The sequence below is a fragment of the Abramis brama genome (genome assembly GCF_963993115.1).
Source record: "Abramis brama genome assembly, chromosome: 10".
Lineage (NCBI taxonomy): Eukaryota > Metazoa > Chordata > Actinopteri > Cypriniformes > Leuciscidae > Abramis > Abramis brama.
The window spans coordinates 6,067,794-6,129,484 of NC_139972.1; the positions used below are offsets into that span (position 1 = coordinate 6,067,794).

General features: G+C 38.6%; 1 protein-coding gene and 1 long non-coding RNA gene across 2 annotated transcripts; both read right to left on the reverse strand.

Moving 5' to 3' along the window:
- Positions 1-35,639: 35,639 nt before the first annotated feature.
- Positions 35,640-51,492, reverse strand: LOC311091264 (uncharacterized protein; the record flags this gene model as incomplete). Its single annotated transcript, XM_084127082.1, has 6 exons — positions 35,640-35,829; positions 39,471-39,712; positions 39,802-39,889; positions 39,975-40,083; positions 42,425-42,429; positions 50,798-51,492. The coding sequence occupies 6 exons, from the start codon at positions 51,490-51,492 to the stop codon at positions 35,640-35,642; spliced, it is 1,329 nt and encodes a 442-aa protein (XP_083983208.1).
- Positions 51,493-58,373: 6,881 nt separating this feature from the next.
- On the reverse strand, positions 58,374-60,323 carry LOC311090778. Its single transcript, XR_014607947.1, has 3 exons — positions 59,737-60,323; positions 59,196-59,252; positions 58,374-58,710 (listed from the first exon to the last, which is right to left on the reverse strand). It is a non-coding gene; the product is annotated as an uncharacterized lncRNA (long non-coding RNA).
- Positions 60,324-61,691: the final 1,368 nt, after the last annotated feature.

Consider the following 61,691-nt stretch of genomic DNA (forward strand, 5'->3'; position numbering starts at 1 on the left):
TTTACGTGGCGTGAGAAAGTCACATAAACCATGCGAAATCTGATCTTGAAATCCGTTCAGACTGAAGCGGATTTCCTGATAAGGATGTAGCTTGAAACTAATTTCATGTGATTTTTTTTTTTGCTGTTCACGTTAGCTAATTCTTCCTTTCCTTGCGTCTCAGCTCCACCCCCTGTAGGATGCGAGGGAAGACTGCAAGGAAAAGAAGCGAGGACAGAGGAATCGAATGAAAGCTTGTTTATACATTGGAATACTTGATCACTCGAGCGTCACTTCACAGCGTTATCAACTGCGCTCAAAGGATCTGCACTTATGTTGTTAAAGTTTGGTTATTTAAGAAATTCATAATAAATAATAATAAAGCAAGATATCCTGTTGAAATATGTGAGATGTGTGGTTTGTATAAATTGCAAAGGTAAAGTATAAATTAAAATTATTGTGACAGATGTGATGGGGGAGGAGAATTTATATGTGCGTCACGTTTAGTCAATAAAACTCTTCCGCATAGGATACACCTGTGTATCCTCGCTCATGACTCCTCAGGAAGCCTCCTAACTCCTCGATCCTCGTGGTGCAATTAGAGAATTTAGATGTCCTTCAAGATGACTGAGCTCGATCGGTTTCCGGGTCATAGGATGGAGGAGCGAGGAGACGAGGAGGAATATTGAGAAGCACCCTCAGTGTTGTCGTTGTTGTTTTTTCCTTCTATATCCTCTTCTTTGTCCCCTCTCCTCTCACTCTCTCCTCCCGCCCCTCTGGCATATCACATCGCTCTCCAAACCAAACTGACATGTGAAATACCCAATCAGAGCCTAGACTAACTTTATACACTTCTAACAATATGACATATTGTTTTCAAAACACATGAGAAGTACAGATGTACAATATAAATCAAATATATAAACAAAAAAATATAAAGATATATTTTTAAGAAAAGTAAAAGAATATAGATAATTTCAACAGGGCTACATACATGTGTTGTATCTGAATATCAGTTAATTTTAATTATTGAATCTGTAGAAACCTTTTACTCACAATATCACACATTGTCAGTAAAATGGTAATTTTATTTGTTATTGTACAGATGTACATTATTGTATATAAATCTGTTTACAACAGGCTTTATGTAACTAAAACAAAAATAAAATAAATAAATAAAAAAACCTAAGCAAATTCAGGGAATTGTTTAATATATTAACAAATAACTGATTGTTGTTTTTCCACATTTGTTTCCAGTCTCTTTTAATTTTGGTATTTCTTTGAGTAAGCGTTCAATCGAAATAATTTTCAATAATTGTCTTTCTTGTTCTCTAACATATAAAACACAAATCTTGTGGCATTTTACAGAAACATTAGTTTATTAGTTAACTAACTACACATTTACTTTATGTGAATCTAACAAAACATTTGCTCACTGTGACACAGAACAATGCTTTCTAATATGATTCACTAGATTCTTTGATTGGGTGAAGCTCTTCCCACACTGAGTACAGTAGTACTTCTCTCCAGTATGAACTCGCTTGTGTGATTTCATAGATCCAGAATTAGTGAAACTCTTGTCACAATATGAGCACTTGTAAGGTTTTTCTCCCGTATGAGTTCTTTGGTGCTGTTTCAGATTAGTAGATGTACTAAAGCTCTTCCCACAGTCAAAGCACACATAATCTCTCACTTCATTGTGTGTTTTCTGGTGCTGTTTAAAACTGTCCAATCTTGAAAAACTCTTTCCACAGAGAGAACACACATAAGGCCTCTCGTCTGAATGAACTTTTAGGTGATTTTTTAGATTTGATGATAAAATAAAATCTTTACCACACTGATCACAGTTAAATGTTTTTTCTCCAGAGTGACGGAGCAGATGATAATTGAGTCTGGATGAAGAAGTGAAACTCTTTCCACACTGAGTGCATGGATACGGTTTCTCTCCAGTATGAATTCTTATGTGTGTCTCAAGGTTTCCTTTCTGTGAGAAACTCTTTCCACACTGGGTGCATGTATACGGTTTCTCTCCAGTATGAATTCGCATGTGTATGTAAAGGGTTCCTTTCTGTGTGAAACTCTTTCCACACTGAGTGCAGGTGTGCGTCTTTTGGGCTTTTGTTCTTTGAATTGTAAAGTTACAATGTTCCTCTTCCACTTCATTCAGTTCTTGTCTTTGCTCTTTCACTCTCACCTGGTCTAAAATACACAGAAGTACAGTTTAATTTAGTAGCAGAAAGCAACAGGTTTCAGATCTTTTATGTGGCAAAGTTTTGTTCTGTCATTCAATTGTTAAAATAGTAAAAAATATGTTTGACAACTGCTATAAAGGTTATGATCATTTGGAAGAATTTCTCTATCATTTATCATCCATATACTGCTTATTAATTCACATCTATCAGTCAACAATGAAGACTCAAGATCCATTCTTGATTCTTCATTGTTGACTGATAGATGTGAATAGAGAATAGAGTGATAGAGTTTCTCACCAACCTATTTGTTTCTCAGGATCTTCATGTTTTATTCTGGATGGTTCTGGATCACTCATGTCTTCAATCTCCTCTTTAATAAACTCCATCTTTAACAGTCACACAGAGTTCAGCTACTACTCCTGGAGTTTGTCCTTCTCTTGTAGGATGATGGGAATATTCCCAGTATTTATTGGTGAATTGTTGTGGGAGGGGCTTCACTGCAGGTGTGAACTGTGATCACTGTGTTTTTATCCAATCTGCATTTAAAAAGAACATGACCATCATGTTAAACTGAGATGCTGAAAAGCCTTTTTGTCTCCAAAAGTTCCCTGTTTTCAGCTCATTCATTATGGTGTAAAGACCACCCATTGGCCCAATGACGGAGTCCAACGGCCTGGGCGAAGGGATAATGCGTGTATGCCTTTTTAGCTCCTGTGAAGTTCATTTAATTTATTGGAATTTAGTTTCAATATTACTTTAGCTCTACGCTTAATCTGACTCCTATTTCAAATGATAATCAAATTTAGATTGTGTTTCTGATTAGAAAATAATCATAAATATTGATTATGAATTCATTTAGATCTCTGATTATTCTGAGCATCTCATATTATTCAATTTCAAATATTCGTTTAATAAGGACCCGGTGTCGCTTTGAGACGTCACATCGCGAATGTGCGCTCACGATCACAAACTAGCTAGTTCTAAAATAGTCAGATGGTGCAGTGCAACTATTTTACCCTAAGCGGCCACTCACAAGCGGCAAACTTGCTAAGTCAGTGATAGTCAGAAATCGGAAGGTCTCCTTGATGATGTGCCCCATGCTCCATTCATTAGTGCCTTCGGTTTGATCTATCCTGGACAGAGATTTGCGGAAACACCAGACTACACTTTAATCTACTGGTAATAATGATTTCTGAAAAATGCAGAATAAATCAAGATGTAACATTTATTTCTCAGGTAAAATGTATCATGCCAATTACACAAGTGATTAAAAGCCAATTCAGCAATAATAAATGATTACTCAAAACAATTACTCTAAACAACATGACATCAATTACTCAAAGATGACTCTAAAAGTCAAAAAGAGACAAAAAGAGTTATACAAATATTGTTTAGAGTTGCTTGGGCCAATCCATTTACCCCAAAGGGTAGCACCTAGTTTCTTGAGATATCTTAAAGAGATACCACCCAGAGAGGAGAAACAGTATCCTCCTAATTTCTCAACCTTTCTCATTCAACTAGTGGCTGCAATGAAATTAAGACCATTTTACCAATCACACTGAGGCACTTAAAATGATACCAAACATGAAAAGGAAAAAACAACATATTCACAAGATAAACCATATGTGATATATAGACATCCCCTTTAAAAAAAAATGGAATATTGCCTTATTTGCATATTTTATTTTATTTTTAAGACAAAGTGTAATACAAAAAGTATTTATCTTAATATGAAGACTAACCTGGTAGAAATGTATGTGGATATCTTTAAAGGGAAGAAAAAGTCCCATTCACATGTAGTGTGATAATAGTTTCACAGATTGTGGTCATTTTCAGGTAGTGGTGGGCCGTTATCGGCGTTAACGTGAGACTCTTATCGGGCGATAAAAAATATATCGCCGTTAATCTATTCTCAAAGTTGGGTTGGGAGCTGGGTCTATACTACGCAAGCTATGATGACTTTCACCTTGATATTTTAGCGCAGATTCGGTTCGGTATTCGGTACGCATTTTCAAACCGAACGGTTCGTTGGACCATTTTTCCTGCTGACCAAAATTTCGTTATTTCAAATGTAGGCTCATGTAAGAGACGCTGGCGCGACATCAAATGGCAAACGTAATGTAAGCGGAACGAAACTGAGCTACTCGTTATTGTGTGGTTGACGGACCGCTGTTTATCAGTTTGGACCAAAGCAGCGCGAGCCGATCTTGCGACACTGTTACTACACAGCGCTAAGAGATCCAGTAAAGAAATAATTTGAATTCGCTACTTAAGTAATAACATTGCTGCGAGATCTAGTGAGAAACATTCACATTTCTCCGTTATTAACAAATCAAACAGCGCGTGGAAGCCAGGAAGAAACATTGTGCCATGAATGAACTATCCAGTGTCCACAGATCAGCAACATTTACCATGGATTTACTGTAGTAACACTAACTGCAACCATGGAAGTTTGGCAGGAATAGTAGGCTATAATGCATCAGCAGCCATATCACCCTGTAGCCCAAGACTGATTGCCCACTGAAGCTAAGCAGGGCTGAGCCTGGTCAGTACCTGGATGGGAGATCTCCTGAGAAAACCAGGTTGCTGCTGGAAGAGGTGTTAGTGAAGCCAGCAGGGGGTGCTCACCCTGTGGTCTGTGTGGGTCCTAACACCCCAGTGTAGTGATGGGGACACTATACTGTCAAAGAGTCCTGACTCTCTGTGGTCATTAAAAATCCCAGGATGTCCTTCGAAAAAGAGTAGGGGTGTAACCCCGGCATCCTGGCCAAATTTGCCCCTTGGCCTCTGTCCATCATGGCCTCCTAATCATCCCCATATACTGATTGGCTTCATCACCGTCTCCTCTCCACCAATAAGCTGGTGTGTGGTGGGCGTTCTGGCGCAATATGGCTGCCGTCGCATCATCCAGGTGGATGCTGCACATTGGTGGTGGTTGAGGAGATTCCCCCCTTCCATGTAAAGCGCTTTGAGTACCTAGAAAAGCGCTATATAAATGTAACGAATTATTATTATTATTATTATTAATGCTTTCAAGTAACATTACGTTGGTTTTATTTTGACATTATGAATAAAATTGCTGCCCTCAAATGTTAATCTGAACTAAAAATAGACCTTTGTTTATAACTACTACAATATTAGGCTACATTTCATACATTTTTTCCAAGGAGCTGTTTTGTTTTATATGCTCATAAGAAGAGTCTATTATAGCTCCATCATTGCTCAAAGTAAAAAAAAAAAATCATACTTTATTATGTTAGTTTTAATAATAAAAAATAAAATCTCTGGCATTTCTTCACAAGTTCTTTTAAATGTCACTTTGTATTTAAGAAACACGTGCCCTTTAGTCATTATTTGGGTAGCACACATATTCTGAATGCCTTCGGCAGAATTCAAATGAGCCATTTTAATCAAGATTACAGTGAGATTAATCTAGATTAAAAAAATGAATCTATGCCCACCACTATTTTCAGGACTTTCGTCCCGGGTAGAGATTTTGGAACACATCCCACGTTGTTCAATGGGCTCATATTAGTCTATAACAGTTGAGATATTCTCCGCTAAATATAGTGCATACAAATCTTACCCAGGACCTAGACTATTAGCAGTGTTCAGACTTTTTGTTTCTCTGGGCTAATCGCTCATAAAATGAGTGTCTATTTTACACTGGCTCAGGGGCCATGTATAATGGGCATGCAGTAACGAGGGCCTGGGCTTACCTCACACTGCATTGGCATTCAGTTGCCCCGAGTTGTAGCAGTTTCCTTGCTAGATGCAGCTGCTCAGCAAGATGCACTGCCCAGTACAGCGACCGTTGCTCATACGCTTCCCTTGCAAGTCACAGCACGCCCGCCACCTCCTCCTATGGGGTCAGAAGCTTCTGAGGTCGCTTCTTTCACTCTAAAATTCCGGCCAGCCCAATCGTGCTGTCCAGGTGGCCTCACGACAGCCTGTTGCCGAAGAGAGTGGAGACTCCATCCCCAGGCGTTCCAGCTGTCCAGGATATCTTCGGGGCTGCACAGTTACCTCTGATTTGTTCCCTTGCTAGTTGTTTACTCCCTTAAACACGGAGACACTGGCTCACAGCTGACGCCAGGGTCTACGCAAAGTGTGTTAATCCCCAGTGAGCCTTTTTGCACATCACTGTGCTAAGTCAGGTCAGAGGAGCAGGTTCTTTAGTTGCCCCGTAATGGCCCAACTAGGACCTCGTTCCCTGGACAGCCATCCTGACTTTTCCTCTGAGATTTCTCAAGGATGGGGCACCGTTGGCAGCCATACCGGGCCGGAGAAATCCAGGTTCTGTTGTGGTGGTTCAGCCATCTACCTCTGAAAGAGCTTAGTTACTCTTAGTTAGCTCCCTCTAAGAAAAGAGGCTTGCTTACGATCTGAAGTAGAACCTGTTCGTTGTTGGTGTTCTTCTCACGGGAAAACCCCCAAGAGTGTTCTATCACTTCTGTGCTTCCTTCCTGCAGAAGATGGCTCGGAGTGTGGCTGTTCCGCTCCACCCTCAAAATGATTTTTCCCTTAAAGCACATCAGGATGCAGTTGAGATATAGGAAGTACGATTTGATTGCCAAGTTCCTGAGCGATGTAAGGAGATGAAATCCCGGCCTGGATTATGCCCAAGGTTCCTACCTCTCTCTTAAAACGGGACCAGGTGGTGAGCCTGCAAGCGCTGCCCCGGAGGAGGCAGACCCAGCCCTGACTTTTCTCTGTTCCTCCCGCTAGTCTGGATAAATAGGACAGAATGCAAAGTCTCAGGACTTTTCCAGCTCTTGTCTGTTGCGGAAACCAGCTGAAGGGAAGGCGGTTTCCATGCGGAGGTTGGCCTACATAAATTAGTGTGGCCGTCATCTTGGTGAAATTCCAAAGTGCACCGTGCCCACTTGGGTAGTGTGCTCCTCCATAAACAGAGCTCCTTCCTGGGTGTTGACACGAGTGACTTACTGACAGATTAAGAGTTGTGGGCTGGGCGACACCAGCACATTCGCTAAGAAATTAGCCTATGTGTCGAGCCGGTTGCTTCCGTGGGCTCCCTTCTCACAAAGCCAGATTCACCCAGTTTGTAGTGTCGGCTTGCTGTGCCATTCCCCTCCAATGGACTGGATAAGTGCGTCTTTGCTCCAGTTGAGTTCCCTCTTCCGAACCCTGTTGAGTTCCTCCTCACCCCGTTGATGTTGGAAGTGGCGGAGCGTCCGATACTAGACCTATCACTTGTATGCTTGTGTAACTTCTGTTAGGTGGGGTCTATATGTTGTGATCCCTACGGCGATCCCATATGTGTATTCTTCCACGGGATTTACTCCCTGCGGCGAGCCCGTGTCTTCCCTTGGCAGAGCCTGCTCTGCCGTCACTGACCGGTTGCGTCTCTGTGACATGCCATATGTTTTACTGCCCGCTAAGTTCGCTCAGTGCATATGTGTTCTCCACATGTAACCTCCTTCGGGCAGGATGTGGCTTCTGCAGCATAGATCTTCCAACGAAAGGTACGCTTTCCCAGTGGTCCTGTGGAACAGCAATGACTTTCCTGGCCTAAGCCCTGTCATATCTGCAAGTGCAGAAGATCTGGAGGCTTTTGTCTAAGCACTGGAAGGTAGCAGCACTAGTGGCGACTTAGTAGGATCCCAATCAGTCGACACGTCGTCTACCTTGAATGTGCCCGACTGAAAGGGAATGTCTCGGTTACGTATAGACCTTATGTAGCCCCGCCCCTTGATGTAAAAACATTTGGTGTCATGACTTATTGATCATGTCATTATTTACAGTGTAGTTTTTGTTAATACAAAAAAGTTGGTAGAGTCACCAAAATAAAATGTACAAAATAACACAAAGTGAAATAATGTGAAGTGGCATTTAATGTCAATTTAATATGCTGTCAATTTGTATTATAATTATTCTCAGCTTATTTCTGTTTTATGTGCAGTGCTGTATTATTTAAGAATTTATTTAAAGTTATCCTGTATAGAGTTTACTTAAAGTTTTCCTTATATAGAAATGACTTTACATTTCCTGTACTGCATTTACTCTAAGTTGTCCTTGTATATTTTACTTGAAGTTTTCTTTGTATTTACTTGGAGTTAGCTTTAAAGCCACTCCTCCTTATATATTCATATAAATATGCTGTTTTAGCTAAAGGGATTCAGTTTTTTGAATTTAATAATTTAGGGAACAGACCCAGTCTCTATATGATGATATCTAGGTGAAAGAGTCTCTTTATGATGGGATTTATCAGACCTCAGTGACGTGAGACAGACAATGGTCGGTTTAGCCAGTCTGCCTGCTTCCTGACCTGAGCCCCAGATTGTCATGTTTGAGCTCTAAGACTATGTGCCATATTACTAGAGAGAAGAGCAGCACCATCCCAGGAGGGATGGATACAATCTCTTTTCAACAGGTCAGGTCTGCCCCAAAAACTTCCAAATGTCAAGTAAAGACATGATGCTGGGAATGACCAACTGAAAGGGAACATGTTTTAAAGCATTATATTTGAATGCATGAATAATATTTATATTAATTTAAAAGCAAAGTTTGATATTACTTGTCAACTAATAAACTATAATAACTATATGAATATATTACATCAATCAAAAGTAGTTAATTCATATAAATATATATAAAAAAACCATTAAAAGCAAAAGATAGAAAATTTTGTCTCTAAAGTTTGTTTCACACTATAAACTGCTTTGATTTGGAGTGAGAGATACAGGGGTTAGTGGCTTTATTTTAAAAAGCCAGTTTGTTCAAACTTATATCGAGCTTTACCTGTTAGCAACTGAAACCGGCTTTGTGCAACAGGCCGCAGGACATTTTTGTTTTTGTTATTTTACTAGAGACAAAGAACTGCCTTACACTGACAGCTAAATGACAAGTCAGAAAAAAATCAAAAACAACTTCCGCAAAACTAACGTCACAGAATTAAAGTTTATTTCACTATATGTTTGCTTTATCTGAATCTCATTTATTTTAATTAATGGATCTGTAAAAACCTTTTACTCACAAAATCACACATTGTCAGTAAAAATGGTCATTTTATTTGTTGCTATGTACACTGTGACATACATCTGTTTATGTAATAAGCTTTATGTAAAACTAAATCAGTTATTCAAAATAATTATTTTGACTTTGAAATACATTTAAACAATTTATTAGTCATAATTTAAACAATTGACACCAGCACCTTTATCATAAACATTACTGAAAGGCACATGATTCGTTTATCATTAATTTCACTGATCCTCCTAATCAAACATAGAAAATACTAAATAGACTAATAATTTGTCTTAAAAGGTCCTAATCTGTTTTGTGATATTCTTTCCCATCAAACTAAACCTAGTATGACTTACAACAGTTCCTGAGGAATCAGTTCCAAAAAAATAAAAATAAAACAAGCAGCATGAACTAAGGTCAAGGAACATTTGCTGGGATCAGTAGTTCACTCTCCATCCAGACACAGGTCATGACGTTACTGTTCATCCGTTCTCAGACTCAGACTTTGAAAAGCCACACAACATCACTTAACTGGGCTGAATACTAGTTGTAGTACATGTGTATTTGATAGTAAGTTTATGATAAACCATGAGCTGAAATTGGCAAGTAGTTAACAGTGAATTAATTATGATGTGCCCCCTCAAGTAAAGTCATGACACAGTCATGCATTAACAAGCCATTAGTTGATGTTATTGTATGGTTAGTTAATCATGAGTTAGTAATGATGTGCCCCCTCAAGTAAAGTCATGAAATAATGATGCATTAACAAGCCATTAGTTGATGTTAGTGTATGGTTAGTTAATAATTAATTAATTATGATGTGCCTCCTCAAGTAAAGTAACGACACAATGATGCACTTGCAAATCATACAAATCTAAAATATGAATAAACATATACAATAAGAGTGTCATCCTTATTCCTTTACACCCATGCTACACAAAAACAAAGATACAAATGATGTGTAGTTCTTTTATTTTTATTTATATAATTAACCATATGGACTTAAAAGAAAGCCCAAACATACATGTAAAGACACACACGTTTACATGCAAAATAGGGTATGAGCTATAAGCTAATGCTAATAAAAGTATATACATTTCAACAACTAAAAATAGTTAATTACTGTACATACTCTCCTGAAAACTCCCAAATACAACATACATGCAAACATGTCTTTAATAATTAATTTTGTTTACCAAAGCAGTCAATATTTATGAGATTAAAATGCCAGCATTACCAAAGGAACACAACTAATGTACCAAGCGAGCACCGGGTACTCCACTAATGACTGTCCCACCAGAAACAAACCCTACATACTGAAGTTCCGGGAAGAAAAGTAGCTATTTCTAAACATAGGCCTACATTAACAATAAAAATCAGAAAACAGTTTAGTTATTAGTCTATTTTCCATGTTTGGTTAGATGGATCTGTGTAAATAATGTCTAAATAATCATTCCAAGTATATGTCACAGAGCTGCAGATGGCAGATTATGATATTACAGTTTAAATTATGGCAGTATTAAATTATATGTTTAATTAAAATTGAGATTACTTCTTATTTATTCGTATGGAGCCGGATTGATTTAGTTTACCCCTAAACGTTAATTAATGCATTATCTATCTAACCAGTACTAACATGTTTAAGTCTACTGTTATTCATGCATGAATCATTATGATTCCTGTCATAGTTAAAGGGACACTTCACCCATTTGCATTAAGCTTTGTATTGTTAGAAACCCAGTCATATATTATAATAAACGTGGATTTTTCATTCATTTTTCCCTGAGATGGGAGAAATAAGGATTTAAGTGTTTTACTTCCTGCTTATTATGACGTAAAAATCATCATTTTGCGTCATAATAAGCAGGAAGTCACATTTCATTGAAAAGTGTAGAGACTACAAACACTGGCTCCTCATTATTCCAGGGGGAGGGACCCGCTCACGCTACAGGCCTATTACAGATCAGTGGGTGGGACTTCACTTTCTGAAACTGAAAGCAATATCCTCCATCTTGTTTGGAAGCTAAGCTAACAGGCGCTGTGGAGACAGATGTGAAGATATGACAATAGCGGAGGAGAGTGCTCAATATGATATAGAGGAAGAGGATTTCGGAAGTCTGATGCTTGAATCAGGTGTTTGTGGCTACCTTTACAAGTCGCATAGCGAAGAGCAGCCGAGGCAGAAGACCTGCCTGTCGCGGACGAGAAGCCCAGACTGGCTCGAGCTGGGGGCGGACTGGTGGCGCCGGTGATCTCACACCTCTCGTTTCAATCTAACTGAATTCATTCCGATTGGTGAATCTGACTGTAGTGTTTACATGAACGCTAAACAAGTGATCGGTTGATGTGCGCTTTACCCTTGCTAAGAAAATTTCCGCTCCTCCGTGAGAGATGCGAGACCCGGCGCGTCTCAGTAATGACGCCACCGGCCTCGCGCCGTTCTCCCGCGGCCGTCAGCCTCGTCCTGCTCGCCACAGTAAACATGATGAATGGCGACTGTAGAACGCAAAAGCCGAATCCCGGACATTTTGGGTCTCTAAATCCCTGGCAAACTCATCACTTACTGAGGCTAGCCTTGTTGTTTTCAACTGTGCTCTCTAACCGGTAGGCGTGGCCTCCTAAGGCAGCGAAGCAAGTGCATTCTGGGAGTTGTTGTCTTTCATCCACATAAGCCAAAAATACATTTTCTGGCTTTTCTCAGTCTAGAAAGCTCCAAATTCAAAAATTTCTCCACATTTCTTCTACTTAAATGACCTATTTTAAATACACATTCATCTTCCCAGAGGTGAAGTATCCCTTTAAGGATCACTCTTCAGTGGTTCATATCTTCACTAACCATGAGTTCATGTTGAAGTATTCAGGAATTAGTACATGATTATTCATGCCCTGTTATTGTAAATTGTTACCTGTGAATCTAACAAAACTTTTGCTCGCTGTGACACAGAACAATGCTTTTTAATATGAGTCCCTAGATTACTGGATTTGGTGAAACTCTTCCCACACTGAGTACAGTAGTACGGCTTCTCTCCAGTGTGAACTCGCTCGTGTGATTTTAGAGAATCAGACTGAGAGAAACTCTTGTCACAATATGAGCACTTGTAAGGTTTTTCTCCAGTATGAATTCTTTGGTGCTGTTTCAGATTGCCCGCTGTAGTAAAGCTCTTCCCACAGTCACAACACACATGATCTCTCACTTCATTGTGTGTTTTCTGGTGCTGTTTAAAACAGAAATGCCGAGAAAAACGCTTTCCACAGAGAGAACACACATAAGGCCTCTCACCTGAATGAACTTTAAGGTGATCTTTTAGATTTGATGATGAAATAAAATCTTTACCACACTGATCACAGTTAAATGGCTTATCTCCAGAGTGAACACGCAGATGATGACTGAGAGTTGATGAACGAGAAAAAGTCTTTCCACACTGAGTGCATGGATACGGTTTCTCTCCAGTGTGAATTCTCATGTGTGTCTTAAGGTTTCCTTTCTCTATGAAACTCTTCTCACACTGAGTGCAATTGTACGGCTTCTCTCCAGTGTGAATTCGCTTGTGTGATTTCAGAGATTCAGACCGAGTGAAACTCTTGTCACAATATGAGCACTTGTAAGGTTTTTCTCCAGTGTGAATTCTTTGATGCTGTTTCAGACATTCAGCTCTAGTAAAGCTCTTCCCACAGTCACAACACACATGATCTCTCACTTCATTGTGCGTTTTCTGGTGCTGTTTAAAACTGTCCGGCCTTGAAAAACTCTTTCTACAGAGAGAACACTCATAAGGCTTCTCATCTGAATGAACTTTCAGATGATCTTTTAGATTTGATGATGAAATAAAATCTTTACCACACTGATCACAGTTAAATGGTTTTTCTCCTGTGTGAATGTGTAGATGATATTTGAGACCCGATTCACCAGTGAAACTCTTTCCACACTGAGTGCATGTATACGGTTTCTCTCCAGTGTGAATTCTCATGTGTATGTTAAGGTTTCCTTTCCGTGAGAAACTCTTTCCACACTGAGTGCAGGTGTGCATCTTGGCTCTTGTTCTTTGAATTGTAAAGTTATGATGTTCCTCCTCCACTTCATTCAGTTCTTGTCTTTGCTCTTTCACTCTCACCTGGTCTAAAATACACAGAAATACAGTTTAAATCAGTTCAAGTGAACCCTTATTTAATAGCAGAAAGCAACAGAGATCAGATCTTTCACTTTTTGTTCTGTCATTCACTTGGTAATATAGTAAAATACACTCACCTAAAGGATTATTAGGAACACCTGTTCAATTTCTCATTAATGCAATTATCTAATCAACCAATCACATGGCAGTTGCTTCAATGCATTTAGGGGTGTGGTCCTGGTCAAGACAATCTCCTGAACTCAAAACTGAATGTCAGAATGGGAAAGAAAGGTGATTTAAGCAATTTTGAGCGTGGCATGGTTGTTGGTGCCAGACGGGCCGGTCTGAGTATTTCACAATCTGCTCAGTTACTGGGATTTTCACGCACAACCATTTCTAGGGTTTACAAAGAATGGTGTGAAAAGGGAAAAACATCCAGTATGCGGCAGTCCTGTGGGCGAAAATGCCTTGTTGATGCTAGAGGTCAGAGGATAATGGGCCGACTGATTCAAGCTGATAGAAGAGCAACTTTGACTGAAATAACCACTCGTTACAACCGAGGTATGCAGCAAAGCATTTGTGAAGCCACAACACGCACAACCTTGAGGTGGATGGGCTACAACAGCAGAAGACCCCACCGGGTACCACTCATCTCCACTACAAATAGGAAAAAGAGGCTACGATTTGCACGAGCTCACCAAAATTGGACAGTTGAAGACTGGAAAAATGTTGCCTGGTCTGATGAGTCTCGATTTCTGTTGAGACATTCAGATGGTAGAGTCAGAATTTGGCGTAAACAGAATGAGAACATGGATCCCTCATGCCTTGTTACCACTGTGCAGGCTGGTGGTGGTGGTGTAATGGTGTGGGGGATGTTTTCTTGGCACACTTTAGGCCCCTTAGGGCCAATTGGGCATCGTTTAAATGCCACGGCCTACCTGAGCATTGTTTCTGACCATGTCCATCCCTTTATGACCACCATGTACCCATCCTCTGATGGCTACTTCCAGCAGGATAATGCACCATGTCACAAAGCTAGAAACATTTCAAATTGGTTTCTTGAACATGACAATGAGTTCACTGTACTAAAATGGCCCCCACAGTCACCAGATCTCAACCCAATAGAGCATCTTTGGGATGTGGTGGAACGGGAGCTTCGTGCCCTGGATGTGCATCCCACAAATCTCCATCAACTGCAAGATGCTATCCTATCAATATGGGCCAACATCTCTAAAGAATGCTTTCAGCACCTTGTTGAATCAATGCCACGTAGAATTAAGGCAGTTCTGAAGGCGAAAGGGGGTCAAACACAGTATTAGTATGGTGTTCCTAATAATCCTTTAGGTGAGTGTATGTTAATATAGTAAAATACAACTAGGGCTGTCGCGATAATGGTAAATGGACTGCATTTATATATATAGCGCTTTCAACAGACACATGGCCACCAAAGCGCTGTACATATTGCCTCATATTCACCCATTCATTCACTCATGGCGGACACCTCGACACTTGGTCACATGGAACCGGGGATTGAACCACCAACCTTCCGGTTTGTAGGCAACCTACATGAACCACTGAGTCATTGCCGCATTAACCGCGCTACTGACAAGCCAACCACAGAGGAATGCAAGTAACCGCAGCAACCACGATGTTCACGCGTTTTCTTTTTTATAAGGCTATGCCCAACTTGTTTTGAACTTCGTGCATGTATATTGAATGTTAAATAGGCTTTGTGGATTTGCACTGAAGCCTAAAAGACAGTGAATGAGAGAGATTGACTGAGCATGTGCGATTACCTGCGTCTGTCTTTGAGGTGAAGTCATATATATTCGTGAAAAGGTTGAGGTATCCAAGGAAAACAAAATATTTGTTGTGTCATCCTTTTAATGTTTAAGGGTATTTACCATGAATGGCATCAGTGTCATCACTGGTCAGCATCCACAGTGCCAGGAAGCCACGGGAAAAAAAAATCAGCGAGTCACGTATTGAATCAATGCCATTGGTCTCTATTAAGTGAAGCTTCAGCGTTACCCATGCGACGCATTGCTGGTCAGCTGAGCCTTGAAAAGTGGAGCTCAAAGTTAAAAATAATGAATGCCTTGTTTCATTACTATCTTTTAATGAATCAACGGTTTTACCCTCTGGGGTCTAAGGTGTTTTTGGGGTACTTGAGATGTTTTGACATGCCCTGACATTTGTGCTTTTTTCAGTTGCTCATAAACGTATTAATGGCAAAGGTGTAATTACACTCTATTTAGCACAAACAGGGCTACCATAATATGTGAGCAACATGTATGTACATGTTTGTATTTTTGAGAGAATAATGTTTATGCATGGTAATTGAAAAAAATAATTCAAGTTTCTGAAATAAGGCCACAAAACACATACTAAATATGTGTCCACAAGACTTGACTAATGGATGTTATCTCCTAGAGTTTTTGCTTCAAAATGATCTGAAAATCATCCTGCCTAATCATTCACATAAAACAATACATTGATTTAAATTTGTAAGACACTTTTTGTTTGGAAAGGCAATATGCGTGTGGGCGTGAACTATCATGAATAATGAAGTGGTTCACACCTGAGGAGACAATAACCTGCATAATGAGCCTTTCATTCAGGTGTGTAACTGAGCCACAAGAAAGAAAACAAGGAGAAAATAAATAAAATATATATAATACAAAATTGGTTCACAGTTGGACACACAAGGTAATATACAAGGTAAACATTTCTAGTAATTGTTCAGTGATTCTCATACTGTATTTTCAGAAAGTTTTGGAATATATCCTCTCCCAAATGTGTCACTAATAAAACACAATAAAAATAATTTAAAGAGGCCTAATATTGACCTTTTAAGATTTAGTTTACATCAACCTTGTAAATATATATTTTTGCCATTTTATTAAAAAGGTTACAATTTTAACAACAAATAAAATTAACAATATTTCAAGTGTAATCTTTCAAAGTTAAGAAAGTTATATATATATATATATATAACTTACATATATATATACAGGGTGGGCCATTTACACCGTAATAACATGGGAATGGTTGGTGATATTAAAGTCCTGTTTGTGGCACATTAGTATATGTGAGGGGGCAAACTCCTCAAGATGGGTGGTGACCATGGTGGCCATTTAGAAGTCGGCCATCTTGGATACAACTTTTGTTTTTTCAATAGGAAGAGGGCCATGTGACACATCAAACTTATTGGTAATTTCACAAGAAAAACAATGGTGTGCTTGGTTTCAACGTAACTTTATTCGTTCATGAGTTATTTACAAGTTTCTGACCACTTATAAAATGTGTTCAATGTGCTGCCCATTGTGTTGGATTGTCAATGCAACCCTGTTCTCCCACTCTTCACACACTGATAGCAACACCGCAGGAGAAATGACAGCACAGGCATCCAGTATCCGTAGTTTCAGGTGCTGCACATCTCGTATCTTCACACCATAGACAATTGCCTTCAGATGACCCCAAAGATAAAAGTCTAAGGGGGTCAGATCGGGAGACCTTGGGGGCCATTCAACTGGCCCACGACGACCAATCCACTTTCCAGGAAACTGTTCATCTAGGAATGCTCGGACCTGGCACCCATAATGTGGTGGTGCACCATCTTGCTGGAAAAACTCAGGGAACGTGCCAGCTTCAGTGCATAAAGAGGGAAACACATCATCATGTAGCAATTTCAAATATCCAGTGGCCTTGAGGTTTCCATTGATGAAGAATGGACCCACTATCGTTGTACCCCATATACCACACCAAACCATCACTTTTGTTGTTCCAACAGTCTTGGAGGGATCCATCCAATGTGGGTTAGTGTCAGACCAATAGCGGTGGTTTTGTTTGTTAACTTCACCATTCACATAAAAGTTTGCCTCATCACTGAACAAAATCTTCTGCGTGAACTGAGGGTCCTGTTCCAATTTTTGTTTTGCCCATTCTGCAAATTCTGTGCGCCGATCTGGGTCATCCTCGTTGAGATGCTGCAGTAGCTGGAGTTTGTAAGGGTGCCATTTGTGAGTAGCTAATATCCGCCGAAGGGATGTTCGACTAATGCCACTCTCCAGTGACATGCGGCGAGTGCTACGATGTGGCCTCTTGCTGAATGAAGCTAGGACAGCCACTGATGTTTCTTCATTAGTGACAGTTTTCTTGCGTCCACATTTTGGCAAATCCAACACTGAACCAGTTTCACGAAACTTAGCAAGCAGTTTGCTGACTGTAGCATGGGAGATGGGTGGTCTCGTAGGGTGTCTTACATTGAAATCTGCTGCAATGACCCGGTTACTGCGTTCACCAGATATCAACACGATTTCAATCCGCTCCTCACGCGTTAACCTCTTCGACATGTCAATGGCTGTGAACAAAGAGAAACTTGTAAATAACTCATGAACGAATAATGTTACGTTGAAACCAAGCACACCATTGTTTTTCTTGTGACATAAGTTTGATGTGTCACATGGCCCTCTTCCTATTGAAAAAAACAAAAGTTGTATCCAAGATGGCCGACTTCTAAATGGCCACCATGGTCACCACCCATCTTGAGGAGTTTGCCCCCTCACATATACTAATGTGCCACAAACAGGACTTTAATATCACCAACCATTCCCATGTTATTACGGTGTATCCATATAAATGGCCCACCCTGTATATATATATATATGGGTCAGTGATGTTTTAGAATTTCAAAACAGTAAAAAAATAAAAATGAAAAGACAAATTAAATATAGCATTTTTTGAGTAAATCTATGTGTATATTTTTTGTTTTTATTAGTGCCCTTTATAAAAAATAACAATATATGACATTTTAATGTGTTTCTTTGTATACAGTCCTTGAAAATGTCATACGGTAAAACAAAGTGATTTTTAGAAATAAATTAAATTTGATATTCATGACACGGTTAAATACAACCAAGAATGTAATAGTTGATCTTTAAGTATTCTATAACAAGTTGCAAAATATAAACACCTACACCACAAATACTAGATATTTTGTTTTTTAACGACTACAGCATGTCATCTATGGACATTTGTTCTATTTTTTTGCTAGAAATTAGTCAAAAATGCCTTGAAGTTATATACATATATATATCATACTAGCTCTCCTCCATTATTTTCATGAACCATGTAAACAAAGTATTTATTTTTATTTATTTTAAAATTCAATGTTTTACCATATGACATATTTTGTTTTACCGTATGACATAGTTCAATTTCAATGTTTCATTGCATTTTTTATGTAATAAATTGATGTAGGCCAATTCAGAATGATTTCAAAGAAACACAAGGCATCTCAAGTGAACCTTTTATTAACAGTAGAATATATTTCCCAACACTTGAACATTTCTTTTAGCTCATATCAAAAGATTCATCACTTTTTCACGAAAAACGTATAACAAATAACAGTAACATTGTGAGAATGTGGGAAAACCTCTTTTCCGCGAGATATTGAAGCCAAAAATTATCCTTAATTTTGAATTAATGTAAAACGCGTTGCGGCATCATGCAGACATAGGCGAGACAGCTTGCGCTCCCATTGGCTGCCCTGCGGCAACTGCCGCAGCCTATCGAGAGAGGCCCCTCGTGACGTCAGATCCAATGAGGGCGCTTCGCGCCCACTGCGTCACGTCCCGCCGAAACGGGCGTGGCTTGGGCCTATAAATATAGCTCGACAGGCTGTAGAATCTGTTTTTTCATCGCCGAAGCGAACCAGAGTGTGATGCATGCACGGCAAAGATACGCAGTACTCGTTCCCTCTTCTAGAGAAAACCGAGGTTACGTTAGTAACCGAGTACGTTCTCTTACGAGAGGTCTCGTACTGCGTAATATCATACGCTAGGGGAACACAGTGTAAAACGCTGTGCATGCTGAGATCCAACACCAAAGTCCCAAGGGCAGGTGCCCGGGGCTCATATAGTGCATGATCATCAGGGACTCGCAGAGAGTCCAGGAAAGAGGGGCTGGAACAGCATCATTCCTGTAATAAGTAGCATCCTATAAGGAGCAAATTATATCAATAGTGTTCCACACAGTCAGGGCGAAAAACTCGGCCTGGTCTGATGAATATTATGGGTCTTACACACTGCCCATAGAGTTATTTAATCGATCAGCGAGCGGCGCTCGAGCAGTTTCAGTATTCTGAGCCGATAGCCTCGGGCAGACAGTACTGATTTTTAGACCGAAAGCAGCTTAGCCTACAAGGCGGGAACCTCTAGGTTATAAAACCTTATAAATGTAGACGGAGAGGCCCAGCCTGCCGCCATACAGATATCTTGCAAGGCAATCCCACTAGACCAAGCCCACGACGAGGCCATGCCTCTTGTGGAGTGCGCTCTGACACCTAACGGTGTTCCACACAGTCAGGGCGAAAAACTCGGCCTGGTCTGATGAATATTATGGGTCTTACACACTGCCCATAGAGTTATTTAATCGATCAGCGAGCGGCGCTCGAGCAGTTTCAGTATTCTGAGCCGATAGCCTGGGGCAGACAGTACTGATTTTTAGACCGAAAGCAGCTTAGCCAACAAGGCGGGAACCTCTAGGTTATAAAACCTTATAAATGTAGACGGAGAGGCCCAGCCTGCCGCCATACAGATATCTTGCAAGGCAATCCCACTAGACCAAGCCCACGACGAGGCCATGTCTCTTGTGGAGTGCGCTCTGACACCTAACGGGCACTGCAGGCCCTTAGAAGTGTAAGCCAGCGCTATAGCATCAACTATCCACCTGGATAGGCTCTGTTTCGATGCAGCTAGTCCCTTAGAACGTCCGTAGAACGAAACAAAGAGCTGCTCCGTCTGTCTGAAGACAGTCGAGCGAGACACATAAGCCCTTAATGCCCTGACCGGGCAAAGGAAGCTCGCGTCCTTCTCCTCATTAGAGACCGGCAGGGCCGACAGGGAAATCATCTGAGCCCTAAACGGTGTGTTGAGGGATTTAGGAACGTACCCGTGCCTTGGTTTGAGTATGACTTTCGAGTCATTTGGCCCAAATTCCATACACATCGTGCTCACTGAGAGCGCTTGCAAGTCCCTTTACTGAAGCGAGAGCCAGAAGAAACACTGTCTTGAAAGACAAGTGTTTGATATCTATTGATTGGATTGGCTCGAATGGGGCACCTTTCATGGCTTCCAAAACCGTAGAAAGGTCCCACACAGGGACTGAGGGAGGCCTGGGAGGATTCAGCCTCTTAGCTCCTCTAAGGAAGAGGATGACCTGATCGTTTCTTCCAAGTGACTGGCCAAGCGTCGGTTAGTGAACGCTGCTATGGCCGCCATGTAAACCTTGAGCGTGGATGGGGTTCTGCCCTTATCCAGTAGCTCTTGCAGGAAGGAAAGAACCTCCGTCACCCCACAGTCTGAGGGTGAAAAGCCACGAGCTGTGCACCAGCTGGAGAACACAGACCGTTTAGAGGAATGGAGCCGTCTAGTAGACGGGGCCCTAGCCTGCGTGATCGTGTTTAACACTCCCACCGGGAGGTTAGCGGGTACCCGTTGATGGCCCACGCATGTAGGGACCAAAGCTCTGGGCGAGGATGCCGGATCGAGCCCTTGGCCTGAGAGAGGAGGTTCCTCCTCACTGGTATCGGCCATGGGGCAGTGCTCGTCAGCTGCATCAGAACCGGGAACCAAGCTTGGTTCGTCCAGAACGGAGCCACAAGTAGCACTGAGCATCCGTTTTTCCTGATTCGCTCTAATACCTGAGGTAGGAGCATGACGGGGGAAAAGCATAGAACGGGCAGCGGGGCCAGACGTGGTCCAGCGCATCCCTGCTTTTGGAGAAAAACTCCGGACAGTGAGCGTTTTCCTGAGACGCAAACAGGTCTACCTTCGCTCTGCCGAATGTCTTCCACAGCAGCTGGACTGTCTGTGGGTGTAGAGACCATTCTCCTGCCGGAACATTGTTCCTGGACAGTCTGTCTGGTCCCACATTCAGGTGGCCTGGCACGTGCGCTGCTCTCAGCGAGCGCAGATTGTGCTGAGCCCAGACCAAGAGGCGCTCCGTCAACCAGTAGAGGTTTCGGGACTTGATACCTCCTTGGCGATTTATATAGGCTACCACCGACATGTTGTCCGAACGGACCAAAACGTGGTATCCTTTTATCTGGGGACAAAAACGCCTCAGCGCGTTGTCGACTGCCATCATTTCCAAGCAGTTTATGTGTAGAAGCTTTTCCCGTTCTGACCACTGGCCGAAGAACGGTCTGCCCTCGAGCAGCGCTCCCCATCCCGAGGAGGAGGCGTCCGTAGACAACACCTTCACACTCGAGGAAGTCCCCAGGCTTACACCTGACCGGTACCAGTCGGTCTCTCTCCAAGGTTTCAGAGCTCAGACATCATATACTCTCACAGTTATACCTTTCCCTCCTCTTTGCTAGGTTCTCCTCTCAAGCTGCAGGATCTGCCCTTAGCTTTGCACGGAAACGTGCACCCCTCTCCTTACTAGAAAGAGGCATCTGTAATAATGTGAAAAAATGCTTGAAATAGGCAGAAATATATTATATATGTTAATATTAATTCATAGTAGTTGTACAAACTATATATGTGATTAAAACAATTAAGAAATAACTAAATAATTCAGTTAAATGCTCTGTGTCATATGGTATAACAACATGTCATACGGTAAAATCGTTTGTCCGTATGCCATTTTTTGTTTGCCCCTATGACAGTTTCATGCTTTGTCATTTATAACAGGCAGTTGCTTGGCCACCTCCTTCCACATTTACCCTTGACCTTGACTTTTAAACTTTATATTTCACCTGTAAATCAATATTTTTTCAAATTTTAAATGTATTAAACCCTTTTTTGACGTTTGACCATATGACACCCAAATCTGTGACACATGGTAACACACTTAGAAAAGGTGAAATTACCTGAAATTTAGGAGCAAAATCTTAAACTTACTTTCAACTTGGCTGGTCTTCAGGGGTCCTCTGAGTGATGTCATCACATGTCACATGACTTAAGTCATTAATATTCAGTTCCAAAATGGCTTCCAAACTTTGTTTTACCGTATGACATAGGGAAAATGTGTCTTTGCGGAACAATTTGTTTTAGATACTAATGACATTTCTTAAAGGTCTATCTCACTGATACTTTAATATGCTTATCTTAAGACTTGAAAAAATATGCCAAATGAAAAATGTGATCATTTTTAAACATTTTTAATCATTTGAAATGCAATTGTCTTAAATAACTTTAAGTGAATTCCGTTTGACCGTATGACATTTGACCACATTAATAGTCTAAAAGTTACCTATTTTTGAATTTTTCACACAATTATGAACAGTGAGGAGGACAAATGATGTGAGATTAAAGCATATATATAATTTTAAACCTATTTTATATAAATATATAATATTTATCGCTCCTGGAAGTGCAAATCAGTACGGCACGTCACTGACCCATATATATATATATATATATATATATATATATATATATATATATATATATATATATATATATATATATATATATATATATATATTAGTGGTGGGCCGTTATCGGCGTTAGACTCTTATCGGGCGATAAAAAAAATATCGCCGTTAATCTATTCTCCAAGTTGGGTTGGGAGCTGGCTCTATACTACACAAGCTATGATGACGCAATCTACCCGCGGCCGCGAGGTACATCCGGCTGCAACGCATCATATTCGTCGTCATCTTAAAGGGGTGGTAAAACGCCTTTTTTCGAAGGCTTGATTGTGTTTGTGGGGTGCACTGTAACATGTGTTCATGCTTCGTTTTTAAAAATTCGCATTATTTTTCACATATTTAACCATTATTCTACACTGCTCTGTCCCTCCTTGTAAAAACGGTCGTATGATTTCCGCGTTCTATGAAGCCCCCCCCCTTCAAAATACGCAATGGGCTCAGATTGGTTAGCTGGCCCAGTGTGTTGTGATTCGCTTACCGCCAAGTACACGTTGTTCGGACACGTCACGCCCCCTTATCTTTACCGGTAGTTTGTGCTTCAGTAAACAACGGCGTCAATATTGCCATACCAGTTTGAGCCCGAGTCAGACCCAGAGAATGTTAATGGAGAGGATCGAGCAGAACCTGTTCAAGAACGGCTGTTAAAAGACGTTTCAGAAAGGTATGTTTTTAAGACTGCAGATCGCTATATGACACTGTTACTTTTGTATATTTAGAACGATTGTAGCTAAATATCGGTCGCCTGAACTATTAATCCAATACGAACACTAAACATTGGCTTTACAACAGTAGCCAAATCAAACACAAAACCATGTTTAGCATGCCTGTAGATAAACAAGCATGTAGATAAACAAGCATGTAGATAAACAATACATGAAAGCTATAATCAAAGAATAATTTACACTGATCACATAAACGACAACACAACAACCACGAACATTCCAAGTTCGCTGCGCTGGTGATATTAAACAAAACAGAAGTTTGTATGTGTTTTTCGGATAAGTATGAATTAACGTTAGCATTTAACAAACTGGTTTGTGGAGCCAAACAGCGTTGTCCTTCGTTTACTTCCTTGCTACAACGTACAATTAACAATACGAACTATTACAGGAAAACACAACGATGAAAAATAAATCATACTTGCAGGTTGTGGCCCGTAAACAGTTTCTGTTTTTAAAGTTGGAACTGCTCCATCTAGCCGTTGTGTGAATCCTTCATCGGAGGAGGGGTTTATGTAAATATTGGGCTTAGTGATGTCAGCCAGCCCGCAGGAATGTCGTGTAGTCCCTACTGGCCGTTTTTTGTAGTTCTTAGAAATTGATTTCTTTAAAAGCAAATATCTCCCTTTGCTTTAAACTTTGAAAGTTTTAACTTTGCAGATGTTGTTTATGCTCAAACAGCAACATTACACACTAACTAAAGTTAGAAAAGTGAAATCGTGTTTAACCACCCCTTTAAGTAAACACGGCTGAAAGTGAAAGCTGGTGAAAAAGATCGGTGCAACATCCATTATTTGGACTTGGTTCGGATTTAAGCCGTCCGAGGAGCAGCAGCAAACTATATAGACAAACTATAGAGTGTGTGGGGTTTACAGTTCGGTAAGTTAACACACGACTAATCCGTTCTACGACCTCAAATTCAAAACGAAACATATCACTGAATACCAGCGCGCGCGTATTATTCCCAATATATCTTAGTGGTGTAGCACATAATCTCTGTCTGCGCCCGATTTTAAGAATCGTTGTTGTGTTTCTTTTTAACTGAAAAGACATCAGTTAGACAATATTCTAATTTTAAATTTGGGGTTTCATAAGCTCCAAGCCATAATAAACATTAGACCTACTTAAGTCTCTGCAGCTAGTGTACTTAAATTTTATTTATCTGCAAAATTATGTTGTATACTTACAGTTTTGCACAATATATTAAAAAAATAAATAAATAAATACATTTAGCAGTTGTTTAGCAGGGTCTGTGCAACCTGTTCTGAAATGGTTTTATTATACTATATATCGCAAGAGGCTGCAGTGTATATCACAATATAGATTTTAGGCCATATCGCCCATCCCTAATTGATAGCCTATAGTAGTTGATAATAACATAGGCCTACCTAATGTTGCCTACGGACGGTAACAGTACATTACCTTTTACAGTCTATGAGTAGAACAGCTTTCTCAAGCAGTTTGTGATGCATTTTGGAAACAGGAGATGAGCCCCTGGTCTAATGCGCCACCTGGCTTGAGAAACCCGTTCTCAAAGACTTACTTTTATAGTCATTATTTGGGTAGCACACATATTCTGAATGCCTTCGGCAGAATTCAAATGAGCCATTTTAATCTAGATTAATCTAGATTAATTTCAAAATGAATCTAGATTAATCTAGATTAAAAAATTAATCTATGCCCACCTCTAATAAATATATATATAAATATATATATATATATATATATATATATATATATATATATATATATCTTAGTTGATGACTATATTTTTGACAAAACATAATATATATATATATTTAACATATGAGCAGAAAAAATAAAGAACTTACCTATTCCTCAGTTGGATCCATTGCTCCTCGAAATGAAACTACCAGCATTTCTGAGGTAAATTTTTATTTAGATTAAAAAAAAAATATATATATATATATATATATATATATATATATATATATATATATATATATATATATATATATATATATATCAGGATTATTATTAAGATAGTATTATTTCTCACAGTGTCGTAAAGTACGAGTCTGATTAAACTCTGTGCGTTTTATCGAGCTGATGTGGGCGTTGACACATTTGCATGGATCGCCTCAGATCATTTGCGTTTGAATAGCGCAGGCTCTGTGTTGGTGTGGTCACATTAACACTTAATGAGCTATAATGAGCTGAGATGAGAATGACTAACATTCATGCCTGTGTTTCTGTATGCCTGTTTGACTGATACGTTGAGTTCATTTTTGTACGCATTTCAGAATGACTTCATTGACAGAGAGAAGGCAGAACTCGCATCATGTTTATTTTTCTTTATTTGGCAAAAAGCACAACACTTTTTTGTGAGTATCATCCAAAAAAAAAAAAATAGACACTTAGAAAAATAGCGAGCCTATCGCGCCAGCATGATTACCGACCGCCGGGGTTTGAATGACTCATTCAAAGACAGTCCGTTGCCGTAACAATATAACCGAGTGACAGCCTTTCAATGCGCAGAGACGCTGTTTAGTTTCGATTACTGAAAATGTACTCATTTTTGTGCATGCTGACCACTTCATAACACTTTTTTATATAGCAACAAATAAATATAAATAAATAAATGGCGATAATACCGCATACCACGCTATTGAGCCACTCATTTTCACACAAATTCCTTCACCGCGACAGCCCTATTGACAACTGCTATAAAGGTTATGATCATTTGGATGTATTTCTTCATCATTTATCATCCATATACTGCTTATTAATTTACATCTACCAAAGCAGTCAACAATGAAGGATCAAGAATGGACACCAACCTATTTGTTCCTCAGTATCTTCATGTTTTATTCTGGATGGTTCTGGATCACTCATGTCTTCAATCTCCTCTTTAATAAACTCCATCTTTAACAGTCACACAGATTTCAGCTGCTACTCCTGGAGTTTGTCCTTCTCTTGTAGGATGATGGGAATATTCCCAGTATTTATTGGTGAATTGTTGTGGGAGGGGCTTCACTGCAGGTGTGAACTGTGATCACTGTGTTTTTATCCAATCTGCATTTAAAAAGTACAGAGTCATGTTAAACTGAGCAGCTCTTTGTCTCCAAAAGTTCCCTGTTTTAGCACATTAAGGTTGAAACAAACTACAGCATCATCACCTTTTAAATTTCATTTCAATTCTTGTCTTTGCTCTTTCACCTCCATCTGGTCTGAAACATATTAAAACATTAAGTTGTTAGAATGAGTTCAAGGAGGATAAATGTGAATTTTCAAGTGAACCCTGATTTAATAACAGAAAACAAGTGAGATCTGTTTATCAAATATTATATTTTTGATGTACCAAAGGTTAGTTTTGTCATTCTCTTGTTAATAGTCAAAATGTGAACGACAACTGCTGTACAAGATTATGATATAAGTGCATTTATATTCCTAGATTATTTGCTTATTTTTCACAGCTCTTATGATTGGCATCTAACAATATATTAAGCATTTGAACTAATTGAAAAAATGCATGCTTTTTTTTGTGCGTGTAGAGGGTAACTATAGAATTAAACAAGAGAATCTGGTTATTCAGATAATAGGCTAATTTTTGTTGTCTTTGAACTTTCATTATACAAATCAAATTAAACACCAGTGAATTTTTACAAACATGTCTTGTAAATATACAGCAGATTTCACCCAGAAACACAAATGAACCACATCTGCAGTTTATTGACAGAGGACAGTAGGGCTGCACGATGTATCATTTTAGCATCGATATCGCGATGTGCGCATTCACAACAGTCACATCGCTGGATGTGCGATGTCAAGTATAGGTATCGTAGTTGATCCGTGATTCATGATCAGTAAAGGCCAGCAGCTCCCCGGACCGTAATGCTTGTGATTCACAGATTAATTGCAAAGTTTAACCATCATAGAATGAAAATTTATAATTTGCATGTAGGGCTGGGTATCAAGATTGATACTAGTTTTTAGGTACTGACCATATTTTGACTATAGAACTTTTGTAACTAAGGATTATTCTATATATAATTTAAAATTCATGCAGTGCAAACTCTTTGATAACTTTATTCAATTTATGTATATTTCCTACCTCTTAGACATAAAAGTATACTGTATGTTGTTTCTACATTAAATTGGAGATTAACTGGAATTACTACATTATAAAATATATTAAAAACAAGTTTTTTTTAATGGTGAACATAACAGAATTTTTTTTATTAATTAGTTAATTTTTGCAATTGCTAAAAATTAAAAAAGAAACATGACTAAGTATTCATGTTTCTCTTTGTTGAATATTAGCCTAATTATTATTTTTTATTTAATATCTGCACAATTAATGTGCATTTAGCCTGCCTCTGCCATCCAGCACCCCCCAGGTATTTTCAGGTTATCAGGTAGACTATTTGTTTAAAAAAAAAACTTTTTATTGCTACTTTTTTTTTATTCTACTTTTTGAAATTGATATGATTATATACCCAAAAAAAAAAAAAAATTTGGTCTAGCAAAGAAGGATTTTATCTCACAAAGCTTTGAAATCCAGTGGTAAAATCATAGCTTTAAAAAAAAAGGCAAGAAAGGATGACAGTGTCCGTCATCCACCACCGAAGACCAATTTTGAGTGTTGTAAACAATTGAGAAAGAAAATGGATGCATATCATTCATTATATTGGATCCGTGCATTTGTCTAAATATACTATACTATAATATGCTCGCAGCTGTTTGTCACCAATGTTAATCAAACTCAAACAACAAAAAAGAATGAGAAAATTACTTTTGCTGTTCTAACAAAGATAATTAATTAAATTAATTATATTTCATTTTTACAGTGAAGACTATATGCAGTGTTATTTTACATTTGATTATTCAATGTCTGACTCTGTACCTGAATACAGTTAATTTACCTGAATTTTTTTCATCTATATCTTTGTTCTATTGTATTTATTTGTGCTTGTAATTTGTTTTACTTTCTATACAGATTTACTTCATTAAAAATCAGCCAAGTCATTCTAAAATGATTCAATCTTTCCAAATAGACCTATTCAAGTCATCTGGTGAAAGATCGCAGAAAAATAAAATAACGCAATGTAATTTTTTCCCAATATCGTGCAGCCCTAGAGACAATCAACACACACACGTCTTCAGATTCACTGTCTTTCAGCTGAAGGATGCATTAGAAAAGACATGTTAATTACCGTCCTCCCTAACAGTGACTGCAATTCATCTAATACACAGGTCACAGATATGGCTGGCTATAAACATACATTAACATCAAAATGAAAATGAAAGCTAAACCCATTTAAACGAAATTTCCACAGACTCAATCCACCAAAATGATATGTGGAGATTTTTTTTTTAAAGCGCGTTAATAAAAGTCCAAAAATACATCAAACTGTTGGCAGAAAAACGCATAGCCTACATATAACCTTATTCCGGTTTATGGCACTTCCATAATATAAACTAAATACTTCACTTAATTGTAACGAGGCATCAGCAAAGTGAGGATCCATTTGCAGCTTTATTGTGATCTTGGTCGTACAATCAGGGTCAATCACCAGCAAACACAACAGTAGAGACAAAGCAACTCGTAATGCGAAAACAGGCATAAGGTCAGGCAGCAAACTTACATAAATCAGTCCACAATAGAAAACAGTCCAGGGCAGGCAGCAAAGAATCACGAAGAGAATAAACAGTCCAAGAGTAATCCACGGGAAGACAAAAACACAGGCAGAAACGCTCAGAGATGTTCACCAGGGCAAAACAAAACCTCTCATGAGGAGCTTCTTCTTCATCTGTGTTTTTCATTGGCAGTTTGCAAACAAAGTGCATTACCGCCATCTTCTGGATTGAGGTGTGAACTCATTGGAATGTCATTTTATATTAGGGCTGTCAAAAGATAAATCGCGATTAATCGCATCCAAAATAAAAGTTTGTGTTTACATAATATATGTGTGTGTACTGTGTATAATTAAATTTGTATATATAAATACACACACATGCTTGTATATATTTAAGAAAAATGTGTAATTTATATATAAAAAATTATATTTATATATAATATAAATTATATATAAATACATACAGTATATGTATGCAAATATTTCTTAAATATATACATGCATGTGTGTGTATTTATATATACAAAATAATTATACACAGTACACACACATATACTATGTAAACACAAACTTTTATTTTGGATGCGATTAATCGCGATTAATCTTTTGACAGCCCTATATGTTACTACACTAAAAATAAAACCTAAATCCTGAGTTTCTTTCATAAAGATCATAACATCCTTAATTATAGATTGTGTGCCAGGCAAACTCAATAGTTTTTTTAAAGGGATACTCCACCGTTTTTTCATATTAAACTATGTTATTCCCTTAACTAAGACGAGTTTTTAAATAGGGAAAACGTTGATGTGTTTGGTCACTTCTAAATTCATTGCCGTTAGATACCATTGAATATACTGGGCTAAGCTACCTACTATCAGAGTGTCACCGCGCGCCAGAGCGATTAAGTGCACACACTGAGATGAGAGAGTATCAACTCGTCTTAGATAAGGGAATAACATAGTTTAATATGAAAAAACGGTGGAGTATCCCTTTAAACTCACTCCATTTTCCGTTTCCCTCTCTAGTTCTTTCCTTTTTTCAGAGTACTTTCTACACATCAAGAATATATGTTTTACATTTCCCACTTCTCCACAATGAATGCATAATCCAGTCTGGTGTTTTCCTATTAACTTCTTTAGGCAGCATTTAATCTTGTGTGCCCTATTCTCAACCTTGTAAGCATAGTTTCCTCCTGTCGTCTTAGACTCATGTTCTTTTAAACCATCACTTCTTTCTGGAAGCTGTATAAATGTCTTCCTTTCTCTTTCTGATCTAATGTATCCTGCCATATTTTATTAATAGTATCTTTAATGATAACTTTAATTTCTAATTTGCTAAGTGGAACTTGTATATTTATGGTCTCTGCCTTCAGGACTTCTTGTGCTAATGTATCCACCTTTTCATTTCCCTCAATACCCACATGCGCTGGAACCCTGGTAAACTGTATACAGTTTTTTTTTTTTTTTAGTTAATCTAAAAATTAATTGATTTACTTAGGGTGACCATATTTTGATTACCAAAAACCAGGACACTCGGCACGGCAATGAGATACTCAAATGATACTCGAAGTTTACTCAAAGATGCCTTATTAATTTCAATACATTTTAAAGTAGGCTATGCCTCCTCTGTATGGATAGAAAATTGTTATATTACAAAATACTACCAAAGACACAAATTCAGATAGGCTTCTCAGAGGTTACTCAACATTTTTTATTATGACAGGTTTCAAAAATAATGAATGAACTAATGATAGAAATAATGCATCTTCTGTATTAGAAAAATAAATTATAAATAACTAAAAAAAAATTGAACAAAAATAGCTCTCACAAACTTACAAAAACTAACTAACAAAAGATATTTATATCTTTAGTTTTCTTCTTCCTCTTTATCCTGTTTTTCTTCCTCATCCTCCTCGTTTGCCCATCTATATTTTGCTGTAGAGCTGATCTTTCCCAGCAGTTTTTTGTTGCTTAACAAATAAGCATGAAAGTCTTTGCAAGAAGTGTCTTTGAAGTTGTATTGCACAAATAGAATCCCTTTCAATGACTCAACAGAGAGCTGGTTCCTCTCCTTCGTCCACTGGCTCTGCATCAGTGAGAAAACCCTCTCAACATTTGCATTGTGAGAGGGCAGTGCAAAGACAAACTGTGAAATCTTCAGTAGTTCTGAGTAGCATCCAATGCTTTTGGCCTTCTCAAAGTATTTGGTACATCGTCAATTGGCACCCCCTTCTCTCTTAGGTAGGGGAGAGCCGGGACAGTTGAAACACTTTTCAGATAAATGTCGTTTTCTAAGATAAAGTTACAGATAGATTTTTTATTTTTTTGTGATTAACATCTCACATATGTGTTCTCTTAGTATCATGTGTTATTCGGTACAAATATAGAATGATTTAAGTAAAATTTGACTTTGAACGGGAGTTGTGCTTTGTTTCGATTGAAACACAGGGGTGGGACGGATGAAACATAACAGTTTAAACGGCAACTATTCATCTAATGCTTATTTTTGTGAACAATACCTGACAAGTAACTTATGTACATATTGTTACAAACATATTTTGTAATTTATTTTAATTTAAAGGTTTATATTAACAATTGTTGTTCTGTCTCCCAATAAACAATCGGCGATAAGCCTATGCGCATTTTGTAATCTTTTTAATGGGCTATTTTGACGAAGATAGGCAAATCCGTTTACAATTAATTTTCTTACATTTCTTCCTTGAGTCATATTGAGTGTTTGCTAGTTGAAAAGCCTGTTATTATGAAGAAAACAAGGTCAACCAGAAGACCATAAATTAAATTTATTGAAGATTGGGCAATTAATGATTATTACAGAGATAGCATGTGTTTTGTAATTGAAAATTAATTTGCATTAAAAGAAACACAAGTCTAGAAACAGTATATGAATCTATGAACAGTATAGGCTATGACCAGGTTTAACGTGCAGGACGCGCTGTCGGGACGGTTTAAACACTTGTTTCAACCGTCCCGACAGCGCCTCCTGTCATTTAAACCTCATTTGCCCTTAAACTAAAAAACTCTGATATTGCACACTTCAGGGTGTGTTGCAGTACTAATACACCTGCCGTATTATCATTACAATTGCACGTGAAACAATAAATCCAACTTGTCAGTCAAAATAAAAGTACTGCACGAAAGAATTCACTTACAGCACTCAAAAACAGCTTTGCGGCTTTAACTCCAAAACGGCACGACGTAAAGAAGAAATGTTTTCACGGGTATGGTAGGCATTGCGTTCTGTACGTGCTGACGAAATTTGACGTACATGACGTGAGTGGTTTTCAAGGAAATCTCAGTGTTTCATCCGTCCCGCGTTTCAATCGTCCCGCCTCTCCCCTACTTGATGCAGGCCTCCACATCATTCCAATCTGGTGGCTCACTCATATCCATCCACATAAATGTTGAGAACTCTTCCATGTGTAGCGGGAGGCCGCTTTAGGGGAGGAGCTCAATGACCACCTCTACATATGTACGACTACGTACAACAGGGAAATATTAATACTCACATTTAATAACCCACCAAAAGGACACACAGGAACGTTGTTATCGAGGAAGGGCCAGAGACGTGGATACAAAAATAATTTTTTTTTATTGTAGTCAGCAACAATCTTAAGACAACATTAAAAGAATCAAGAAATCAAGGAGAAAGCCAAGGCTTAACAATGGCAGGTACACTACTTTAGTGAGCACAAGGCTCCTATAATCACTCTTACCACCCTGTGCAAAGGTATCACACACACACTCAATATGGTCAAGCATGAACGCACAGCACTCGGTGACAAAACCTCCACCACAGCACGTGAGGGCCTACTAGCGGCCTGCCTTGAAGCCTCGGCTCCTGTAATGAGAGCAAAAATTACTGCACTAGTCTCAACATACAACAAAGACACTAACTACAAAAGAAAACAAATAATAAACACTTAAAATCAACAAACCAGAAAACAATAACACAAATAATGATGTTCTAGATTTGGTACCAACACAGAGTGTATGTAGTACAAAACTATGCTTCTAACAATACTTTCAAAAGCAAAACAGACATAAGCAAACCAAAACATTCATAAATACACAGAAAAATATATATTTAACAACAAATCACACAAATTGAAAGACTAGTTGGAGAAACAACCCAGCGATCACAAGGACGAGCGCTGGAGAGCAGGCGTCGCACAAGACGCATAAATCGAGAGCACGTGTTGATGAGAAATGTTATTGCCGGGAAGAGTCCGGACGTACAAACAGCAGGAATCCGAATGTATAAAGCAGCAGCGTCAAGCAGCGTTGCCCCGCAGGTGTCACTGACAGTCTATTCCTCCTAAAATATAAACATAAAACATATACTTGCAATCTAAAAAGGGAGCGCCACACAATAGTGAAGGTTTTACGTACCTTCATTTCATAACAGTCGCCCGTCCACATCACGCGCACACAAGACAACACCATGAGGAACGCCAAAGGAGAGTAACAACTGCCAACAGCCCACAGTTGCGAATTATCCTCAAGCTCAACGCATCACCAGACGCGGAACCGCGCAAGAGGAATGCCATAGGAGAGCAGCAGCTGCCAACAGCGCACAGCCGCGATTTATCCTCAAAACTAAAACGGAACAATTGTTTACATGACATCACGCATCTCTGTTTAACTAGTCAGCCAAACACATACCTCCAAGCGAGAACGGATGAGGAACCAGGAGGGGCAGTGCCCGGGCAATGACGCACCACACAGACGACAGCCACAGGTAAACAGTGACTCGAAACCCTGTGTGCATGTGCCACAGGTAGATCTCACTGAAGTCGTTTTCAAAAAACTTCTTGATCACTATGGGTGGCTTTTGCTGTGACAGAAATAATGCCTTTAAAGCTGGAAACATCTGTAGCATCCTCTCGATGCCTGGGAACAATGACAGCCACCTTGTCTTGCTGTGAGAAAGCATCCTCCTGTACTCAATGTCAACAAAATCACAGTACTCCTTCAGGTTCTCAGTCCGTACAGTGTAAATGTGGAAGTACTGTAGATTTTAAACATGATATTCTCAAGGTCAACCTCTATTGTCTGCCCCATGATGAACACAATTATTCAATATGTGTGCTGGGCAACCCACACCAATCAGAGTCTTGTTCTGCAGCAACCTCTTCAAATTTGCAAACACATTGTTTCCCCCTTCATCACGTCGGATTCCACCAAAATTTGTGTTGCAATTGTCTCCAGTAAATGCAATGCATTTTTCAGACAAATTGTTTTTTGCCAGCGTTTCAGTGAGATAATTTGCAATGGTTTCTGCTTTCTCATTAGGTGTGTCTTTCACCTCAATTAATTTTGTTTGCACACCGCCCTTGTTCCAATCAAAGTACTGGATTATGATCGGGAATATTTTCACTGCTCCGTGGTTACTCCCATCTGTACAAATACCACAATACTGGATTTCTTTCAGTGCTTCACGTGTGACTTCAACAGTGTGGGGCGCTAAAACACCATTCACAATGGCTTCGGTCTTAGTGCGGGCACTATTAAACTTTTTGGCCGTGTCAGAATCTAGGAATAACTTTTTTAGCAATGTACTAGTGCAATCCATGGACCTGTAGCTGTTGTGGTGTTTCACTGTATGAAATGACAATGCACCCTCTGCTGCATTCACAGCATCCTCAGATTTCCTGGATCTCACAAAGAACTCCGTCAACTTTGTTGAACTTGAACTACTCTCACCTCGCACAGCTTTTTTATGTTTTTCGGTGTCCATGTGAGCTTTGAGATCTGTTGCACCCCCATTGGACACCGAAACATATGTACCAGGTTTGCACACGGTGCACGCAGCCTCCCACTTGTCCCGACCGGGAGAGTAAGTGGGGAATTTCTTCTGTAACTCATTGGTAAACGTGCATTTGCGCTTCGGCATGTTGCAGGCATAAGTGCTCGCCTCAGACGGCTGTCTGCTCGCTCGTTGTGAGTGTAATGAGAGCCGCCCATACGGCAGCCTCTCAGGGATTACGTCACATGCAGCACTGCAGGTGTAGATTGCCCTAGTGCCGGCCAATTTAATGGCCCAATGAAAAATAATGAAAACCAGGACATTTTCATCACTTTATAAAAAACAGACAGGACGGCCAGGACAGGACGTGAAAACAGGACATGTCCTGGGAAAACAGGACGTTTGGTCACCCTAGATTCACTTAATCTAAAAGATCTGTATACATATAGATTTTCCACTCTGAATACTTGATAGGGAGGACATGGAATCTGATCAGATGACTATCCTATGCGGTTTAACTTCCTCTAACCCATTGCAGTGCTAAAATAATGGCCATTATTTCAACTGATAAGACTGAGAAGTGATCTGAAGTTCTTTTTTGGATGTTAATGTTGTATTTTGGGATGAATACATCTGCATCCATCTTACCAGTTATTGGATCTTTGGATCCATCTGTGTATATCTGTATTGAGGTATCATACCACATTTCTATATACGGTTGGATATTTTGATATATGCCTCTAGATTTTACAATGTCTTTTGTTTAATATTTACTATAGGAAAACAGATGGTGGGATGGCAGTCTTACTTATTGTTTTGCAGCATGCAATATTGTCTATTCCCATCTATTTTGCCTCTTTTCCCCCATTCCATCCAAAGCTACTGATGTTAGTTCGGCCATACTCCCAATACTCTTCAAGTACCTTTTTTGTAGGGTGTGTTATTTCATGTCCCTGCAGATTTGTCCAGTATGACATGCCAATTTGAGCCCCCTGATCTTTAATGGCATCTCTCCTACTTCTACTTGCAGTGAGGCTACATGTGATGTTCAGAAAGCTCCACAACACAAACACAGAGCTAGCCTGCACCCTATCCTAACCTGTCAGTGTGGTTTTGGCTGCAAAATTATATATTATGCATCCATAGTCAAAAATTGAGCGAACTAAGGCAATATACATTATTTTCATTGATGGACCTGATGCACCCCAATGATAAACACTTTAGTATATTTATACCTCTCTTACATTTATCTACTATTTTTTTTTTATCATGGACTTTAAAACTAAGTTTAGTGTCTAACCTAAATATCTTATCGCACTTTCTTGCTTGAGTGACTGTCCATACAGTTTCATATCTAGTCAAGGATTTACCTGTTTTTTAGTGAAACATAGTGAGTTTTTTCCACAGATAAACAAAAGCCCCATTCATATGTGCACTTTCTGACCTGATCTATTGCTTTCTGCATTCTTGACTCCAGTACACCAATGTTACGACCCCTCACCCACAATGCCCCATCATCTGCATATAATGCTTTACTCATTCTCTGTTCAACTCCAGAAAAAAAACATCATCAATCATAATATTAAATAATATTGGGCTACATACACTCCCCTGTATGGAGTATCGTTTTCTATTGAATATATGTTTGAGGATTTCACTGCTATCCTAACCTCGAGCCTGGTTCTACCACCAGACTCTCTCCATTGACAAGCGTTAACTTCCTTGAAGGTGGGTACTCCGATGAAGTTTAAGGCCATGTCCACACTAATACGTTTTTGTTTGAAAACGTATATTTTTCTCTCCATTTTGGCCTTCCGTCCACACTGAGACGGCATTTTTATTAGTGAAAACAAAGCTTTTTTGAAAACGCACTCCAAAGTGGATACATTTGAAAACGTTGTTTTCACGTTGTAGTGTGAACTGTGAAACCAGTGGTATTTAAAAACGATGATATAAATTTAGTCATGTGACGCATATTGTACCAACAGTTATTCATATTCATACCAGTATTGTGCCTGTTATGTGCTATTCACTTTCACACTGCTGCTAAAAATATTCTACATTGCACACTCTTCATATCACAGTCCTGCAAAGATGACAGAAATGACTCATTTGCTGTCCTGCGGCAATACATGAGAGCAGTCGCGTTTTAGACCAAACACATGGTGACTGTGTGCGACCTGGACCGCATCAGTGAATGGTGAGATATTTTACTAGATAAAATTATCCTGTCAGAAGAATTGCGCGATAACTTCATTATTTTTCCATCTGAATCATATCAGTGATCTTTTGTGGGGTTTTAAGCATGCGCAGTAAAGGTGCATTTGGCGTATTCAGGCGTATTTTCAAATGTTTCTCATCCACACTGAAACGTCCGAAAACGCCTGGACGCAGAACGTTTATAAACGAAAACGCCGTTTTCAAATCTATCCCGGATTAATGTAGACGTAGCCTAAAACTATTGGATCTGCCCAGAGCCACTCTGGATCTGCCATAGCCAATCACTAACGTTGGGTCGTGACGTAACCCTACAGCTCAAACTAGTGCACAAACTCAACATCATTGTTCTCAGCCGCTCCTTCTGTTCGCTGATTGGACCGCCAAAAAATTGGCTGGAGAAAACCCAAGAAAACCCTTTCTCAATAAAAGTCTCTGATCCAATTGAACCGTAATGAGGTAGAGCCTGAGAGCAGCTTAAATATTCCACTGATGAAAGTCAGGTGCAAGGGTAATCAGTGCCATGTACACGAGAGGGAAATGTAGTTCAAAGAGGTTCAATATTTGGGAGAGGGATCCCTCTGGTGGCGAGCAGAAGGAATCTCGTTTGTGACATTAATACCCAGGCCGTTCTCATCCCAAGGCGTCATATACTGACGCTTTTGACATTTCGTCTACATCCAACGTACATGGCACCCTTTAGCGTCAATATGAGACGCAGATAGATATGGGCCAGAAGGCGCCTCCTAGCGGTCTAACCCTAATCCTACCACAGACCTAAACCTACCCATAACCGAACAAAGCTCTGTGCGTCTCATATTGAAGCTAAAAGGTGCCATGTGCGTTGAGTGTAGACGAAATGTCAAAAGCGTCAGTATAATGACGCCCTAGGATGAGAATGCGTTGTAATACTGCATATTTTCACTTTTTAATGCAGAGACCTACCTGACTCTCAGTCACACAGGCTGTTCTGGGCTGCGTTTCCCAACAGCATCGTTAGCCAACTATGGTCGCAAGTTCCGTTGTTATCAGCAGTTCAACGAGTCGTGTTTCCCGAAACCATCGTTCCAACAAAACCAACAAACAGCATCGCAAAGTTGTGTGTATGGTACGACAGATCTCAACCTGTGGTTAGCAGAGTTTCTAGTTTGCATGACTGTGGACTCAATAAATCTTTATCTTTAGCCAAATAAGCAAGCTGACATTCAGTACAATCTATATATTAGAATACATACATATGTCATTTACATCTTTTAGTTTGTCAAAGTGGCGGTTTTGAAGAGTGCACATGTGCGAACGTGCTCTAGTATGTAAGCACGAACCTATGATATGATTGAATCTCAGATGCCATGTCCGAAATTTATAGTAAAACTTCTAGCATTAATTCGATCTCAAACAGATTAATGAAAGTATTTATTACTCCAACACCTGCGTGACATCATTAATCAACATGGTTGAACGACCAATTTGCAACACAGTTTCAGGAAACAGCCGTGACTAGCTTGATTTCTTCAATGATGTATCGTACTATGGTAGTAAAGCAGCGAGTTACGTCGTTGTACGGGAAACACACCCCTGACTGATAAACTGACGTAAAAAAAATGTTGATTCTTGTATAACAAAGTAATTTATTTTGATGAGTTGATGTAAAAATCATATGTTGTCGACTTATTGATCATATCATTTGTTAATACAAAAAATGTTGGTAGAGTCACCAAAAATAAAGTGTACAAAATAACACAAAGTGAAATAATGTGAAGTGGCATTTCGGGGAAACAGAAACAACAGTAAATACACAATACTAAAATGAACTATTAATGAAACATATGGATGAATAGAATGAACATCATTCCTGCATGCAAATCCTTCCCAGTTAACACATGATGTACAAGTTAAATAATTTATTGGTACTTTTTTGGTAATTTTAACGACTTACTAATTGAAAACATAACTACGACACTCCATGCTAGTCATTTATTTATTATTACTTATAATGAAGTGATGATATACAGCACACGCTGTATTTGCAGTATAACGGCTGACAACAGTGACAAGACAGGAAAGTGTGTGTTCCTAAGGTGAGAGACTTTTTATTTCATGGCAAGATATGAAAATAACATTATAATAATGACAGTTTTACAACATCTCTGACCGCAGATACTGAATCAGGAAAACATGTTTTTCTCAGTTGCTTTTTCTTAAAATTAGTCTCACAGAAGTCTCAATAGTCTTTCAAAATAAAAGCCTTGCATCAGAAAATCACAGAGTTATGTTTGTTGTTGTTTCTTTGAATGCAAACTCTGCGACCCACTCTTTTGGAAGGAACTCTGTATTTTGTTCATCGCACACCATTTACTTGAATGTATTTGACATGAAATGTCGCTCATTGTGACGACGTATTACAACATATCTTCATGTGAGTCAGAAGGCTTCTTTTATGTTTGAAGCTCTTCTCACACCGAGTACAGTCGTGTGAGTTTTCACTAGTATGAACTCGCTCGTGTTCTTTCAGGTTTCCAGACTGAATGAAACTCTTGTCACAATATGAGCACTTGTAAGGTTTTTCTCCAGTGTGAATTCTTTGGTGCCGTTTCAAATTGCCTGCTGTGGTAAAGCTTTTCCCACAGTCAAAACACACATGATCTTTCACTTCATTGTGTGTTTTCTGGTGCAGTTTAAAACTGTCCAGCCTTGAAAAACTCTTTCCACAGAGAGAACACACATAAGGCCTCTCATCTGAATGAACTTTCAGGTGTAGTTTTAGATTTGATAATGAAATAAAATCTTTACCACACTGACCACAGTTAAATGGTCTTTCTCCAGAGTGAATACGCAGATGATGACTGAGACCTGTTGCATCTCTGAAACTCTTTCCACACTGAGTGCATGTATACGGTTTCTCTCCAGTGTGAATTCTCATGTGTTTGTTAAGGGTTCCTTTCCGTGTGAAACACTTTCCACACTGAGTGCAGGTGTGCGTCTTTTTGGCTTTTGTTCTTTGAATTGTAAAGTTATGATGTTCCTCCTTCACTTCATTCAGTTCTTGTCTTTGCTCTTTCACTCTCACCTGGTCTAAAATACACAGAAATACAGTTAGAATCAGTTCAAGTGAACCCTGATTTAATAGCAGAAAGCAACAGAGAGCAGATCTTATCATTCACTAGTTAATATATTAAAATATGTTTGACAACGGCTATATACAAGGTCATGATCATTTAGATGTATTTCTCCATCATTTATCATCCATATACTGCTTATTAATTCACATCCACCAAAACAGTTAACAATGAAGAATCAAGAATGGACACCAACCTATTTGTTCCTCAGTATCTTCATGTTTTATTCTGGATGGTTCTGGATCTCTCATGTCTTCAATCTCCTCTTTAATAAACTCCATCTTTAACAGTCACACAGATTTCAGCTGCTACTCCTGGAGTTTGTCGTCCTCTTGTAGGATGATGGGAATATTCCCAGTATTTATTGGTGAATTGTTGTGGGAGGGGCTTCACTGCAGGTGTGAACTGTGATCACTGTGTTTTTATCCAATCCGCATTTAAAAAGTACAGAGTCATCATGTTAAACTGCTGCTGAAAAACCTCTTTGTCTCCAAAAGTTCCCTGTTTTCAGCTCATTCATTATGGTGATGTCTGAGATCTTCTGTAAATTGGCACATTAAGCTCATTTTATTGGTGTCAAAAGGCTGAAACAAACTACAGCATCATCACTTTTAACTTCAGTTGATGTGTGTCTTGGTATGTTCGCCGGGGAGGCCCTAATTTATGTGTAACTACTGGTCCCCCGGCGCTATTTGTGTGTAAAGTGAGTGCGTGTGTGAGTAAGGGGGTAGGAGAGCAGGTTACCTCCCATATGACTCTTATACTGTATAGCTATTGACGACGGCTATGTATTTAGCGTGAGTGGTATTGATGGTATGTCCTGATATTTGGTGTGTATTCATTGGTGTGGTATTTAAGCGATTTATATGACTTTGAGGTTTGCAGTGCAATGAAATTATGCATGTTATAGGTGATCACATGAATTGATTTAATGCATGTATTTAACAACCGTGCTGAATATTATTGTCCTGATTGATTGATGCTTTATTTCTCTTTATCTTATTAAATGTTATCATTAATTACAAATACATGATTAGAATTGTATCTGTCATTTCATGAACCCGCTGTCCCCCCCTGGGTTTTAATATTATGCTTGTCCAAAAATAAAATTGTTATATTTATATCTAAGGAATTGTGTCCTTGAGTGTTTTCCTTGGTTATTGAGCCACAGAAAATCATTGGTCCAGTAGAGAACCTGTAAATCACTCTTATTACAAGTTGGGGTGGTTACACACAGGACTTTTTTGTTAGAGACAAAGAACCGCCTTACACTGACAGCTAAATGACAAGTCAGAAAGTTACAACTCAAAAACAACTTCCACAAAACTAACGTCACAGATCTAAAGGTTATTTCATTTAAACATTTGCTTTATCTGAATCTTAGTTTATTTTAATTATTGGATCTGTAGAAACCTTTTACTCACAAAAATCACACATTGTCAGTGAAATGGTAATTTTATTTGTTGTTATTGTATATACATCTGTTTATGTAATAACAAGCTTTATGTAACTAAAACAAAGGTGAAAAAAAAAAAATCACCTTCAAGGAATCGTTTCATATATTAATAAATAACTGATTGATGTTTGTTTTTCTACATTTGTTTCCAAACATTTGCTCACTGTGACACAGAACAATGCTTTCTAATATGATTCACTAGATTACTTGATCGGGTGAAACTCTTCTCACACTGAGTACAGTTGTACGGCTTCTCTCCAGTATGAACTCGCTCGTGTGATTCCAGGTGTCCAGACCGAGTGAAACTCTTGTCACAATATGAGCACTTGTAAGGTTTTTCTCCAGTATGAATTCTTTGGTGCCGTTTCAGATCACCAGCTGTAGTAAAGCTCTTCCCACAGTCAAAGCACATATGATCTCTCACTTCATCATGTGTTTTCTGGTGCAGTTTAAAACTGTACAGCCGTGAAAAACTCTTTCCACAGAGAGAACACACATAAGGCCTCTCATCTGAATGAACTTTCAGGTGATCTTTTAGTTTTGATGATGAAATAAAATCTTTACCACATTGATCACAGTTAAATGGTTTTTCTCCAGAGTGAGTACGCAGATGATACTTGAGACCTGATGCATGAGTAAAACTCTTTCCACACTGAGTGCATGTATACGGTTTCTCTCCAGTGTGAATTCTCATGTGTCTGTTAAGGTTTCCTTTATGTGAGAAACTCTTTCCACACTGAGTGCAGATGAGTGTCTTTTTGGCTTTTGTTCCTTGAATTGTAAAGTTATGATGTTCCTCCTCCACTTCATTCAGTTCTTGTCTTTGCTCTTTCACTCTCACCTGGTCTAAAATACACAGAAATACAGTTAGAATCAGTTCAAGTGAACCCTGATTTAATAGCTACAGAGATCAGATCTTTCACTTTTGTTGTGTCATTCACTTGTTAAAAAATTTAAATGCTTGACAACTGCTATATACAAGGTTATGATCATTTGGCTGTATTTCTCTATCCTTTATCATCCATATACTGCTTATTAATTCACATCTACCAAAGCAGTCAACAATGAAGAATCAAGAATGGACACCAACCTATTTGTTCCTCAGTATCTTCATGTTTTATTCTGGATGGTTCTGGATCACTCATGTCTTCAATCTCCTCTTTAATAAACTCCATCTTTAACAGTCACACAGATTTCAGCTGCTACTCCTGGAGTTTGTCCTTCTCTTGTAGGATGATGGGAATATTCCCAGTATTTATTGGTGAATTGTTGTGGGAGGGGCTTCACTGCAGGTGTGAACTGTGATTACTGTGTTTTTATCCAATCTGCATTTTAAAAGTACAGAGTCATCATGTTAAACTGCTGCTGAAAAACCTCTTAGTCTCCAAAAGTTCCCTGTTTTCAGCTCATTCATTATGGTGATGTCTGAGATCTTCTGTAAATTGGCACATTAAGCTCATTTTATTGGTGTCAACAGGCTGAAACAAACTACAGCATCATCACCTTTAACTTCAGTTCTTGTCTTTGCTCTTTCACCTCCATCTGGTCTGAAACATATTAAAACATTAAGTTGTTAGAATGAGTTCAAGGAGGATAAATGTGAATAGGGGACGGTATGAAAATTATAGTGACCAAAGTTATTGTCACGATGTGGGTTTTGTGTCTTGTCTATTATTTATCCCAGGTGTTTCTGATTTACCACGCCCCCTTGTTATCTTGTCTAGCTCGTTTGTCCCTGATTATTTAAACCCTGTGTTTCAGCCTTGTCTTTGGGAGTTCTTGTATGTCTTACAGTTTGCTGTAGCATGTTAACGTTGATGTTGGTTGTTCCTGTTCCCGAGTCCTGTATCCAGTCTAATTTGTATAGTTTGTGGTCTGTTAAATAAAGCGGGTGCTGCATTTGGATCCTGCCTCATCTCTGCCTCAACCGCACTACGTTACAGCTATCGCAGTTATACATATTATCACTGTTTTGTTAAAAATGAAATGGAAATGTTAAAGGGTTAGTTCACCCAAAAATGAAAATTCTGTCAGTAATTACTCACCCTCATGTTGTTCCAACCCCGTAAGACCTTTGTTCATCTTCGAAACACATATTAAGATATTTTTGATTAAATCTGAGAGCTGATTACTCCTCCATAGGCTTCTAAGGGAATGAAACTTGCTGGCCCAGAAAAGTTATTAAAGACATCGTTAATATAGTCCAAGTGACTACAGTGGCTCAATCTTAAGTTTATCAAGCGACGAGAATACTTTTTGTGCGCAAAAAAACACAAAAATAACGACTTTATTCCACTATTCATTTCCTTCTCTCTTGGCCTCTTGCTATTCCGCCATACATTATAGTTATCCTTTTTAACCCGCTTAGAAAAGCGCCACGTTTTATTTTGTGTCACCTTACTTGGTCGTATAACTCCTCGTGTAACTTTTTAAATAGGGAAAACGTTGATGTGTTTGGTCACTTCTAAATTCATCTCTGTTTGGATCCTAATGAATGAACTGGGCTAAGCTAAGTGCCATCGAAGTGTCACCGCGCGCCAGAGCGATTAAGTGCACGCACTGAGATGAGAGAGGTATGTATCAACTCGTCTTAGTTAAGGGAATAACATAGTTTAATATGAAAAAACGGTGGAGCATCCCTTTAAACATTTAAAAAACAATATTTATTAGTAATATTAACTTTTTATTTATGAGTAATGTTAACTTTTTTTATTTCCTCTAAACCTTTGTAAAATAGTAGCCTATTCCATACAACAACCAGTAAGCTATACGTTACATGACATTTCTTACAAGACAGAAGGGGCAGACACACAGATAAAGGTAATGTGAGTTTATTCTGAACAACCAGATGAGTGATCGGCAGCGCAGGTGAAGGTAAGTGGGTAAGTAGATATACAGATGATGTAGACTTGAATGACTCAGTTCGTTTTCTTGTAGATGGAGATCGGATGGAGACACAGGACTGGAGAAGAATCTGGAGCACACACAGGAGACGTGGAACAACGAGGAAGACTTGGAGCGATAACAAGGAAACAGGTAAACAGCATTGGAGTCCAAGAGGTAAGCACAGCATTAACGTCTTGATGCAAACGATTCCAAACAAGATTGAGAGTGAGAGTGGTGCTTAAGTGCTGGAGGTAATTGCTGGATTGATGACGTGCAGGTGTGTGTGATCAGTACTCAGGAGAGGGAGTGCGCTGTGATTGAGTGAGGGTGGAGTCTGGCGTGATTGTGACAACATTGGCCTTTATTGTCGATGATTACAGCAATACAGCACATTTTACACTGTTTTTAACACATACAATATTGCCTACATTTAAACTCATTTAACAAACATTTTAGAAGTAAAAATGAAACATTTAAACATTCAGGTAGCCTAATTCAAGTGTAATCAACCAGTCTGTTATCCCATAAAAAGTGGGGTGAGTTGTGCCAGTTTTTACTCAAAGTGACTTTAAAGTGAGGCCATGGCAGTAATGCCTTCAACTTAAGGATGTACATATATTTCAGGATGTGGTGCATTCCTGAGAACAATAACTTTGGATCTGAAATAAATTGTTTCAGAAATATAGCTCTTGGGAAAAAAGTGGTCTCATGGCACAACTTGCCCCTGGTGCGGGGGAAGTTGTGCCTTTGGGGGAATACATTGGGGGTAAATTGTGCCAGTGATTTCTGAAGTAAAAGATAACATTTTAATGTTATGAACCGTAATGCTATATGAAAGCAAGACAAATTCAATACAAAATTACTCATTTAAGGTTTATTTAGATATTGTCACCCTGGAATACCATAGCATACGATTTTCCTACTATGGTCAATTGCATAGGGATTTTGTATTGAACATAACTCTGGATCACAGTGTCATAGAGACAAGGGGACGGGCTCATTTTACTCAGACGACCAATCAGTCTCTCAGGATCATTGTGAAGCTATCAAGCTACGCCCTAGCAACCATTTAGAGCACCATAGCAACACAATATATGATATATGTGAATCATTTCAGGCAAAAAGGCTTTGGCAATAGATGCCTGTTGACATAGCGCTGTCTGTCAATTATGTAACATATAAGAATAAAGTGACAAGGCTAATTTCTAAACATCCTATTGTGACATAGGCCACTTAAAAACGGAATAAAACTTCTCTTTAATAACATAGTGCAAACTCAAAACTGAAATCAGTGTTAGCTAAATTAAACAAATACCAGGCAGGCCTAAGTCAAACAATGATGAGGCATGCCCATCTCCTCACTTCTCAAGATTATCCCCTGTGAGTATGTAGGTCTAGGTGGTCTGGATCTGGCACAACTTAACCCAGGCCCTTTGGCACAAATCACCCCAGACCCACAAGTTTGAAAAACTCGCATGATCCAGCAGATAAGAGCTAACATCATGCTAACTGTATAGACTCATTGTGTAGCCTACTAAAGCACTAAAACATGTGTGAAATGTTTTCAAACTTGTCTATAATTGACCCTTCGCAGAGACCCGCCCCCCTTAGTTACTGTCGCTATGCCCGACAAGCTACGCTGCTCTCACGCCACACCATGTTCTCACGCAGTGAAAAATACATCGCGGAGCAGAGAGGAGACTGACAACACGCTGACAGACAGGACGGACCAGGTTTTTTTTTGGTTACTTTTGATATTAGACATAATAAACAAAGTCTCACCTTTCAAATGTGGTCATTTTTTAAAAGAAATTTAAACGATACATACCGTTTTGTGGCTCTTAAATGTGTCTGACAGATCGCTGTAGAGCATCAGTTAAAGCTGCTCGTGAACCGATCATCTCTTCCTTCTAGTTAATATATAGCATCAAATAAACATGAATGAACATAAGAAGGAATGTTGTTTTAACCGCGGAAAGGCGTCAGTACATTCCGTTTTTCAAGTTCAAATTCTCCCATGTTAATCTGCTATCTCTCCTGACTGCTTTGTCGGACAAAATGGCGGATGGCGGATTATGATTGGTTAGATCGCCTGTCAATCAAGCTCCCTGCGAAGGGTCAATTGTTCAGACACTACAATCAAAAAACCTTAATCATAGAAATTTTACTTTGAAAGGGAAAAAACAGTTTTTTGCACTAAAATGTGCTTAACTCTCATGCCATGTGTCTCTCTTCTTTGGAGGACGAGTAAAAGTGATTGCTTTTCAAAATTATGTGGTCACATGACCAATTTCTTACATGGTTTTCTAGAAACAAGGGGTGGAACTACTTCCCCCCTGGCACAAATCACCCCACTCTCCCCTATCCACCGGATCATCGCTGGTACTCGTGCCGGAGATGGACTCGCGCTCTGCGGGTGAACTTCGAACTTTAGACCGCCGTCCTGCATTTCACTCACAGCCGAAAGATACTGCGAGCGACTGACTCCATAACCTGCCAATAAACAGTGACAGTTCTGAGGACATTTTATCATCCAAATTAATTATATTCATTATCATTAGGAATAAATTTGTGTGTTTATGCAAGGCGTTTCAATCATGCGAAAAGACAGGCGCGACTCTCGTTTAGGTGTTGAATTACGCCTCTGTATGTTGTTTTGCATTAAATAAAATGTTTTAAAGCACAGTAATGATTTTAGATAAAATAAAATATACACAAACCTGAATTTCACAGAGGAAATGCACCAAATCTGCGACGCTGAGAAGAGAACTGTTGTTTCTTTGTTCTGCTGAACACAAAGGAAGATATTTGGAAGAATGTTTTAATCAAACAGATCTCGGTCCCCATTGACTTCCATAGTAGGAAAAAATATATACTATGGTAGTCAATGGGGACCGAGATCTGTTTGGTTACAAACATTCTTCCAAATATCTTCCTTTGTGTTCAACAGAACAAAGAAACTCATACAGGTTTGGAACAATTTCAAACAAATTCATTTTTGGGTGAACTATCCCTTTAATAAATCACTCGTATAAATATATAAAACCCAAAATATAAAGACAATCTTCACAGGAAATAGTTATGAACTATTTACTTAAAGGAGAACTCCGGTCAATTTTAACATTGAGCTCATTTTTTTGTACATTTGGAGTGCTGTCAATACAGAGAACAACGACAAGAATCGGTGTTGCCTACACCGTTATCCTCTTTTTAAAATTTGCACCCTGTTGACTACAATAGGGCAAGTTTTAAACCGGCTTTTAGCCTCTTAAAGGACAACTCTAGTGAAAAATGAACCTAGGGGTAATTAACACATGGTTACCGAGTCGATCGTTCTCTGCGATGCGTTTTCATGAAAATCGAATGTATAGAGTTTAATCTTTAAAAACATATTAGCTCATAACACTAGTATATGGGGCATAGAGTAAGTAAAAATAAATCGCTAGTTAATACCACTAACAAGGCTCAAAATAGCCTCACACTAACACGGTAACATAATGAGGGTCCTTACATACAAACCGAAGCATAGAGAACTTTGTAAGTGTACAGACAGTTTAATAAGAAGATACTTTATAAAGACAGTACATTACGCGTTTACATGCAGGATCCATCTTGGAAAACAGTCTCGACTAATCGAGCCACGAACGCCGTGCTAAGTGAGCTCTGGTCAATAGGAATTACGTTTGTGAAATCTAACGTAGCACGGCGTTTGTGGCTCGATTAGTCAAGACTGTTTTCTTCTTATTAAACTGTCTGTACACTTACACAGTTCTCAATGCTTCGGTTTGTATGTAAGGACCCTCATTATGTTACCGTGTTAGTGTGAGGCTATTTTGAGCCTTGTTAGTGGTATTAACTAGCGATTTATTTTTACTTACTCTATGCCCCATATACTAGTGTTATGAGCTAATATGTTTTTAAAGATTAAACTCTATACATTCGATTTTCATGAAAACGCATCGCAGAGAACGATCGACTCGGTAACCATGTGTTAATTACCCCTAGGTTCATTTTTCACTGGAGTTGTCCTTTAACATCTTTGATGTGTCATTACAATTACAGTAATCGATTGTCGAGTTCACGCGCGTGATCATAGGTACTAAACCTATGCGCGTGAACTCGACAATCGATTACTATGGACTTCGACCGAAAACAGGATGTAAACACAGGTATGTGCGCTGGCTGAAATAACATCATTTTTATTCATATCTTTCACATCTACTGCAGTCAGATTCACACGCGTTCACTCCGAAGGAATCACTCATTTTCCATTTACTACATACAGTAGGCACTCTCATTCCATGTATGGGGCACATATATATTATTCATATGACACACAAAGCCGGCATTCCCATCAGCTTGCGATAGACTATGCATAATAGCCCCTCTGCCCCATGTCACACCGCCCCTTGTCACACACGCGCCGAGTGTGCACAGCTCGGACTACTGTCATTGTGACTCCCCACCCTGCCTCCACATTACCCCCTAACTGTCCTATGAATACTTCGACCTTGTCTAACATACCCTTCTCCACTACAATACTGTCACCACTATTGCGGAGAGGCACACGGTCAGAAGACAAAGCTGGCTAGTGCGGTAAAAATCTGTAAAAATCTCCCACCTCGTTCCCCACAACACTAACACGACTGCTAACTTCACGATGAACACTCCGACGCCAGGAAACATTGTTCCCACCACTGACATTGGGCAAAGGTTTCACCATTTGTGCTTGGTGTAGGGCTACTTTCACTTTCAGAATCACCGTCATCATCAGAGTCCGCAAATAGAAGACCCAACACTTCATTGCGGGAAAGCTTTATTGATGCCATTAGATAATAACAATAATAATAATAATAATAATAATCTAATGCAAATTCTCGCTGCCGTCATAGGCGTAATTTGCGGGTGGGACGGGTGGGACATGTCCCCACCACTATTTTCTAAGGTCGATATTGTCCCCACCACTTTTGAAACATCTCGCAGCACGAATGTACCAATACAAATAAACAAAACATCTCCAGTTAACTAGCAGAGCATTCATTTCGTTCGTTTTTTAAATAAGAGGCGATCTAGCGCTGAAATGTGTTGTTTTTTAAATCAACTGATCAAAGTGCGCGTTGCCGCTGTGATCAGTGGCCGGATACTGTGTTTGTTTCTGGACTGATTCGCACTGATTCAATGCGCTCTAGCTCGATGATTTTGTATAGAAGCATGACGTTTTTCATGACGAGTCGGGGATGAAGTATGACATGTCTGCCATCTAGTGGAGGGGAGGTCGAACGAAATTTGACACTCTATTTGACAAAATCGGCCGTTTTATTCAGTGCCGCATCTTGTCAAGTAAACTCGACCGTGCCGCCTAGAGGGTTAAACTTGGTGTTTTACCAACTTTTAACTCGTATCTGTCACAGCACAATCTTCACGTGTGTCTCCATCTCATTTCTGTTCATTCTTCCCCCTTCCTCCTTCACGACCTCTCACCCCGCTCCTGATCGGACACTCTCACGGGTAAGTGCATTTTCAAACAAACTTAATATATTAACACATATAAACATAATATAAACACTTGTATCAAAGTGAAATATATATTGCAATGAAAATAACCAAAATAAAATATTGGCTTATGGAAATACTCTTTTTTCCATAGGGCTACATAAGGATTATTCCTCACAGCGAAGCAAGACGACTTAAAGTGCACGAGTCTGATAAAACTCGCGGTGTGTTTTATCGAGCTGATAGTGGGCGTTCACAGGTTTGCATGGATTGCCTCAGATCATTTGTGTTTGAATAGCGCGCGCTCTGTGTTGGTTTGGTCACATTAACACTTAATGAGATACAATGAGCTGAGATGAGAACGGCTGACATCTTTCTCTTTTCATACAGATTACATAAACTGAGAATATTTGTTTTTTATATAAATTACTTCATTTAAAAGAAGAGAATTCAAGCTTCATGCCTGTGTGTCTGTATGCCTGTTTGACTGAGTATTCGCTGAGTTACAGTTCATTTTCTGACGCGTTTCAGAATTGACTTCACTGACAGAGAGAATTAAGGCAGAACTCGCATCATGTTTATTTTTCTTTATGTGGTGAAAAGTACAACACTTTGTTTTTATTGTGAGTATACACAAAAATAATAATAACTTAACAGGATCGAATGATGTATAACACAAGTATGTAAGATCAAAATCAACAGAGTATTTTGAGTCTCTGTTGCATTGATAAGAAAAAAAGCGAGCAGATCACGCCGTTGTGATCGCCGACCCCAGGGGTTAACAAATAACTGAGTGTTGTTGTTTTTCTACATTTGTTTCCAAACATTTGCTCACTGTGACACAGAAAAATGCTTTCTAATATGAGTCCCTAGACTATGTGATTGGGTGAAACTCTTCCCACACTGAGTACAGTCGTACGGCTTCTCTCCAGTATGAACTCGCTCATGTTCTTTCAGGTTTCCAGACCGAGTGAAACTCTTGTCACAATATGAACACTTGTAAGGTTTTTCTCCAGTGTGAATTATTTGATGCTGTTTCAGACATTCAGCTGTAGTAAAGCTCTTCTCACAGTCAAAGCACATATAATCTCTCACTTCATCATGTGTTTTCTGGTGCCGTTTAAAACTGTCCAGCCTTGAAAAACTCTTTCCACAGAGAGAACACACATAAGGCCTCTCATCTGAATGAACTTTCAGGTGTTTTTTTAGATCTGATGATGAAATAAAATCTTTACCACACTGATCACAGTTAAATGTTTTTTCTCCAGAGTGAATACGCAGATGAACACTGAGACCTGTTGCATGAGAAAAACTCTTTCCACACTGAGTGCATGTATACGGTTTCTCTCCAGTGTGAATTCTCATGTGTGTCTTAAGGGTTCCTTTCTGTGTGAAACTCTTTCCACACTGAGTGCAGGTGTGCGTCTTTTCGGCTTTTGTTCTCTGAATTGTAAAGTTACGATGTTCCTCCTCCACTTCATTCAGTTCTTGTCTTTGCTCTTTCACTCTCACCTGGTCTAAAATACACATCAAGTTAGAATCAGTTCAAGTGAACCCTTATTTAATAGCAGAAAGCAACAGAGATCAGATCTTTCACTTTTTGTTCTGTCATTCACTTGTTAATATAATAAAATGTTTGACAACTGCTATATACAAGGTTATGATTATTTGGATGTATTACGCGTTTATCATCCATATACTGCTTATTAATTCACATCTACCAAAGCAGTCAACAATGAAGAATCAAGAATGGACACCAACCTATTTGTTCCTCAGTATCTTCATGTTTTATTCTGGATGGTTCTGGATCACTCATGTCTTCAATCTCCTCTTTAATAAACTCCATCTTTAACAGTCACACAGATTTCAGCTGCTACTCCTGGAGTTTGTCCTTCTCTTGTAGGATGATGGGAATATTCCCAGTATTTATTGGTGAATTGTTGTGGGAGGGGCTTCACTGCAGGTGTGAACTGTGATCACTGTGTTTTTATCCAATCTGCATTTAAAAAGTACAGAGCCATCATGTTAAACTGCTGCTGAAAAACCTCTTTGTCTCCAAAAGTTCCCTGTTTTCAGCTCATTCATTATGGTGATGTCTGAGATCTTCTGTAAATTGGCACATTAAGGTCATTTTATTGGTGTCAACAGACTGAAACACTACAGCATCATCACCCTTTAACTTCAGTTCTTGTCTTTGCTCTTTCACCCCCATCTGGTCTGAAACATATTAAAACATTAAGTTGTTAGAATGAGTTCTGGAGGATAAATGTGAATAGGGATGGGTCGGTATGAAAATTTCACATTACAATTATAGTGACAGCAGCCATATCACCCTGTAGCCCAAGACTGGTTGCCCACTGAAGCTAAGCAGGGCTGAGCCTGGTTAAATAAAACCATTTTATTTAATTGTTTTATTTGTCCTGCATTTATTGACAATCTGTGGTTTCATTGTTGTTCCATTGGCCATTTTTCTTTTCTGCCATTTCTGTCTTTTGGGAAAGAGAGACAATTCGTTAATTCATTTCATTCATTATTTGATGGTTAAATAAAAACCTGTCTCCCTCCTGGGAAAACCAGGTTGCTGCTGGAAGAGGTGTTAGTGAGGCCAGCAGGGGGTGCTCACCCTGTGGTCTGTGTGGGTCCTAATGCCCCAGTATAGTGATGGGGACACTATGCTGTCAAAGAGCACCGTCCTTCAGATGAGACGTTAAACCGAGATCCTGACTCTCTGTGGTCATTAAAAATCCCAGGATGTCCTTCGAAAAAGAGTAGGGGTGTAACCCCGGCATCCTGGCCAAATTTGCCCCTTGGCCTCTGTCTTCCCACATCCTCATATACTGATTGGCTTCATCTCTCTGTCTCCTCTCCACCAGTAAGCTGGTGTGTGGTGGGCATTCTGGCACAATATGGCTGCCGTCGCATCATCCAAGTGGATGCTACACATTGGTGGTGATTGAGGAGATTCCCCCATTCTATGTAAATGTAGCGCCTCCTTCAGGTCACCAGGACACCACGGCCTAATGGGCACCAAGGTAAGTCATACAAGAGGATACGTGGACCAGTACTCTAGATTCGTAGGGAGCAGCAGTGAGAGATTAAATGAACAGACAGACAACAAAGGATAGAATAATGTTGCAAAATTTATATTAAAGGGAAAAAAATAATGAATGAAATTAATTAACGAATTGTCTCTCTTTCCCAAAAGACAGAAATGGCAGAAAAGAAAAATGGCCAATGGAACAACAATGAAACCACAGATTGTCAATAAATGCAGGACAAATAAAACAATTAAATAAAATGGTTTCCGCGTTTTCTCTTTTTCCTTGTTAGAATTATTAGTTATTTATCCTCTTTTAATATCTTTCTTTTTCTTATAGGAGTTAGCCTATTTATTTCCTTTTAATCTCTTTTTGAAATCTAATTTATTTCAATATTTTCTTTTTACATATTTATCTTTTAGTTTTATAGTTCCTTATTTGAACTAATTTTAGATTTTAGGTTTCTTAATCGAAATCCACACTGGGTTAGTTTCCCTTTTTCTTCCCAGTTCAACTCAGAAATAAAAATAAAATAAAAATAACAATTATATTTAAATTATTTCACACAATAAACCCTTCTCTTTCAAAAAAACAAAAACAAAAAACAGGCAATGAACAATGAACAAACGATAGACCAATTCAACTGTCAATATATAATCAGTTCAAATATCTGTAGATTCAGCAGTGTATTTTCAAACAGCAGTCTCTGAATTCAAAAGAGGGAAAAAATTATCGTCCATACCCCAGTGAACGTTAGATGCAACAGTTCAGGCCTACCGTTGTGGTGAAAGGGGGAAATAGACTACTGTCGATTGAGAAGAGAAAAGATTTAAAAATTTTATGTTTTTATTTTATTATCTCTGCCGATCTCTCTGCGCTTACATCTCATTTCTCTCCGCGTGCTCTGACGTCATCCCCTCATTCGCGTTACTCTCTCCTGATAGGTCGTCAGTGAACTACCCATCACATTCTCTTAAAGGGATAGTTCACCCAAAAATGAAAATTCTGTCATAATTTACTCACCCTCAAGTTGTTCCAAACCTGTATGAGTTTCTTTGTTCTGTATCTTCACAAAGGAAGATATTTGAAAGATGTTTGTAATCAAACAGATCTCAGTCCCCATTGACTTCCATAGTAGGAAAAAAAATATGCTATGGTAGTCAATGGGGACCGAGATCTGTTTGGTTACAAACATTATTCCAAATATCTTCCTTTGTGTTCAGCAGAACAAAGAAACTCATACAGGTTTGGAACAACTTGAGGGTGAGTAAATGATGACAGAATTTTCATTTTTGGGTGAACTATCCCTTTAAAGGCAACATAACATTCAAAATACAGCATACATTTTTCATATTCACAACATGGGAAAAATAAGAACAAAAAGAAAACACTTTTAGATCATTAATGGAAAAAGTTTTAACTTTACAATTCTGAACTCAGTTATTAATTTACTTTCTTACTTTTAATTTAATTTACTTTTGGTTACTTTTAATAACCACTCAGGCTTACTACTAATTTTTTTCCTTTTTTAATTTTCATTTGTAATCACTCTGGGTTACATAAAGCGCTTTGAGGTCTCAGAAAAAGCGCTATATAAATGTAACAAATTATTATTATTATTATTATTATTAGTGACCAAAGTTCAAGTATCAATATTATCACTGTTTTGTTAAAAATGAGATGGAAATGTAAAAAACAAAACAAAAAAACTGATACACATACTGAAAACATTTCAACAAGTTTTATATTTGAAAATCAACAAACAACAAATACAATTAGCAGCTATGCACATATCATGTTTCTGGGGGTTCACTTTTTATTTTATCTACCTTTTGTCTTCTGCATTCTCCTTACCCTTGTCTCCTGTTCTTCCCTCAGACTCGTCCCCCAGAAACAGTCCCACGGACCCAGCCCCAAACCCCATCTCTGCAATAATAATGAATAAAGGCTGGTTTAAAGTACTTCTTCCTGCCTCTATGTATTAATGCTCATGGGTAGAAATGGGTTCCATTCAGACCTTTGTAAGGGGGTACAGTTTTCAGACCCAGGACCAGATATGATGAAAGAAGACCAGGAGTCATGAAGTTCAATCAAATAAGTAAAAATTTACTGAAGAATAGTTTGCAGTTAAATTGGTAGAGTCAAAGTCTCACGAGGAGGTCGCAAGCTAACTCCACCTTACACAGAAATCTTACACCAATTATACCTTTTCCAAGGACATGCATTGCATAAACATTCACTTCTGATTGGCTAAGAAAACATAAAGTCTAAACAATTATACACTTATAGACAGCAGGGTACATTGACATTATTCAAGATAACTTGTCATCCGAGTCCCTGTTGATCCCATGATGACCTCGGGGGTCTTCAGAAGGGTCCTGAGATCTGCTGCTACATACCACGAGACCTGCACAGAACATGCAACGCATAGACAAAAGCACAAAGAAAAATAACAGTTCTACCAAGGTTGTAGAGAGCCTGAGCTCATTATTATCAGGACGGACTACCCAAAACATACTGATAACACCTTCCCTCCTCAGAAGGAGTACAGATAATATTCACTTTATTCTCTAGAGAAAGACATATGAAAGAAATACAATTCTGCGAACTAACTATGAACCAGATCATGTAAGTCACATAGAGGTTGACCCCTGCAATATTAATTTGTTCAACAGAGGAAAACACAGAACCAACTAATAAGTCTTCAGGCATTCTGTCTTCCATTACTAATTAACTGTTTCCCCCAATACAAAGAACCTGTTCTCAAGATCCTCATTCAGGGCCATAAAAATTAGTCACACATAGTTATGTCTTAAAAGTATAGCAAAAGATAATCACACATAGTTATGTCTTAAAAGTATAGCAAAAGATAATCAGAACTGCTGACAGCAAGATAGGATTAAAACTACATATGTATCACATTATGATTATAATTTGTTTAGTACATGTTATATGATTAATATAACACTCAACAGGATATTGATATAGTGAAGAGGCAAGGGATTTTGACCCCAACCCTTCACCTTAACATTAAGTCTTTTACTGTTATATATCAACAATATTCAACAAGACATTTTCACCTGGCTATACCCAATGTTTAGATCTGTTGTGGTATTTATGCAAATTAGCACATACGTAATTAGATTATGCACCGTTTTTTCCATGGTAACAAACAATTAAAAAAAGAAAACTTGTAATACATTTTTTGTTTGTCTTGATGTAAGTAATCAACTCCGTAATTTTCATGGTGATATCTAAAGGTTATTTTTATTTACCCAATTCACGTAAGAAAAAGAATGAATAGGCGTATGCATAGGCTATATTTGGGTCTTTTTCAAAACTTTCCCCTAATGGGATTCTTCTGGGCTTTTTTTCCCTTACTCAGGACATATTGAGGATACAAAATCAGTTGAGTTTGCTTCTGTTGCAATTTGTTCAAGGTTGACCCCCATTTTGACTTAAAATGACTGGACTAAAAGGGACAGCAGATGTATTATTATCATTAATAATGATAATAATATTCACTCACTTATGCATTTGTGTGTATGTGTATCATCATCAATAATATTAATACAAATAAATCACTGACAGCTAAATGACAAGTCAGAAAGTTACAACTCAAAAACAACTTCCACAAAACTAACGTCACCGAACTAAAGTTTATTTCACTATACGTTTGCTTTATCTGAATCTCACAGTTTATATTAATTATTGGATCTGTAGAAACCTTTTACTCACAAAATCACACATTGTCAGTGAAATGATCATTTTATTTGTTGTTATTGTACAGATGTTCGTTATTGTATATACATCTGTTTATGTAATAACAGGCTTTATGTAATTCAGGGAATTGTTTCATATATTAACAAATAACTGATTGTTGTTGTTTTTCTACATTTGTTTCCAGTCTCTTTTAATTTTGAGCATTCAATCAAAATAATTTTCAATAATTTTCTTTCTTGTTCTCTAACATATAAAACACAAATCTTGTGGCATTTCACAGAAACACTAGTTTATTAGTTAACTAACTACACATTTACTCTATGTGAATCTAACAAAACATTTGCTCACTGTGACACAGAACAATGCTTTCTAATATGCTTCACTAGATTACTTGATTGGGTGAAACTCTTCTCACACTGAGTACAGTCGTACGGCTTCTCTCCAGTATGAACTCGCTCATGTAATTTCAGGTTTCCAGACTGAGTGAAACTCTTGTCACAATATGAGCACTTGTAAGGTTTTTCTCCAGTATGAATTCTTTGGTGCCGTTTCAGATTCTCAGCTGTAGTAAAGCTCCTTCCACAGTCACAACACACATGATCTTTCACTCCAGAGTGTGTTTTCTGGTGCTGTTTAAAACTGTCCAGCCGTGAAAAACTCTTTCCACAGAGAGAACACACATAAGGCCTCTCGTCTGAATGAACTTTCAGGTGGGTTTTTAGATTAGAAGATGAAATAAAATCTTTACCACACTGATCACAGTTAAATGTTTTTTCTCCAGAGTGAACGAGCAGATGATACTTGAGATTAGTTAAACATGTGAAACTCTTTCCACACTGAGTGCATGTATACGGTTTCTCTCCAGTATGAATTCTCATATGTATGTAAAGGGTTTCTTTCTGTGAGAAACTCTTTCCACACTGAGTGCAGGAGTGCGTCTTTTTGTCTTTTGTTCTTTGAATTGTAAAGTTATGATGTTCCTCCTCCACTTCATCCAGTTCTTGTCTTTGCTCTTTCACTCTCACCTGGTCTAAAATACACAGAAATACAGTTAGAATCAGTTCAAGTGAACCCTTATTTAATAGCAGAAAGCAACAGAGATCAGATCTTTCACTGTTCTGTCATTCACTGTTTAATATATTAAAATATGTTTGACAACTGCTATATACACGTTTATGATCATTTGGATGTGTCAACAATGAAGAATCAAGAATGGACACCAACCTATTTGTTCCTCAGTATCTTCATGTTTTATTCTGGATGGTTCTGGATCTCTCATGTCTTCAGTCTCCTCTTTAATAAACTCCATCTTTAACAGTCACACAGATTTCAGCTGCTACTCCTGGAGTTTGTCCTTCTCTTGTAGGATGATGAGAATATTCCCAGTATTTATTGGTGAATTGTTGTGGGAGGGGCTTCACTGCAGGTGTGAACTGTGATCACTGTGTTTTTATCCAATCTGCATTTAAAAGTACAGAGCCATCATGTTAAACTGCTGCTGAAAACCTCTTTGTCTCCAAAAGTTCCCTGTTTTCAGCTCATTCATTATGGTGATGTCTGAGATCTTCTGTAAATTGGCACATTAAGCACTTTTTTATTGGTGTCAACAGGCTGGAACAAACTACAGCATCATCACCTTTCATTTCAGTTCTCGTCTTTGCTCTTTCACCTCCATCTGGTCTGAAATAAACATATGAGAACATTAGCCTAAGTTGTAAGAATGAGTTCAAGGAGGATAAATGTGAATATTGAAGTGAACCCTGATTTAATAAAGTAAAACAAGTGAGATATCTATTTATCAAATATCAGATCTTTGTTGTACCAAAGGTAAGTTTCGTAATCCTCTTGTTAATAGTCATTAACATAGTCATTAAATTTTAAATAATTTCCTCAGCCTTGTGACGTTCTAAACCTGTTTGACTTTCTGTCTGTGGAACCCAAAAGCAGATCTCAGGCATAATGCAACCCCAGTCACCGTTCGCTTTCACTGCATGAAACACAAGCAGAAAAAAAATGGTGTAAATCATTCATGAAACCATTCTTATGTACACTTGTCTAGTTCAATTCAATGCAACACTTTATGTAAAAATGCTCCAAAAATGTCCCAGAAAAGATCCTAAAAATAATCAATGAGTTCACAACTCATGTGTTATAGGTTGTGTTGTAAGTCTTTTGAAGCCATATAATAGCTTTTTCCTTTTTTTGTTGAAAAAGACTAAACTTAACTTATAATTCGGAGTTAAAATGTCTTATATTCAAATGCAAATGATAAAGATATAAGAAAAAATGCATAGCATTATTGGCGCCAAACCTGTGATATTATTTTTCTGAGTAACATGAATGAGATTTGAGAGCATGAGGGAAGATTTTCAGAGAATAACTGATTAAAAAAACACTAGTACACAGTCAAACAATACAATTTCACACAGAGAAAGTTCATAGTAATAAAGTATGTGGTGCATGATAACTTACTGTAATTCAATGTTGCCACTGAAATGTTCAGATTATTTTAGAAATGTACTGGTTGTTCTGGGGAAACAAAAGAACAAAGCTGATTATTCACAACATAATATTTATTGACCAGTAAATGGCTTTAAAATGGTATTTGAGAGAATGAGGGCACATGTAGTAAGTAAAGTTAGGCTAACGTTAAACAAAAACAGACCAAACTATATTAACCTGCTTTTGTTATTCATAACAAACGCCAATGATGACAGCAGGAATCAGCTAAATTAGTTAGGCTGTATCAGCAATTTGAAGACACAGTTGTACAGAATATGTTGAATTGAATGACTAAATCAATCTAAGACAATAAGTCAATAATTTCCATGTGTTCATTAGATCAACGTAGTTAGCATCATAGTAAAACCTTCATACCAGATACTGTGCAATAAACGAGTGGTAAACACTGTAAAAACGTAGTAATGTATAATAAATTTAGTTTATATATATGTCTGTTTGAATATATAGTGAGTAGACTCTGTATTTATATTTATTTGTTGAGTTTACAAACCTTGTAATGGAGAGCCGAACAAACGGTGGAAGCTTTGATGAGAAGAGCCGTTACTTTCCCGATGATTGATGAGCTGAGCTTTGTTGCGCGTGAGCAGCGCGAGGATCACTGAAGCGACGACAGCAGAGGAATAGCAGCCGTTTCGTGACAGAATAAAACTTTTCTCCTCCTGGTTCTTCTTCATATTATTATTCCTCATATCATATATAAGATACAATAATTGATGATATTGCTCCTGTTAAAGTCAGGAAGAAGAGTGGCAGACAAAAAGCACCTTAGAGAAACTCAACAGCAGTACAAAATATGAAAAGACAATGCAGAAAAGCAGAGCGCATGTGGCGGAAGACAAAACTTGTAGTCCATTATAACATCTACAAAGACAGCCTTCATGCTTTCAATATGGAACTAGGCAAAGCTAGACAGACTTTCTTCTCAAATATTATAAACAGCAATTTAAACAACACACGCACTCTTTTTGCTACTGTAGAGAGACTGACAAACCCCCCAAGCCAGATTCCCAGTGAAATGCTCTCAGACAACAAGTGCAGTGAGTTTGCTTCTTTCTTCTCTGAGAAAATCAATAATATCAGAAAAGTGATCAGCACATCCTTGAGTTGCGCTGGGGTCAGACAGATCAAACCACCTGAGAAAGTAGTTACTTTGTCTGACTTCAAAGAAATTGATGGCAACATTTTGGAAGAAACTGTACAGCACCTTAAAATATCAACCTGCGCTCTTGACACACTTCCCACATCATTTTTCAAAAGTGTGTTAAACAGTTTAGAAGCAGATCTTCTAGAAGTGGTAAATGCCTCACTTCTCTCTGGGAGTTTTCCAAACTCCCTGAAAACTGCAGTTGTCAAGCCCCTCCTGAAAAAGAGCAATCTGGATAAGACCATATTAAGCAACTATAGGCCGATCTCAAATCTTCCTTTCATAGGCAAGATCATTGAAAAAGTTGTCTTCAATCAGCTGAACAAATTCTTAAGCTCGAATGGATACTTTGACAATTTTCAATCTGGTTTCCGACCGCACCACAGCACAGAGACAGCGCTCATAAAGATAATAAACGATATTCGCTTAAATACTGATTCAGGCAAATTATCAGTGCTGGTGCTACTCGACCTCAGTGCTGCATTTGACACTGTTGATCATAACATACTTCTTGACAGGCTGGAAAACTGGGTGGGGCTTTCTGGGATAGTCCTAAAATGGTTCAGGTCATACTTAGATGGGAGAGGTTATTATGTGAGTTTAGGAGACCATAAGTCTGAGTGGACATCCATGACATGCGGAGTCCCTCAAGGCTCAATTCTTGCGCCACTCCTGTTCAACCTGTACATGCTCCCAATGAGCCAAATAATGAGAAAGAACCAGATCTCTTACCACAGCTATGCAGACGACACACAGATTTACTTAGCCCTATCGCCTAACGATTACAGCCCCATTGACTCCCTGTGCCAATGCATTGATGAAGTCAACAGTTGGATGTGTCAAAACTTTCTTCAGTTAAACAAAGACAAAACTGAAGTCATTGCTTTTGGAAACAAAGATGAAGTTCTCAAGGTGAACGCATACCTTCACTCTAGGGGTCAAACAACTAAACATCAAGTCAGGAATCTTGGTGTGACACTAGAGTCAGACCTTAGTTTCAGTAGTCATGTCAAAGCAATAACTAAATCAGCATACTATCATCTAAAAAATATTGCAAGAATTAGATGCTTTGTTTCCAGACAAGACTTAGAGAAACTTGTGCATGCTTTCATCACCAGCAGGGTGGATTATTGTAATGGACTCCTCACTGGCCTTCCCAAAAAGACTATAAGACAGTTGCAGCTCATACAGAACGCTGCCGCCAGGATTCTGAGCAGAACCAGAAAATATGAACATATCACACCAGTCCTCAGGTCTTTACACTGGCTCCCAGTTAGATTTAGGATTGATTTTAAAGTATT